The sequence below is a fragment of the Ixodes scapularis genome, unplaced genomic scaffold (assembly GCF_016920785.2).
Source record: "Ixodes scapularis isolate PalLabHiFi unplaced genomic scaffold, ASM1692078v2 PGA_scaffold3__209_contigs__length_174095766, whole genome shotgun sequence".
In the NCBI taxonomy this organism is placed as follows: domain Eukaryota; kingdom Metazoa; phylum Arthropoda; class Arachnida; order Ixodida; family Ixodidae; genus Ixodes; species Ixodes scapularis.
The window spans coordinates 152272617-152339091 of NW_024609868.1; the positions used below are offsets into that span (position 1 = coordinate 152272617).

The window sequence follows — 66475 nt, forward strand, 5'->3', positions numbered from 1 at the left end:
CGGTTTCCGGATTTGAAAATTGGGACTACATTTGCTAATTTCCAGTCGGTCGGCACAGAACCGGTGTCAAGTGACTGCTGGAAAAGGCTGGCAAGCACAACGCCTGACACACTTTTAGTCAGTTTTAGTAGCTTAGAGCATACCCCATAGGCCCTGGGCTTGATTTCGTGGGTAGTCGATCAATAGCACTCATCACACCATCAATGTTTATACTAAAAGCATCCATTTCAAAACTTTATTCTGTGCAGGATAGCTCAGGTGTTTGCATTTATGTTAACGGATATATAATTAGCTTTATGCTATATCAGTGTATCTCCCTGCAATAGCACATGGGCCGACAGTATATAAAAAAAATTGAATTAAACAAATAAACAACAAACGCACGATATGCGTAAAGAGGTCATGAACTTGCGCGCCGTATAGACGTATTTCACAAGGGCGCCGCCATCTTGAATGTCGTAACTTTCGGTATGGGCGAAATAATTCTTTTACCTTTGCCACTCCAATGGAATAGAAATAGGATATAAGCGTAACCGTCATCCGTTCTCGTTTTGCCCCTCCTCTATTTTTTTTTACTACTTGCAGGATGAAATATTTTATTAAACGTTTTATCACTCAAGTCGACTCTATATCCTTGACCGTGTGCAGGGCCGGCCTTTGGGGTGGGCGCCCTGTGCAGCCGCACAGGGCGCCATTTATTGGGGGGCGTCGAAAGGGCCGCCAGGTCATGCAGGACTCATATCTCGAGGGGATACAAAAACAAGAAAGAACAAACGATCGGATCGCTGAGGGCGCCCCCCCCCCCCCCCCCCCCCCCTACATGTAGAAAAAGTTGATGGCGCTCGCCCTTTGGCATTTCGGTCGCAAAACCAGCGACTATACTTTGTTTCACCTTAGCTCCGAGCGTGGCCGATGTTACGAGCCGAAGGGCCAATCTAATGAAAAAAAAGGCACACGGTCATGGCGTGCTCTCCGCAGTTGACAGGACCAGTGGTGTTCGCGGTCTTTCAGATCGTGCTCCTCCGCCGGCTTATCGTATCAGGAGCGGAGAACGCCATGACGTTGCACTTTTTGCGCTTTTTGATTGGACCTTCGGCTCATAACAACGGCCACGCTCGGACCTAAGCTGAAGCTGAAACCAAGTATAGGCTATTGTTATAACCAGCGCCCATCGACTCACAGCCACCTGCGGATGTTTTACTATAGAGAACATGTCCTACGTGAGATTCAAAGCGTAATGGAATGAATCATCAACGGCTAGGCAAGCGATCACATCCGCACAGCTTTTAAATTACGAGCGGAGCAAAACCTGCATGCCGCACCCTTAGCGATACTTACCAAACGGTGGCGCCAAGCTCATCGGCGAGCAAATCAGTGTGTCGGAGCGAGTCGCGTGACGAAATACTCAGTTACTTAATTTATAAGTGAGAGCTAAAAAAAAGGAAATAAACTGCTTCTCTCCACCTGCACCACCTGACGGTATAACAGGTTTAATTCTATATAAAATATAAAAAAATAAGGGCCGTAATTGGCCCTCATTTTTAGGGCCAATTACGTCACGTGTCACGTGACAAAATACTATTGGAACGGATTTTTGCTCTTAGTTATCACGTGCTTCGCTCAGAGGCTCTGATTGGCTCGCAGAATATGTAAGCTTCGCCCCTTTGCCAAGTTATTCTGAGCTGAAGCATGCCTTCGCTCAGGAGGTCTAACCGGGGGTAAATTGAAACCGATTTCTCCCGGCATTCGAGCTGCGCTTTGGGCAACGCTCGCTCTGGAGTCTCCAGAAGTAGGCTAAACGAACCAATGCCTCCTCGGCATCCGGTGAGCCTCTGTGCCCAGAGGCTTCGACCCGACTGAAAATAATGTGTGTAAAGGACTTTGGATCCGCAGCTCTTTCTCTTTTGTGTGTGAGCGACCAGTGACGACTCCGGACTCGCAATACCGATTAGTGTTGCCAACTCAAAATTCAGAAACACGCCGCAAGAATCCCGAAAACCGCTAAAAACCGCTAAATTTATAATGCTGCAAGGAGTGGCCGAATCACCGCAGGCAGACCCTGGCGTCCGACATGAAGATCGAACTTTTGCAGGGCAGCTAAAGGGGTATTTACACGAGGGAGAAATCCCGGGGATTTCTCCCCGGCACGCGCGCATCACGAGACGAAAACGCGAGGCTTTTGCACATCGCAAAGCCTGACTTTTTCGTCGCGGTATGCACGTGCCGTGGAGAAATCCCTGGGATTTCTCCCTCATGTGAATACCCCTTAAAACGCACCTTACGTAACAACCACCCAGCTGCTGAAAGCATGCAGTGATTACATCGACAATTATCGCGAAGTCGGGTACGAAACTGCACTGGCAACTGCGAACGGTCTTGCCGAGAGCATGGGTGTTGACAGAGTGATGAAACCGGCCCCTCGACTGCTGCGCAAAAAGTGCCAATTCAGTTATGAGTGCCGATACGAAGTTGATGATGTCGAGACAAAATTCAAGCGAGAGTTCTTCTACGAGATGATTGGCACCGTAAAGATATTGATTGAAGAACGCTTCACGCAGATGGAGCAACACGTGAGCCTCTGGAGGTCCCTTTATGATCTCACCCGGCTTCCCGACAAAGCAGAACTTCTTAAGCTGTGCCAAGGCCTTGACCATGCACTGAGACGCCTAGAAAGTGCAGACATCGACAGTACAGATCTCTGCGAAGAGCTGATCTACCCATGCAGCCTGTTGCCCACTGGATGCAGTGATCCCCAGAACATCCTCCAGTTCATTCTGCACAAACATCTACATGCCAATTTCCCTTATACGTGGGTGTCATTGAAGATCCTCCTCACTTTGCCAGTGTTAGTGGCCACCTTAATTACAAAAGTGCAGAGCGCTTTTGTAATTAAGATGTGTAACCAACTAGCCCAACAATATTTTTAATTCAGTGACCACCGCTGAGAGGAGTTTCTCAAAATTAAAGCTTCTTAAGACATCCCTAAGATCAACCATCGAAGATGACAGGTTATCGTCACTGGCAATTTTGTCCGTTGAAAACAGGATAGCGTCTAGCCTGGATATGTCGCAAGCCGTAGCCCAATTTGCGATGTTGAAGGCTCGGGAAGTTGCTTTCTAGGGTTTTTGACATGGTTAACTTGTGCTTTTGTTTTCTCATTCTATCAGACGTTAGCTTGCTATGGGAGATCCACGGCTGAAATTTGGTTAATCTGAGAAATAAATGTATTTTGAACCATTCGATCACGGTGCCGACAAAACTCTCAATACTCGCGAACGTCGTTCGTTCTTACGATGTGGTTCTCGACTGACAACGATAAAATCGCGACCATTCGCGCTGGGTCGCTCTAGCATGTTTACTTACAACGTGCTCATGGGCGTAGACTACGGGGGGGGGGGGGGGGGGGGCGGGGCATCGGGACTCGTGCCCCTCCTGGTAAAATCCGGGGGGGGGGGCAGAACCCCCCCCCCCCCCGCCCGGGCCCGGGCCATGACCCTTAACGAGACGCTGTTTACGTGCCATGTAACGAGTTTCTCGTAGTGGCATGTAAACAAAATAATGCCCACGTTGCCTTTATTGACAAAATACATGAGAGATGGAATCCCAGCGAGCTTTGGGGGGGGGGGGGGCCGCCACGGCCGCAGTTTGCCCAGGGCGCTTGCTACTTTAAGGCCGGCCCTGCCGTGGCGAGCCCTACTTTATACTTCTAGCTCTGACGGAAGAATAGTTTTTTCGCAAAAACCGCTGGAGCATTATGTCACAGCGATAAACTATTAATAATAAGTCAACATTAATGAATCGCGCATGCAACGAGTTAGCACACTTGCCGTCGTCATGGGGCATTTGCCCGTGTCGAATTGGACGTTGTGAACTTACGCGAACAAACTGCATACACAGGATCGCTCGGTAGTTTCCGGTCTTGCACGCGTTACTGAAAAGAAAAAGAAAAAGATTACAACTACACTTACTTAATTGAAACATTTAACTGCCCATACAAAAATGTCAGATATGGCCCAGATATATTTTATATATGGCTTATATGATGATATAAGGAGTCACATATGACCATATTCCGCCATATATGGGAGAAAATACGGCCACATATGGCCATATAAGTGGGCAAATACTGCCATATATTGTCACGGGTGGTGACCAATAAACAAGAAATGAACAGGAAGAAATAAACATTTAATGTGGCGAACTTGTGCCAAAATAAAATGGTACAAAAGATAATAACAGAGCGTCGCGGGCGTCGAAGTCGGCGTAGCAGCAGAGTCGAACGCTGGGGCGAAACTGACTCCGGCTTGCCACGCGGAGCCGTTTTTGTACACGCGTTGGCTTCTGGAGCATTCGAGGTAGAAGGTTCGACGCGTAGAACGTTCTAAACTCGAAACAGCTAGAGGGTTCTTGAATTCACCAGAACATCACATTACAGTGTCAACAAAATGCGTAGCCGCGGCCAGGAATCGAACCCTGGCCCTTCGCGTGGGAGGCAAGCGCGATAACCGTTAGGCTTTCTTTTTTTTTTTTTTATTTACATAAAATGGGCACTATGTACATGGTTAAAAACGCATATTGACGTAGGGAGTGCTCAGCGTTCCAGTTTGACAAAACAGCACCCATCACCTCTGGCTTCGAAGTGACCTTGGCGCTTTGAGACGCGCTGCCAAATCAGACCATCCATCTAATTCACAGCTTTTCGCTGCCTCAACGAGGCTGGTCGTAATCATGAAGCTTTCTTCAAAGTGGCGCCACGCCGGCTTGCCTCCTTCAAGAATCAAGAGGTGATCTGTGCGGGATTTCCATATTGCATGCAACCCGAGCAAAGCAAGTACTTCATAACATTTACTGTCGGGGCCAGTGCCGAATTCGAGGTATTTTGCACTGTGCCAGTCCATGTACAAATCAACTTTCAGTTTAGAGCGTAAGTCCGCCCAGAACAGTTCTGCATTTGGGCAAAAGATGAAGACATGCTGCAGAGTCTCTGGCGTTGGACACAGTGCGCAGTTCAAATTCCACGGAACAAAAAATCCTTTTTTCTCCTGCCACGTCTTCACTGGCAGTTCAGTGGCGCGGCGGCATTCTGGCACGTAGCACTGAGAATGATCGGCAAGTCGGGGAACCGGACGAAGTGTTCTTTTTTAGGTGCCCGACGACCTCAGACTTCGAAAAGGAAACTGTCAAACGGTCAACATGTGGGTTTGGGGTCTGTGTACCGCAGTTTCGGTTGTGACGCCGCCGGGGCAGCCTTTCACGTAGAATCCGCGCGACGTGGCCCCTCACGTCACTCAAGATGATATCGCAGCTCTCAAGCCTTATGCAATTCCAATGGCAATTTTTTTATATTTTTTCTCAGCAACCAACGAACGGATTGAATCGGGAATGGTTTCATTAGAAATATAATTAAAAACGCAGTAATATTGTGGTGCAACATTTCCCAATCTAAATGTTGTTGTTTTTTTTGTTGTTTTTTTTTTTTTTACGGGAACTGAAAGTTGCTTGGAAAAGTCCTTTTTTCGTTCCGTTCTTCAGGAACATTTAAAAATAAACCAGAGCCTAAATACAAATTAAGGCGCCACAATGCTGAAGACCAAGACTTTTTGGATATATCTCTTACAACATATTTCTTCCAAAGATTCTCATTGTGATAAAATTTAACTAAGTTTGTGGCCTATCAAATTGTCACAAATCTATCTGTCAGCTGGCGCCATCTATGAGAGTGTCGGTCATACTACCTTTTGAAATTGCGCAATATGTTATTGCGCCCGGACTACTTGCATTTTCAAGTTCGTCGGGTTGACGGTGGGATTTTGAAAAAAATGCCTTTCGAAGCCTTTTTTTTTGGGGGGGGGGGGGAGGGGGGGGGGGGCGCGGGCGAAGATATTTTGTGGTTTATTGCGATAGTGACCTTATTGAGAAAACCAGCAAGGATATCAAGCTGGGCAAGCTGGTTTAGCTGGTTATTAGGCTGCTTCGAGCTGTTTCGAGCTGGTTCGAGCTAGTCTAGGTTATAATCAAGCTGGTTCAAGCGGGTTCATGCTGGTTCAAGCTGGTTCGAGCTGGTACTGAAGCTGGTTCAAGCCAGAGCCTTTTATACTGGGAGAGTTCGGCGGGTGGGAGGGGCTTACGGCCCGCTAGGTCTAGCGGACTCAGCGGGCGCCGCTCCCGCCATGATGTGCCTCCCGGCGAGTGGGTCCCCATTGACATGCGATGTATACGAGTGTAGGTTTTGCCGTTTGCGCTTTTGTTGGCGTAAGGAGAAAGTCGAAAAATCAAGCATTTTGTTACGTTAATCATAGGTTAATCCTAAACTTACCTCGCACAATCGAGAACTCGGCTTCCAGTCAGCCCTTCTTGGTTTCCCAGATCTTGTGCCTTGCGCGGTTTTCTTTTCCTTGCGGGAACCGGTACATCCTGAACCCCTTTTTTGAGCACCCAACGGCACTGCAGCCCCCCATTTCTTTTTCATCTAACGTCTGGCAGAGCGCAGCGCAGAACGATCATTTTCATCGTCGTCTCTCGCTCCATGGACTCTAGCGAGCCGACTGCCGGCTCGAGTCAGTAGGGCAAACGGGTTTTATCAGCCGCCACCAGCCTTACACCAAACAAGGGTGAAGCTTGCAATTTAAGGTTATAATTATAATGCAATTAAATGCAAAGGTGCAATCAAGCTAGACGGCAAGGCACATCATGGCGGATGCGCACAGTTGCCAGACTGTTTGATCAGTGCTGCCAGACTGGCGGCTGGATCAAAGAACCGCCGAACTCTCCCAGTATAAAAGGCTCTGGTTCAAGCTTGGCAAGCTGGTTCAAGCTGGTTCGAGCTGGTTCGAGCTGGCACTGCAGATGGGCAAGCTGGTACTTAAGCTGGTTCAAGCTGGTCATGCCGGTTCAAGCTGGTTCTGAATCTGGCCCAAGCTGGTTCAAGCTGGTCTTGCTGGGAGCGCGCACGCCAAGGTCGGCGAGAGCTTGTCGAACTGGCATTGCCGGGAGCGCGCGCGCCAAGGCCGGCTGAGGTGGGGACGATGCCACGTCCTGTTCTTTGTCCTCTCGTTTTTGATAGACGACCGGGCGCTTCAGGCACGCTGCGAGCTTCCTTTGTGTGCGAGAAAAGAGAGAGAGAGTGAGTGGTTGGAACGGAGAATTTGAGACACGTTCGGCTATCTTGGGCACATTTTCGAAGGGACGGCTATGTGCGCGTTGTTTGGCGACCACTTGAACGGCGGTGCAAGCGAAGCGGGATTTAAGGCTGCGGTCCCACGGCGGTCATGACATATGACGCTTTCCGCACGTTTTCGAAATGCGATTGTGGCGTGTTCAAGCTTTCTAAAATTATGTGTTATATATCATCTTGTCCTGTACAACATTATCGTTCCTCTGATGTAGGATTTGTTTTCCTAGTGCAAAACGCTAATTCAGTGGGCACCCGCGAACATTGGCCTTTTCGGCAAAACATGGTTTCGTAGTACAGTGGTACAGGGTGCACAATTGGACCAATTTATTTCAAATTTTAGAGTGTTATAGAAGAAGAGTGCGTTCATTGTCATTAGAAGCCCTTTTTTTCGTTTTTCATTTTATTTTTACAGATATTTACTTTAAAAAAATGTATCTCGCGGAAGCACATTCAGTCGCGGATTTTTGGCCGCCTACTCGGTCATTTTATTTGAAACTTTTTACATGTGTTTGCAACTATGGTAGAAAGAGCTACGCTAAATTTCATTGTAATATGGCCTAAACTTCTTTCGGAATGCTCACGTGAAAAGTGACAAAAACAGTTTTTTTTTGGCAAACTTCATTTGGTAGTACAGTGGTACAGCGCTTAGGGATTGGCACATTTGAATAAAATTGTAGACCTGCAAAGAAAAACATATTCTGCTTTGTCATTAGAGGCCCTTTTTCTAAATTTCACCTTTGAGTTTCCATAAAAAAAGTTTGAATATAGGCGAAATCACGAATTAGTTGATAGTCAAAACCGAGTATTTTGACCCTTTTTGGCAGACATTTAGGCCGATATTTTTAGTATTAAATGGGGATTACTGTTCCAGGTCCTGATTATTAGCCCACATTCTCACTAATCGAGCCTATTTATTAAAAAAGATCATAAAACATACAGAAAACACAAATTGGATGTCTGGTTGCGCCCTCTATGTGGCGGTGGCTGAAATGTGACTACGCGAGGTTCAGGAAACTGCCGAGGATGGCGCTGATTCCAGCTGTGGTTGCCAGCTTCGGAAACTGGTTGTACACTTGGCTTCTTCCGTTTCTTGCAAAATAACGTGCTGGAAAACTTGGTCGAAACTCGTGAGGTCCTTTATAACACGGTATTTTCTGCTAATATAGCTTTTAGGAAGAATTTCAGTCGCTTTCATATTGTCAAACGATTTTTTTTTTTTTATGCGAGGCTCCACCGGTTCAGTTTGCTGAATAAATTGTTCACGCAATCGATATGAAGTTTCAAATTACCGAAATGCCAAAATCGCCAGTTCCGCGTAGATACGCAGCGTGACGCACGTGCTTCAGGTGCGTGTGCACGTACGTGTTTGCTGCGTGGTTCTTCGGTTGCTGCGAGTTTTCGCGTATTTATTGTGCACTGCTTACCTCCGTCTGCGCACGCCTCTCATCCTTGTAACTACCCCTGCTCTGTTTGCCTAGAGTGAAGTTTGTGTCTGTCTTTTCGTTCGCTGACTAAGCTCGTGTCGGTGTCCTTCCTACTGGCTGCTGTTCGTGTTTGCGTACCGTGTGTGTCGCTTTGATTACTAGGTCCCCTGCTTATGGGGTGGAGCAAGCGGTGGGCGTCGCGCCAGGGGTGGGTCGTGATTGGGGAAACAGCTTAGCAGCCGACGCCGACTTCGGCGCGTTTCTTCTGCGCACGCGCGTACTGTCATTGATATCGCTACTTCGCGCCGTGACGATGCGCTGATCTACAGGCCGGTCGGCGCTCGCGTGATATTGTTGAAAATTCTCGAGCGTGTATTTACGTTTCGAAAGCCATAATAGAATTAAAGTGACTATTTGGCCGGCAGCCGACATACCGTGGCTCTGAAAACAAATTGCTAGGAGTGTCCTCCCATTCGGGTGCGCGCAGTCCGTGCTTCTGGCCGCCCCGGCCGCCCAAATGCGTTTTTCTGATGCTTGTTTTGTTTTCAGTAAACAGACAATAGATTCCTGCTGATATTCTCCTTTATAATCTTCACTCTTGACAACTCTTTAGTGTTGGAAGGAACTCCGTCAAATTTGACGATAATGCATGTGTAAGTACAACTGGAACCTCATGTAGTTGCAAGAATACTTTTCCTGGATTGTCTGCATTAGAGTGCCTCCATGTGCGCTTCGCGCACATGAAGGCTCCCTAGTCTGCACCTTTCTGATAATATGATCGGTCTCCATAAATTGCACTTCCCCGCTTCGGGAGCACGGCCAGCGGTGGTTCTCTGTCGGTCATCGAACCTCACACACGTGAAGCGTTGTCAAAGCTGTGATATACCGGGCGTTTTATTATTATGTTTTGTTTTGTTTTGTTTTTTTTTGCTGAAAGAAATTATACTTTTGGTATTCCCGGGGATAACGTTATCGGCTGCGGCGGACGTATAGGAACGAGCGTAAATTGACAGTTAGTGGCCTAATAAACTAAAATTTGCCATTTGCGAACGCTGGAGAGGGGGCGACCTCCTCTCCCCCGTTCGCTCCGCTGAACTGGAACAGGGTGTGAGGAGCTCCCACTTCGTTCTTGACCTGTCACCGACTACAGTTGCGAATTCCACTTGTCATTTTGGAGCGATGACGAGATAGAGCTGAGTCATGTATTGCGTTCTCTGAGATGAAGAACGCAATGCGCGCGGAGTTGCTCCACGTATGCACCAGTCACCAGTAAAAACGACCTGTCCTCCGAGGAGGTCGAGCGAGACGCCGGCTGACATGGGGGTCGGTCACCTCACCGTCACCACCGTCTACCGTGCCTTCAAAAACACGGGGCGCAATGTGTTTCTGCAGTATAACAAAAAATTGAACAAACAAGGTGCAAACTTTCATTTTTTTCCTAAGTGTGGTTTGCAGGGCTGAACCGAATACAAAAACGATACGCCGTGCTGGGATGGCGTCGACTACAATGGTACACGATCATAACAAGAGCACAAATCCTGCCACATTATTTTGCTACAGTGATAAGAGCATGTATATCTTTGTCCGCGATGCGGCAACAGGGACATTATTTCCAAATTAGAGTTCGAAGTTAGCCTTCGATGCTAGCACTGACCAACTCACTTCACTCACAGGGTGAAAACGTGAAACTTTGTATCATTCGGACAGAGATCGAAAAATAACACGCACCGCCTCAACTTGGACACCCCAAAAATAATTAACTTTAGTGGATCGCACGCAAAAGCTTCGTGTACGCAATAAAATTGCCGGTCAGAAGTACGGTTCCGCAAACAAAATCAACATATGAGTCATCAAATTATGAAGAAAAACCAGGTGTGAGCCTGCCAAAAATATTCGACATTTATTGTTGTCAATATTTGTTTTTCTATCCACGTGCTTATGTCGCAGCGGAAAGCCGTGAAACTCCCTATAAAATTATTTTGGGCAGTGTTTCCGACGGTGCTCGCTCGATCGTAAAATGCCGCTTTGTTGCTACTTTGGCGAATCAAACAAGGAAGCCACATTCACCTACAATGCCCTGTCCACAAGAAGGGAAATCGAAATTTTCGCTTCGTTTTCTTTTTTTTTTAATATTCTTCTCTTCTGCACGATATAGGGTATGAATTATTATCCTTCCCTGTACTCTCGCTGCGACGAACAGTCCGATAAACGAGTCACCCTATGACAAAGATGGGGGTCCCGAAAATCTCCTAAAATCGTGTTTGTTCTCAGAGACACATCCGTGTGTAAGAAAAACCGCGGCCCTCTCCACGAAGTACGGACATATTTGATAAATAGCGTTGACTTGAGGTTGAACTTTTCATTTGCTTTGTAAACACAAGCGTGACGTCACGTGCGCATCCCACGCGACCCGACTGAAGTCTGAACTGGTGTACTATGTGTGGACAATAGGGCAATATTTTGACTTCCCGGCCGCGACGACCTTGGCGAGGGAGGACAGATGGGGGTCCCGAAAACTTCTAGAATCGTGGTTTGTTCGCAGGGACACACACATCCGTGTGTAACAAAAAACGCGGCCCTCTCCACGAAGCTTCCACAGGCATTGTTGTGTAACTACTGAAGATGCCTCCCGCAAGGGAGGCAAAACGTCTAGTAAAATTGTTTTTTTCCTGTTCAGTGAAGTCGGTGCTTTTATTTTAATTATGTTACCAGTCGGCCTGTGTGACCAGTGCTCATTTGAAGAATCGCCTTTGTCTTTCCTGAACCCTAACAAAAACACCCTCATAACATTTTTTTTACTGTTCGGCTACGTTGGCATAGCCTATAATCGACATAATTTTTGTGAAAGCCTACTTTTATTTTATAATTATCTGTAACCATTTCTAATTGAAGAAGTGACAAGTATAATAATTATATTATGATTTCATATCAAAATTCGACGAACCGGGAGATGCGAAATTCGGTGAAACAGCTTTTCAAAAAAATATCCGGTGCCCGAAACTTGCTTATATTAAAATGTCTAACATGTGTATGTGTTCTAATACAGAAGATGAGTGCAATGTGGAAACTGAATGGCCTCACAGACAATTGTCAACGAGTTGGAATTTTTGATGAATTACCCTTTGTCGAGTCATCCTACTACCGATTGGCCTCTTCAATCAATTGCCCGTCGACAAATAGTGTTGTTGGTTTATTTGCCATCTGCTGTAAGGGGAGAGTGTGGGGCTCGTCAAGCCGACATCTGCCAGCATTTTCATCACGCCTCCAGCGCCTGTACCGACTGACGCCGACGAGTTGGCCTAGAAATAAATACCCACGGACTATACTATAGCCGCTAAATATCTCTACGCGAGCATGATTTGTTTTCAAAGGGGCACCCGCCTGTCGGTGCTTCTTTGAATTATACATACGTCACGGTCAAAACGTTCCGCAGCTACCTTTGAAGGCCGACCAACCTATTTTGTCCAATTGTCCGTGTATGGAAGATGAGAATGCCACTGCGTCAAAGACAAGACGTGTGCGAGCGTGGATAAAAATAGAGACCACTATCGATGTTTTAGTATACATGGTTTCATTCTTAGTCAGAGCGCAAACAGAGGTTAGATGTCACGAAAACACATACACAAAGAAAAAAACACTTTATCACGGCGCATTGTATGAGTTGTTATATTAGTGGGTGGAATCACCCAAACAAAGATAGTGAACGCCGTGGCGTTTAGGTGTTGAGCTGTTGGTGATGCTTGATCGGCGCAATGTGTCAGTCGAGCTCCAACTGAGGGTGATATGAGGCGGGGCAGCTCTGTGGTTTTACTTGTTGTTTATTCTGGTGTCTTTCGTTTTTGCGCGAAATATTGTGGATCACAACAGCTAGGCATCTTCGTCCGATGAAGCTCTGTTTTATTGATTGGCGCTTCATCGAATAGTGGACATTTCATCGAACACCGCTTCATTGAACGCCAACTCAAGTAGCTTGATCGAATTATGTTTCTGCTATCAAATTATTGCAGATATAATAACTACGCTCGTCATATTTTGTAAATAACGGTGGCCTTTAGCGAAAATTGTGTTGCATAGTTAGTTTCGGCCGTCAGCAAATAGTGAAAAATATCTATCTACCTATCTCTCTCTCTCTCTCTCCTCTATATATATATATATATATATACAAAGGCAAAAATGCGTACTGTCAGAGTTACTAATTCGAAGTTTACTACGACGTTTCGAGCGGGGACCACTCTTCATCACCTAATGAAGAACGGTCCCCGCTCGAAACGTCGGTATAAACTTCGAATTAATAACTCCGACAGTACGCATTTTTGACTTTTTATATATATATATATATATATATATATATATATATATACATTTTACTAATACAATGTCTGGACATTTACACTTACCAAGTAACCATTTTCAGCTGTGATTTGAGACTCTGCTGCTCTTATCCCGCTCTTATTTATTTATTTTTTGTTTCTCTTGTTTCTGGCCTTTTTAGTATAGGCTTCCACCAGCTCGCTTGCGCGTGAACTCTAATTTCAAGTGAAACAAGTTTGTAAGTTAGGGTGACAGTATATAGGTTTGAAATCCTATACCAATTTTATTGCCATTTGGTGAGCCACGTACGAATTTTGAAATATATATTTTCATCCAAATAATCGATTAGTAAATCGAATAGCGATTCGGACGAATTTACTACGACGGGAAGAACGAATTTGCAAATCTCATGGCAATTAGGAAATTTCAGCCATCCTTGGTTTCCGATTGGTCGCGCTCAGTAGCGGCTCCCTCCGCACAGAGTAGCCTCGAGTCAGAATTCGCGGAGTCTCTACTGACCGGCCAAAAAAGTGCGGCGCTTCAACTGCTCCCGCCCAGACGACTTGATGTATTTGTATACGCCCATGACATCGGCCGCGATCGGCGATTGAGGTTCCGTTAGCCGACGCAAGCGTCAGCGGACGTCTCATATTTCCATACTCTCATTTAACTACAGAAACAAAAACAACAAAAAAATCATCCAGTTCATGTTCACTATGTTCACCACTGACAAGATAGTCGGTAGTCGACGAGTTTCCGTGCAAAGCCGATCAAAACGAGGCACCAGATCAACTTTTACGGCTGCCATCAGGAAAGATCTGGCTTGTCGCGTTCCCTCAACGTCACTCCGAATATTGTTTGTGCCCCGCGCACCATCCTCTTGTAGCAATATTTTTGTTGACCCCATGTGATTTCTTTTTTATGTTCTTACTGGTGTTTCATCATAATTCGGTCATTGAAATAGTTTTTGCTGCCGACCCTACCATTATTTTGACCCTCTGGCAGCAAAGGAATCTTATGCCGGCATTACACACGAAATAAGAATGTAGACACTCCGTCCCATATCTCAAATTACATCACAATGTGTTTACACAACTGTAGTGCAGAGGTACGATGAGCAGGGTCTGAGAAAATATTAGTTTCAGTATTTTCAAAGAGCGACGAAACAAAATAAAGAAAGGACCGCCAATCGGCAGCGCGTGCAAGCATAGGCAGTAGTGACAGGAAGCGCGAGGTGTGTCTTTCGTACGGCCGGCATCAACTCACGCACTGTCCGAAGATGTACTCTGTTTTACTCGTAGGATTGCAACGCTGCGGAATGTAGGCGTGTGATTTCAGAAAGCGCGTCCTACCATTTCTACGCGCGAGTGCTCCTGCAACCCAAGCATTGTATACAGTTACGTCCTCGCGCCCGTGCCTTGGCCAGCCCCGTACACAACTTATGCAGTATCGAAAAGGCATAGTTCAAAATTGACGGTCCCACTTTTCCATACCGCTTCAAAACCCCATCTCGCTCAAATCACTTGGCAGCCGGACAATTTTGGCAGGGGGCCTCAAGTTGGGGATTATCCGGTACATTGTCCTCCCATCAATGAACGTGGGCGCGACGCGCCAGAGGGTGAACACGTGAAAGGAGGGGCGTAAGAGTGGAGAGGGAAACTCAAGGTCGCAAGCGACGGGAAAAAGGGTTACGAAATTGGCGCGCAGGTTTTGCAGCATTTGCTCGTACTAGAGTTCCTGTATATGCTACCTACGGAGCTTATACAGGAACTCTAGCTCGTACGGAGAGCCAACGCCGCCCTGGTGGTTCAACTAATGTTTTGTTCAAGATGGCCGCCGTGGTACCGCATAAGGAGACAGCGAGCGGCAGTCCGCTCAGCGCGCGAAGAAGTCGGATGCCCTGACTGAGGCATCGTTTCGTTTCTTCGAACATCTGTGTGCTCGTGAATGACGGTGGTGCCGAGGATTATCGCCAATTCCATCCAAGCCACACGGATTTCCTCGCCTCTGCCGACTACGCAAGAGGACGCTTCGCCCCCATTACGGGCGGGACCCAGGTTCGCTTCTCTCATCCGTGTAGTATTTATTTATTGCTACTGCTTGTTTTTGGCGTGTGCCTAGTATTTTTCGTGTTGAGAGATAAGCAGTCTAGTTTTCATAGCATTGTTTGTTTTGCACCGAGAACTACTATCTGTGCGCCGGTTAGTAGTACTGTGTCAGCGCAGTGGATGTGTAGCATCTGAGCTCATGTGAGCAGACCGCGAATGCGAAAATAATAAATTAAATGCCGAGCTGGCTTTTCTGAAGCGTTTGGCCTGTTTATCCTGTGTATTCATTTAAACTGGTTAAAATGGTGGGGAAGTACACCAGCCTAACCAGCATGGGCAGTTCACCCAGCATGACCCAGCATTTGCCCAACATTCACCCAGCACGACCCAGCATCCAACCAGCACTGCAAGCTGGGCATGCTGGAGCAATAACCCAGCATGAAGCTGGGATTCTGGGACCAGCATAAAGCTGGGATGCTGGGACCAGCTTGTGCTGGTTTTTTCAATAGGGGAGTAGTAGCTTGGGAGAAGAGCGTGTTGGTTCAAGTCATGGTTGAAGAAAGAGTAAAACAATTAAAACTAGGACAACGCAACCATATATTTCAACTAGAAACAGACGAGTAAAATTTCCACAGCGAGCAGCCGACTATACCCAGGAGGGAAAGGGGGGAAAAGGGGAGATAAAAAACTCGAAGTGCAAGGCAGGGAGGGAGGTTAACCCCTAATTTTAGTAATTCAACCTCAGTTTTGGTCAGCAGGAGAGAAGGGTTTGACACGTTGTTGTTTGCTGTGGTCATACGAATGACTCTATGATCTCCCTGTCGAATTTAAAACTGAAGTTGAATTTCTGAAATCCGAGATAAACCCGCCTCTCTGACTTGCACTTCGCGTTTTTTATCTTCCCTTCTCCCCCCTTTCCCTCCAGGGTATAGTCGACTACTCGCTGTGGAAATTTTACTCGTCTGTTGCTAGTTGAAAGATGTGGTTGTGTTGTCCCAGTTTTAATTGCTTTACTCTTTCTTCATTCGTGAGTAGTAGGTTGTCCATCGTCCGAGCGCGTCCTTGGGCGGATGTTCCGTTCTTTGTTGGTGTTTTGGGTCACGAAAATGGGGGTGAAATATTTCACGCTTCAATCAGTCCTTGCGTGAGGCCTGAAGTCACCAAATGCAAGCAGACAAAAGCTACCGAAGCGTCAAAGGGTCGATACTGTCTTACACTTCGTTATATTCGAGGTAGAAGAAGTGATTTGATCTGGCGATTTCAAATATTCTGCAGAAATGTATTTAAAATGTTTACATATTTTAAATGCGAAAGACATACGGGAGTTCGTCACTTTTGTTTTAATTCCGACATTCGCTTTGCATATCAACTTGTGGAGGCTGATTTCTACCGTAATAAAACAAACATTGCGAAAATTTCTTCGGTGAAGCTAAAAACAGAACAAGCTTTTTGGTAGTAAACGGCACACGTTGCTCTTTGGAAGTTGTGAAAGTCTCGCGCTGAAGATTCTTTGTTTGACCCGAACGATACGCTCTTGATTCAGTATTTTATGAAATAGAGGCGAATGTATTAGACAAGAACCCGTACAGCTTTTACTATGGTGTTCGTCGATTGCACTGCCTTGGCTACGATGAGCCCTTGGTCGGCTGTTCCTGTTGGGCGACGAAGAAAATCTCACCGTTGAAATTCTCAAAGAAATACCGACAAATGCGGAGAAAAGCTCCTTTACGAAATATTTTATTCAACATTTAAAATTTAATATTCTCGGCATTGTTCGCACTGCGGTGTTTATTTTAAAACTCACGTCCGCACTTTGCTCACCGCTCATGCTGCACTTTTTGTGAGTTCGAATATTTCTAAAGCCAAGTGTTCTTGTTCAGTCCCAGAATAGCTTACTTTCAAAGAAAAATGGGGAAGAGGCAGACGAATCCAGTTTTGCAGAATGCAAACAATTAAAAAAAAAAAGTAAGGAACGCTTTTTTTTTCTCTGTTAACTTTTACATGGAGACAGGACATTGCCTTAAAGTTGAGTACTACGAATAGCAACAATGTGACCTCCGCCTCGGCACCCGACGACCCCTGAACAGAGATGGCAAAATTACTTTCAGAAAGTAATTAAATTACCATACTAATTACTTTTTTGAAAACTGCAAAAATGTAATTAAATTACATTACAAATTACCGGAGACTAAATGTAATGACATTTCATTACAATTACTTTCCAAAGGAACCAGATCCGGGACAACCGAGGCTCTGCGCATGCGCAGTGCCATCAACTGCGCCACCGCAGTGATGTCACGTCAAAGAGCTGAGTTGGTGTGTATGTACCAAAACTCAGATCTTCCTGTTTGCACTGCAACAACCTTATGTGCCTCAAAGTAAACCATACTGAACAGCGGTTTTGCTGGTGCACACTACATAAGTGTTAAACATGGTGAATAGCTTCTTTAGATGTGACTCAAAGACAGTCGATTCACCGGTTTCGCTGTTCATTGAACGGAGAAGGTTTTTACTAAAAGGATGATATGTTTCCGTCTTCCTGATTTAGAAGTTGTATTCCGTGCCAGTTTATTAAGTAGGGCCATGGAAGCTCGTTCTTACAAGGGGTCGTCACGTGAATCGTTTCCCTTCCGCCTCGGACGCTATCTATACCTATTCTCCCAAAAGCACTATACTCGGCGATAAATTTTCTTGGCAATGCAGTGGCGAGGAGGAGAGCCTGCGCACAGCTTTATTCAGCGCTCAAAATGGAAGAGGGAACGCGTGCCTGTACCCTCCACTGCATTGCCAAGCCTTTCAGGCAACATTTCATAGGCGCCGCCATCTTGACGTCACTTGACCCTGTCGCCACAGCCGCCCTTCAGTTTCTCGCCGTTCCTCCGCGTTGTGTGCTGCACCGGTCACTACCGGAGAGTTGTTTTCGCGTTCTTTTACGTTCCGCGTTGAAATAGTGTGTTTTCTTTAGGTCTTTTCGATATTTCGGGCTTTCATTTAATCATTCAACATAGCTCTTCTATTATCTTATTTATGAAATGGAATCGGACAGCGAATGGATCGACGATACAGGATTATGGCTTCAGAGACCATGTACGTTCATGCCATTCTAACGTTTTTCTCGCTAATAAAGGGCCGTCAACACCATTGTGACATATGCAAATTTCAACTGACACAGTAGGGCTATCCAGTCGTGCTTCTCGCTGCATGTGCGCGCTCGTTTCCGTAAAGCCGACCCGCATGTAAGCGATATAGCGTGCGACGAGACGAGCGACGGCGGCAACGACGAGAGTCAGCGACGAAGATTTCTCACTGCCGCCTGTTACATCGCTCGGTTTTTTGGATTTCTAGAAAACGTCGCTCACCGTCTTGGTGGCTTGCTCCCATCGCTTCCATGCGGTTCGCCTCGTCGCGCGACTGCCCGAGCGACAGCGAAGCGGGTCACCGTCGCTTGTCTCGTTGCTCGCCGAATCGCTTGCATGCGGTTTATACTTAATATCGAGGCGCTAATGGTTCAATGGTGTGTGCATGGAAATTAATTGAGCATAAACCGCACGTAAGCGATTTTTGGAAAGGTGTATAGTTGATCAATTCTGGGTCGTTCCTTTCAAGGAGCATTTTTCCGAAACACCCAAATAGTCCAAGTTTTTGCGCATTGTCCCACAGAGGAAGCGTCGCCAGTTGAGGAATGGCGTGAGCTTCCTAAATTGTGTACTTTCCCAACAAACGGGGGGCGATATCTGCTTGTAGGCTTCTTTTCGAATAAACTTCCCAAGGGAAGGCAGCGAGGCATACCGCGAGCGGCACCTGCTGTGCTCGAGGACGCACAAAACGTTCTGGGGCTTTGACAAGGCATTTGGAATTAACTATTTATGCCGGTCGTTTGTTGTTCACAATGGTCGAAGCTTGCGGTTTAACCTTGCTTGACGAAAGTACAAGGCTGGGAATCTGTTTGTCTTGTCCTCTCGGGTTTTAAATTATGTTCAACTCACTGGTGATGTGCCCGTCGCCTTGTAGCCTATGAGCCGTTCATCCCTAAGTTGACGCACTGTCAGCTTAGGGGTGAACGGTGGAAGCTACGTGTTTGTAGGAGCAGTCACACGTCTATCGTTCGCCACGTAACCACGCTCTGGTTCATATTCACGCGCAGAAAAAGAGGCAGGACACGTGATTAAAAGAAGGTGTTTGATTGGTTCTGGTTAACCTGCAGCTCCCACAGCACTATCAGCTAAGGGATGAACGAAGCGTAGTATCGTCGTGATGACGCGATGCCGTGAATCTGTCGTGCCTGGGGTTCATAAATTGGTGCCCTCCAGCGATGTCTATACACGCAAGCTTTTCTCCTTCACCCTTCCAGCCCTCCTTTGTGCGTCTGTCCAGCTCCTAGTACAAGGCTCTGCGCTCAGGTGGCCCTCGATTATTTCCTCTGATGCTCTTTCACACCATTTCACCAAACAAAATAATTTTTCTCTTCTCTCTTAAAGCTTGCAAACGAATTTTCTAATTTAGGACAAAAGTAATTTCAAAAGTATTGAGTAATCTCCTCGAAATTACTGCCTGAAAGTAAATAATTACATTACTAAATTCTTAGCCTAAAGAAGTAATTAATTATATTACTCTTTACTCCAAAACGTAATTTAAGTACTGTAATTCCATTACAGTAATGTCATTACTGCCATCTCTGCCCCTGAACACCTAAAAAGTATCAAGTCCGTCTTAGGCCACATCACCGAAAGAGGTTTCCTAGGAAACAAAAGAAAAACGGAACATAATATCGCCGCATGCGCAGCTGGCCAGGTAGGCAGCGCGCCCGTGGCCTAGCGGTTACCGTGCTTGCTTCCACGCAAATAGCCGAGGTTCGATGCCTGGCCACAAATACACATTTTTATTGATGAAAAAACAGTGAGCGCGCAGGCGAGCTGGTGGATGTTGATCATAATGGAGAAAACCCGAGACTATGGTAAAAGCAGGAAAACTTGGTCGAAGAAGAAAGACAGGGGAAACGAACGTCTCAATTGATCATAATGTAGAAAACCCGAGACTATGGTAAAAGCAGGGAAATGTGATCGAAGAAGAAAGACAGGGAAAAAGAACATCTCAAATCATGATGTGGAAAACCCGTGACTGCAGTAAAAGCAGGGAAACTTGGCCGAAGAAGAAATACAGGGCAAAAAAACGACTCAACGTTCTTTCCCCTGTCTTTCTTCTTCGACCAAGTTTCCCTGCTTTTACCACAGTCTTGGGTTTTCTACATCACGATCAACATTTCTATTGTTTCTGTAATCGAGAACCCTGTTGCTTATTCGAGGTTAGAATGTTCTACGCGCCGAAACTATACGCCGATTGTTCCAGAAGCCCACGCGTGTACATGAAGGGCTCCGTGTGGCAAGCTATATTCAGTCTCGATCCTGCTGTTTCGCCGACATCAACGCCTGCGACGCTAACCTTCTATTTTGTTCGCCCGATTAAACGCTTACTGCCTCAGGTTATTTGCCGCCTCATCATTTGTCATTTGTGACAATATCTTTATCTTTTGGATGCAACGAAAAAAACACTATTTACAAAAACGAGAAACGATTAGGCCAGAAACCATTATGTTCAATAAAACGGCGTTCTACGAAACGGAACGGCTTCGATGAATTTGGGTGCTTGATAGAACAGAGTTCGATAAAATATCGAGAGCTGCGAAGACATAATGTTAGATCGGTTTGTAAAGGTGAGCTTTTCTTCGCATCTATCAAGTCTGGTGAGCTCTTCTCCGCATCCGTCGGATTTCTGTGAGCTTTTCTTGGCCGGAGAACAGCACAACACCAAGCAGCTCACGGGAGAAAAATCGCTGCAAAACTGACAGATGCTGAGATAAATCCACACAAGAATTATATGACCAAGTTTTTAAATTTTGTATTTGCGGCTCTACTCTGGGGGCCCCTGCGGGGAACGCAAACGAAGATTTATACAAACTTCGTATATTACAGACACGGATAGGAATGAAGAAGCAGAAAATCACAGTTATGCAGGATCGGAACAATTCACAAAGTCATAGACATGTAGTTTTTCTATGAAACTGTTGCCTCAACGTTGAGTTCTATGAACAGTAACGAAGTGACCTCGTCATTGCACCCGACGACCACAGCTAGAGAGCTCCCGAATTGTGTCAGGGCCTATCAGCACCAGAAATGATAAGTTACTACAAAAAAAAATAAAAAATACGGAGAAGAATGTTTCTATTATACATATACCAAAAAAAATGCCGAAAACAAAAATCGTGAGTTTTCATCGTATTGATCAAGAAGACGGTGAGCTTTTCTCCGCGTCGGTCGGTTTTGCGGTGAGATTTTCTTATATTAGCTTTTTGCGAGATTCGTGACTTTGGCATCGACCTGCATCTTTTTTTATATCGGAACCGCAAAAAGTTCGAACGTGCTTGAAAGACGATGCCGGTTTTCAGTCATCATATTTTCACAAAGCGGGGCATCTAAGGTTCTGTTGCGCACTAGAATGTCAACGGCACCTGGGACTGAAAATTTCACCAAACACCGTTTCATTGAATGCGTCATAAGTTCCTGCCAATAAAATTTGAAAATTTATGCTTTCTTTGAAATTATTGAATCTTGCAAACTGTGAAGTCATTTCTCATTATCCTCTCGTACAACAGACGCTTAGATGCACGACGGAGGACACGCCTGGATGGATTCGGGGTTCCACCACCTTCACCAGCCCCAATTTTTTTTGTGTGTGTGTGTGTGTGTTATTAGGATTTTCGTTTAGAAGTACTGGCCAATTGTTGCAATTGGACGTTTCGAAACGGGACGGCCACTTTTTCGATGAAACGGCGTTCGATGAAATGTCCTCGAACACTACACGTTTCCTGTTTTTTCTTTTTTTTTTTTTTTTTTTTCGGGATTTTTTTTATTATTATTGCTTTGATGGACGACAAATCAGGCGCAGATTTGTAGCCCCCCCCCCCTTTTTTTTTCTCTCCCTAAGGACAAACCGACAAAATACAAAGGTGGTCTAGCCTCCTCAGAATTACTCGGAACGTCATACAACGACGCCTACCCAGCTCACGGTGTAAGAAGACTCTTTAGGTGTAGAGAATCTGCTCTCCGCCGCGAACGGATAATGACACCCCGCGCGCTTCGCTTCACGAAGCCACCCCCAGATGGCGCCGTAAGTTCCAGGCCATTAGGGTGCCTGCATGTCTGTCTGTCTCAGGGTGAAGACATCCATTGTTGCACTGAATGTGCCAGCGCGTGACGCTCTCGCGCACTCGGTGCATGACTTGGGCGGTAAAATGGCGTCTATGCATTAGCCAAAGCTACGCGCTCGAGCTGAGTGACACCGGATTGCGCGCACTTCAAAAGGCATGAAAAGCAATTGAGCGGAAAAATGGCTGAGATGTCACCACTCAAGCAAAGGCGCGCGTGTGTATGAAGGCACTCTACAGGCCATCCGGTAGCGCTCCGGGCGGCCTGTGCAACCTGCCCGCTCGGCGTGCCGCTTACTTTCCGAAGGCTACCTTTTCGCATACGATGCGGTATGTAGGTGGGGCCATTCAACTATCACCTTGTACAGCAAACAGAAGTTTCATAACCCGAACAATGGCAGACGGACAAACAAGGGTAACTCCCCAACACAGACGACGCAGCGGTCTCTAAGTGAAAAAATGAAAGCCGCTTACAACTCCCTGTAACGCCGATTTAGAGCGCAGCTCTTGAGGAGGAGGAGGAAAGGGCACTGTGGGGGGGGTTAAACTAACCAGGGGGGGGGGGTCACGTGACCCCCGATGCCGATGATGTCATCACTGACGTCACTGATGACGTCATCAGTGACGATGACGATGCGGGTACCGATGACGTCATTAGTGACGTCACTGATGACTTCACCAGTGATGATGACGATGACGAAGCGAATGTCGGTGACGTCATCCGTGACGTCGCTGATGACGTCATCAGTGATGATGACGATGCGGATGCCGGTGACGACATCAGTGACGTCACTGATGACGTCATCAGTGATGATGACGATGACGATGCGGATGTCGGTAACGTCATCAGTGACGATGACGATGCGGATGCCGGTGACTTCATCAGTGATGATGACGATGACGATGTGGATGCCGGTGACGTCATCAGTGATGATGACGATGACGATGTGGATGCCGGTGACCTCATCAGTGATGATGACAATGACGATGTGGATGCCGGTGACGTCATCAGTGACGATGACGTCATCGGGGGGTCACGCGACATCGGCGGGGGTCACGTGACCTCGGGGGGTCACGTAACCTCGAGGAGGGGGTCACGTGACCTCAGGGAAGTCACGTGACTTCGGGGGGTCACGTGACCTCGGGGGGTCACGTGACCCCCCCACAAGGTCACGTGACCCCGGTGGGGGGCTCGCGCGGTGCATTATGGGACATCTCCCATGATGCACCGCACGGTTACGCCGGCGGCGACGGCGACGCCGACGCCGCTCAAGCCGGAAACGGGTCCCTAAGAGCTGCGCTCTAAAAAGTGAAAGCCGTTTACAACTCCCTGTAACGCCGAATTGGAGCACACCTCTTGAGGAGGAGGGAAGGGGACTGAGGGGAGGGTAGACCCCTCCTCCTCCTTCTCCTCCTCCATCCCTCATTCTTTAAAGGGGCCATGAAACTAATTTTGGGTTGGGATGAATGATTTTAAATTGGGACTTTACTAATCGCATATCGTTTAGTTGGCCAAAAGAAAGAGGCAACAAAGTCAAAAGCCAGTTTTTCGGTACGAACATTTGAAAATATAGCGGACTATTTTGTACCTTCTTGCCGTCGAAAGCTCTCCGCCTTTTCACTATGATACATCCGCGGTTCCAAAAGCGCGTCACCGGCGCCAAACTGACGTCAGCAGAGCCCAGCTCACGCATTGGACACGCGAACTGCGTCACTCAGACGTATGCGCTCGTCAACAATCAATCCGTCGACGAATATTTGGATTCGCGTTCGTGGCCAATGAGTGCCCTGACGGAACTTATTGTCACTGGGGAATGACAAGTTCTATGGTGTGCATAAAGAGCACGGTGGAAGCTAGGAGTCATCGCACCGGTGCCCAGGATTAAAGCTAAGGAGGAAGAAGTAGGAAAATCGTTTCATGACCCCTTTAATATGCTCCAGGGGGTCACCTGACCTCGGGGGGAGGGGGTCACGTGACCTCGGGGGGGGGGGGGTCACGTGACCTAGGGGAGGGGGCCACATGACCTTGGGGGGTCACATGACCCTGGTGGGTCACGTGACCTTGGGGGTCACGTGGGGGTCACCTTGGGGGTCACGTGACCTTGGAAGGGGCCACGTGACTTCGGGGGTCACGTAACCTTGGGAGGGGTCACGTTACCTTGGGGGGTCACGTGACCTGGGAGTCACGTGACCTTGGGAGGGGTCACGTGACCTCGGGGGTCACGTGACCTTGGGGTGACCTAAGGGTCACGTGGCCTTGGGGTGACGTGACCTTGGGAGGGCAATCATGCAGGGTTCATTGATTTTGCAAACACTTACCAACGTTAGTATTGTGCTACCGAAGAAACTGAAAGGACGGAATGTAAGCTATACTTCGTTCCAGCTTCGGTCCAGACGCAGCCAAAGCTACAAGCGCGAGCTGCGGGCTTTCAGCATCCCTGCCAAGCACGCGCGCTCGTGCAGTGCAAGCGCTGTTCTGGGCCACATGCTCGCGCTTGTAGCATCGGCTGCGTCTGGACCGAAGCTGAAACGAAGTATAGGCTAGAAGTTATCTGCAGGAGCGGGATATTTTTTAGAGCGCAGCTCTTAGGCGCCCGTTTCCGGCTTGAGCGGCGTCGCCGTCGCCGTCGGCGTAACCAAGGTCACCCCAAGGTCACGTGACCCCTCCCAAGGTCACGTGACCTTGGGGTGACCTTGGGGGTCACGTGACCTTGGGGTGACCTTAAGTACGCCGACGGCGACGGCGACGCCACTCAAGCCGGAAACGGGCGCCTAAGAGCTGCGCTCTAAAAAATATCCCGCTCCTGCAGATAACTTATAGCCTAGCTTACATTCCGTCCTTTCAGTTTCTTCGGTAGCACAATACTAACGTCGGTAAGTGTTTGCAAAATCAATGAACCCTGCATGATTGCACCGCAGGCAGATACGTAGCTGGTGGAGGGGGGGGGGGGGGGGGGAAGGTGATGGCCCGGGTCCCCCAAATCTTTCATTTTGCTGGGACCTCCTCTCCCTCCTCCCCCTCATACAGCATTTTATCATGGGCGCCCCTCCCCCGAATCAAAATCCTGGCTACGTGCCTGACCGCAGGTAAACAATACCTTAAAGGGGTACTCCGCCGATTTCTTCATGGTCCCCGATTTGCTTGAAATTTTGCTGAACTCGCCAAACAACATCGCCAAAATAGTATACCAAATATTAGATCAAAATAATTTTTTTTCACTAATTTATTGAATTTACAATTGTGGTCCTCACCGTGTTTTTCAAAGTGAAAGTCTCTACTGGCAACAATGAAAAAGTGACGTCATTGGAAGTGCAGGGGTTCACTCTTTGGACTGTAGAATTTGTTCCCAACTGATTTGAAGCAGTTTTATGGTGTCAAATGAATGCCTTGGAAGCTCGCTCCAGTCCCCGCGCTCCAGCACGGAACAAATAATTGGCATATTCTATTTTTTAGACTGCTCGCCCGACTGACAAGCTGAACTTCCACTGACGTCACGGCCCTGAAAAGGGCGGGTATATTTGAATGTCTGTTTTTGCATCATTTTCATTTGCCGATTTCGCAATAACTATTATGAATTTCACGATATTAAATAGCATTCCAGAAAGGGTAAAGGCCTGGGAGTCAGAAAATATAGTTAGTTGAGGTAGCTCAAAAATCGGCGGAGTACCCCTTTAAGTGCGACCGAAAGAAAAGAAAATCCGCAAAAATAAAGAATGGTCAACACAAACCTTGTTAACTAATGATACGGAACTGAAATGTTTCACCGTTTCCAAAAATATCTTGGGTTCGCAAATTCCCGTTGATTTGGCTCGACTATTACAATTTTTTTTTTGACATGTGGGACAGCTAATGTGGTCATTCTTTTACATTTCATAGCAGCCTTTCAGTCCTGCTAAATTAAACTGCTGACCGAATTGGCACAAGATTACACATTTTGCACGCAGAGGTTAATGAAAGCATCATTCCTTGAAAGGTTCACTTATTAGTATACTTGCATTTGCATGTAGCAGATTGCAGCAAAAGTTTATAGTAACCGCACTCGTCAAAAAAAAAACGGTTTCATTAATGACACTTTTGATATAAGTAATAATAATATGTAGGAATTCGCGTACCGCCGCCGATTCGCCGTTTCCCACGTGGTCCGTCAACAACCCGAGTGCAGCCTGGATCTTTCACGGGAGTGGGATTCCGCTCCCCGTTTATTGGTACAATAAAACACAACGCTACAAAACACTCAATCTAAACTACAAATACACGCGACACTATACACAAATATTTACAAACGCACGTTAAGCCCAAAGCTACACACAAAGAGGGACCCCAGGCCTCGTGTCCCGCGATTACCCTAGATCCGGTCGCCCCACACTTGCCTGGGCTCGGTAGTGTCCGAAGTTCTAAGAGGCTCTTCGCCCCCTGTCTACCGAGTATATCTCGATCGATGGGCGAGGAGCTTTCTCCTCGCCCGCCATGGGTAACGTCCCTGGATATTTTTTCAGTGAACAAACATCGAGGGACTTTAGCCATAGCCATGGGGCGCCTGCAGCGCCTTCCAGTGGCTAGGAGAGAAAGCGGCGCGTCGGGAGCCGAATTCGAGATCCCGATCGACCCCGCGGCGACACGACCAGGTGATCCTGTCTGAGGCGAGGCAACTGCATAGCCGCCTGGCGGCTATGCAGTTGCGCCATAAATGCGCAACTGTGCGGTGCGCCATAAATACGGTGCGCCATAAATATCATCGCAAACTTACTTCAACACAAAATTAAAAAACGCTGTAAAAACATTGTTTAATGTATGACTCACTCTATAGCTGCTTTTGGAGTTCTTTTCCACATTACGAGGTGCACAGTCGAAACTCTTCTTTTCTCGAGACTGCTTCTTTGCATCTCAGATTTTTTTTCCCTTGCTGTACTGTCGCATTCTCATGAGCACGTAGTACTGAAGTATCCTGGCCATGGCGTCAGTCTTGCGCTCGTCGCAGGGAAATGACACCGTGGTTGATCGTGTTCCAAAAAGCATCATGCTCATCGCTGCACCCCCCCCCCCCCCCCCCTCACCCCCCGAGAAGCACCGCTCAGCTACCCTCAATATCTTGAAAAGCTTAGAGTTCGGGTGGATGAGGCCACCTTGTGTCGTTGAGTTGGTCAAAGCCGCCTCAGGTGCCTGATTTCCTCTCACAGATAGGGAGTCCCTGCAGAGAGTGCAACGTAGGGACTCCCTATTCGTGGTCCCCCTCTTTTCCGCTTCCTTTTCCCAAAACCTCTACCCCCTTCCCTCTTCCTTTTCCCAGGCCCCCGTACATTCCAGTCAACGATAAGCTCAGACAGCGCCGAGACAAAGCTGCCGACAGATCCCCTGTCAACACATATACACCGCGACACCCCGAGGTCATCGCGGTTCTCCCAAACCAGTCAGCCGCAAACAGTTTTCGGCCTCCGGACGGGTGACTAATGCATTCGGCAGACGTCTTTACCCTGATCGTCTCTTTCACTAATATTTTCACGTCGTTGTTTTCCCTTTCTAAAATATTTATGTTTCCCCAGGTTGAAGAACAGTCGGCGTATTCATTCAAATGTTTGGCTGTTTCCGAATTCGGATCTTTGTTTTTTACACTTCTTTTATCTATCATTCACCATTGCAAAAAAAAAAAAAAAAAAACAGAGGCGGCGTAGGCAATGGGTGACCCCCCGTTCTGGCGAAGGGCCGGCGGCCGGACGGCCTCAACGTTTTGGCGGGTAGGCAGCAAAAACGGTTCAAATGCGAGGTTTTATAGGTTTCCAGCTGTCTCTTTGCACCCAAAAAAGCGTGCGAAATGGATCCAGGCCTTGCGGAGACAGAATCCGGACGGTACGTCTTGGGAGCCAACCGTGAACTCTCGTGTTTGCAGTGCCCATTTCGTCGGAGGTAAGTGAACGTGCCGAATTCGTAGAAACTAAATGTTACTAAGACGCCGTTTCTTATGTTTTTACTGTGCAGACGAGCCTTCGCGATATCCAGATCACCCAGATTTCGCTCCGTCCGTGTTTGTTTACACGGCACCGGGTACGGCCACAAGTGCGCTCGCACGGTACAACAGGACAACGAAGCGACGGGAGGCAAGACTCTCACTACAGGCGACTCATTATGGTACGTACGTTATCGTTGCGAAGAAACGACGAAGCACACGCGAGCCGTGGAAATAAGCATTGCTTACACGTGCGACCTCGTCCAGAAGCGCGAGCTCAGAGTATCGGTAAATGCTTTCGCTGCACGAGGGTTCGTGCAATGGTCTGGTAATGCTCGCGCTCTAGCCTTTGCTTTAGTAGAGGGGCAAGTTAAAGGCTTTCAGAAAGAACTCCTTTATAGAATCGGCGAATCGGCTCGCGATCTCGACTCTGCGCGTGCCCCTCTGCACGCACAGATTCGTCGATTCTGAAAGTCCTTTCTGAAAGTATTTGCTTGCCCGTCTGACAGAGGTATAAGTTGAGACGGCGAGGGTAGTTTTCGAAAGCAGTTAAGGTGGGCGACTGCTCACGCACACAAGATATTCCGCAGAGCCACCATCACAATCATGCCTGTGCCAAAAGTGAAAACAACCTGCGCGATAGAAACCTTTAAGGGGGGTTTCTTCAGTCTAGCAAGTTTGCTCTGGTCTCAACAGACACGCTTGCATCTGCATTCGTCTCTCTTCACTGATTCTTAATCTATTTTATTTTGTGCTGTATTTCAGGAGCTATTCAAAATGTGCAACGTCAAGCCTCTTCAACAAGCCCGACTGTATCACTAGACAGTCACGGTGCTGGCGTACCCATGAATGAGGACCAGCAACCTCTTGTGACAGACGAGGACCTACTTTCTGCTCCGACAGATGGAATCGACTGTTCTGCAGCTGTTGTCGAAGAAATACCTAGTGATGTACTAGGAGAAGAGACAAGTTCTGAAGTAACGCCAAATCTGCCAAACGAAGAAGTTGCGCTTCTTCATGCCAGGATCAAGGAACTGGAAAGTGATGTAGAAAGGGAGAGACAACGAAATGGGCTCCTGGACCTTGAGTTAAAGAAATCGCAACAGAGTAATGAAAACCTTGCTAAGAAGTGTCTTGAAATGTCCAACCAAACACTAAGTTTAGACAACGTTAGAAAAGGCAAGCACTTCCTGTATTACACAGGCCTAACAAGATACGAAGTGCTGCACAATCTGCATGACCTTGTTGTTGCAAGGTACCCCGAAATTTGCAAGGGGAACTACATGCGTGCCCAAGAAACTGAGGAACAGCTCCTCATGGTTCTTGTGAGGTTGAGGACGAGCATGCCCTGCAAGGAAATTGCTCGTAACTTTGGACTCTCCGAGTCAACTTTAAGCCGCACCTTCTCACGGTGGATTTTTATGTTGAAAGACACACTGAAAAGTATTGCGCGATTCCCGAAACCTCATGAGGTCCAACGCAACATGCCCGCATGTTTTCGAGAATTTCCCGATACGCGCATCGTGCTAGACACAACTGAAGTCAGAATCCAGAAGCCATCCGGTCTGGAAGCACAAAAGAAAACATTCTCTGGCTACAAGCACTCGAACACAATGAAATGTCTAATCGGTATAACACCAGACTGCTACGTTTCATTTGTTTCAAACCTGTACGGCGGAAGCACGAGTGACCGTGCCATCGTTGCAGAGAGTGAGGTACTCGACATGTTGGAGTGCGGCGACGCGGTGATGGTTGACAAGGGGTTTAAAGTGCATGACCTCCTGCCAGCGGGCGTCAAGCTGTACATTCCCCCATTCCGCATTGCTGGGGAAAAACAGATGAGCCGCAGCGACGTTGTCTGTACACGAAAGGTGGCACGGGCAAGGGTGCATGTGGAAAGGGCGATACGGCGCATAAAAGAGTTCCACATCTTTGACTGCCCACTGCCATTAAACATGGCTGACATCGCAGACGAAATATTTACGACATGTGCATTGTTGTCTAACTTCAGGGGTCCTCTGATCCATGGAGCAGAGCAAGCAGGGTAGTTTTGTAACTTCAGCTGACCGTGACTGTATGTAGCGACTGTGACATGTATGCTTCTGTTTAGGACAATAAACAAAAGGAGAGCAGTTTTGTAACTTCAGCTGACCGTGACTGCATGTAGTGGCTGTGAAACGCATGGTTCTGTATAAGTCAGAACAATAAAAAAATGATTTCACCGTCAACCTTGCTCGGACATCATGTATCTTAGACACAGTTCCAAAAGATAAAGCAGGCACTGTTAAGAATGCACAAAGTTTCCTATCTTCACTTCAGTTTCCTGATACACACTTTCAAGGTGTCCAGATCACTGTCACACACATAGAACCCATCCTTGTACTTCAGGTAGGGCACATAGCCTCTTCCAACCGTGTGCAGGAAGTTCAGCCGCTTGATGCGGCGTGTGATCAGCTCGGGCACAAGGGCAAACCGGTAAAAGTACTGCAGGCCAGGTAGAATGTCCTTCTCCCAAAACCCCTTGTCAAAAGGCACACGTTCCACTGAAATGGACTGCCACAAAGGACCATTGTTAGTCCACACAACAAAATCACACCACTGTGCTCCAACTACTGCCATTTGCCCCTGAACTTGGAAGTAGTAGGCGTGCGTCTCCTTCAGTACTACACTCCCATCCACAATGTGGCAGCAGAAGTCATCAGAGTTGCAGGCTTCCGCTGGTGTCATTCCTTTCTTTGAACGGGGACACTTCACCTCAAGGAGGCCCTGGTCACTGCCCTCGAACACAATGCGGTCTGGTGACACTGCAATATACGAATAGTCTTTGTGGACATGAAGGCCCGTCTCCTCAACAGCAATGTTTCTCCCCTGACATGCCATGAAAGTCACATACGCAGAGACAGCAACTGGCTCGTTGTCTATCCCGTACTGTCGCGGATCCCCGGGCTTCAGGCTATGTGCTCGTGGATACAAAATGTCACGCAGAACTCCTTCGGGACAAACACAGTGTACGATGCGCCGAAACATTGATGCCCCAAGGCGGCCTATCTTTTCTCTTCTCCAGGTGGGATTGACTTGCTGACCCACTGTAGACTTGCACACTGTCTGTCTTTCCCCATCACTTGTAGGAGGAACAGACGCCACGTAGGACCTTGCGATATCCATGCACCTTCTCGAAAGCAGGTCTTCAGTGTCCCCTATAAGGCGGGGCTGATTTTGCTGAGGTGCCTCTACTGCGTAACGATTCCACAGCATCGTAGGGTCCGCAGCTCCCAACTTCTTCAGGATCTTGTCAGTGAGGAGCTTTTCCGACACTCCTGAACTTTGTGCAGCAGGGGCTCGGCGCTTGGGTTGCTTTGGCGTTGTCTTGTTAAGAACATGTTTTCGGAAAGTGATGTCATTTAGTGCAGTGGGCTTTTTTTTTTTTTGGCTGGAACAGAAAGAAAGAGCTTAGCATGCTCTTTGCTCACTTTGATCGCATGCAGGTTTCACTTAAAACAGGTGAGTGTCCCTTCACTACATGCCATCTTATTTTACTGGGTTTCCAAAAGATTTCAGAAATATGTCCAGCTTGCCTACTTTGTGTATGGACAGCTTTTACTGTGAATAAAGGTATCCCTAACACTGCTGAACTTGCACAAGCTGTAGTTTCGTCGTCAAAACTTTCTGCTGTTACTAAGCTCGAAAGATTGTCAAGGTCGTGCCTGGGCTCTACATTCAGATATGCAGTACACCTCGAAGCTTGTGCCATGGTGCTTGGCTGCAAAGCCGAAAGATCTTTGTGTGCAAGAACGGGAAAAAAAAATACTATAATGTTTAGCCTCAAAGACAAATGATACTCTATCATAACATGTCATGACAATACCAGCGAGCTGGTACACTCAATCTGGGGCATAATGGTTATTACCCTTTGCTGGTGCAATCCACTGGCACTTGACATCTGTCGTCGAGGGCTGCTGGATGTCAGCAAGGGCAAACATCAGGCCAGCGACATGCTGGCATGTTCCACTCAACCTGCGCAGTTGAAATTTTGAGAGGATTAACGAACAGAACTCACAACAACATTTGAGCTTATTAGCATTATGACCATCAAAATCTAAATGGATTAACATCTTCACAACACGGTAAAAAAACAGTAAGTGAGGAACAAAACATGCTTTACTTGTACTGAAATTTATACCGTTACACTGTCCGTCTCAAGAGGATTGGCGACCACCTTTATTTATTCATAAATGCTGGCATTAGGCACTGACACAGATGTGTGTATTTAAAAAAAAAAAAAAAGAAACATAAAACAAAACGCCAATAACAGCGCGTATACGGCAGAAATGTGGTCTGTGTACGCCGATCACGTCATGTTTTTGGCATGCATATGGCTAAGTTATAAATCAGAGCACTAAGCACGGAAATGGACTCACCCTGCCACACAGTCGCAATAAGCTTGAACAACTTCGGCGTTCGTTGATAGCGAAAGCAGCTGTTTGTAGTGGCCAGGCTTCATGGAAGGCGCGCACAAACTCCGCACAAGAGAGATAGTCGGGTCTGGATCGAAAATGTTCACCATTATCTTCTTCACGTGGCATTCTTCCTTGAAAGCCCAGCCTTTCTTCAGTCGCTTGCACGACTCGACACCGAAGTGACGCTCGACTGACTCCGTGTCGACGGTAGGAACCGATGTGGCATCGGCGGTCCATCCATCCTTGAAGGCGTAGAGGCGAACGAAGTCCTCCGTATCGTAGACGATCGCCTTCGTCAACCCTCCAGGGTCGTCGTCGGCCATTCCGCAGAAGATATTGAGCCGAATCGATGAAAGAAATACACGTGCACAATGACGGAAGGCAGACGAACGCAACCCGAGAACGAAGGTTAACACAGCGAGAACTGAGGCGCGCTCGGACGGCGGAGCCCTCAGAATAGCTTGGAGCGATTCCCGCGAGGGCGCGCCACCATCGTGTCAAAACTCTGAAAAAGGCGAGACTGTCCCTCGCCTGGCCGCTCTGCCTTGCGATCGCATTGCCTTGTCGCCTGCCTCCTCTTAATCTTCTATTTTTCGATTCCATTACTTGTTTTTATCTGTTCCAAGTGTATTTCTTATTGCTTTTAATTGCTTCTATTCTCTTCTGCGCACGATATTTCTTGTATATTTATAGTATTTGTGTCTTTATTTTGCCTTTCTCAACGGGAGTGCCGATGGACAACACGCCGCTTCGCGCGTCGTTTTCCGGGTTAGTACTACCGTTGCTACCAATTCCTATCGCGCTGTTAGCTGTTCATTTTGCTTCACTTTGACCCGCGTGCAGTCAAGAGGAGGCAGCTTATGAACACCCGTGCACATGTCATAGTGGTAGGCAGAGCTCTGAATCAGCAATCGCGACGCGAGAGCCGAGTGCACTGTGATTTGGCCGCCAGCGCTCGCTCCGTTGACTCGCACTGCAGCGCATGCCTTCGAGTGCGAGCTTACTCGACCAAGATACAGCACACCGCTTTGTCGCCGCGAACCATTTGTCCGAATGTTTGCGAAGCTGAGGCATATGCAACGCTGCGGCGCCTGACAACTGCGCGCTGCGGCGCGAGCCCTTCGCAAGCGCCGGTGGCCCAACGTCACGGCTTGTATGCGCTTATGGTATGCCTTCTTAATCTATTTGCTCAGCGGTTGTCAGTTGCAAACACCCTTTTTCAAGTGCTGGCAATTGCGCGCTGCTGCGTGCAGTTGTCAGGCGCCGCAGCGTTGGATATGCCGAACGGTGTTACGGTTTCGCAGGCATTCGGACAAATGATTCGCGACGGCAAAGCGGCGTGCTGTATCTTAGTCAATTGTAAGCGGCACTCGAAGGCATACGCTACAGTGCGAGTCAACGGAGCGAGCGCGGGCGGCCAAATCACAGCGCACTCGGCTGTCGAGTCGCGACTGTTGATTCAGAGCTCTGCCTACCCCTATGACATGTGCGCGGGTGTTCATAAACTTGCGGTTCCTCTCGAGTGCACGCGGGTCAAATTGTAGCAAAATGAACAGCTAACAGCCCGATAGGAATCGGTAGCAACCGTAACCCACCCGGGGAACGACGCGCGAAGCGGCGTGTTGTCCGTCGGCGCTCAAGTCAAAAAAGGCAAAATAAAGACACAAATACTATATATATACAAAAAATATCGCGCGCAGAAGAAAATAGAAGCACTTAGAAGTAATAAAAAATACACCTTAACAGATAAAAATGGGTAATGGAATCAGAAAGCAGAGGATTAAGAGGAGGCAAGTGACCAGGCAATGCGATCTAAAGGCAGAGCGGCCAGTCGAGGGACAGTCTCTCCCACAATTCGTCGCGCGCGGGCCGGGGCGCTTGCGAAAATAGCAAATCGTCTCAGCGCAAAGAGGGAGCCGACCTGAAACAAGCCAGAAACCGAAACTTAGACAATTTTTGCTGAAATTTGGATTATATCTGTCGGTGAATTGATCTCATGTTTTTAAACTGGAATTGGTCATATTATGCGAGAAAAAACACTGCGGAGGTGACCGCGCTACATGGCTTTACTGATACTCAAACATTCCACTTTATCTCAGTTTCGCTTAACATAGAATTCGCTCATTTCGAAAAAAAAAAAGTTCTTTACCTATGATCTCGTAAAAAAAGATAATCACAAGACCCCAACGCCCCTTGACGCTCGTACTTGGTGCCACAGCGTTTACTCATTTGAGTGATTTGCGGAGGCGGTGTCTCGTCCGGGCGAACAAAACAAAACAACAACAAATGTGGCGCACGGTAAAAGATGCTGGGGCCTTAGTGGCAATTCAGTTTTGCGAAGTGATTAATCGGAACACGTAATTAAAAAAAATTATCGCTTGAATCTTTTTTTTTTTTCAGTAGCTTTGCTACAATTGAAGTATGCTTTGATCAGTACGTATATAAGACTCAACACTATCTAAACTTCTGGCAATTCATTTTTTGGCATTTCAGCAGTACAACATATAGTTCTGCTTCCGTGCAATTTAGAACTCGCACACCTATTTAGAAGTCAGGGTGATCGTAGAAAGAAAACGAAATCCGGTTCTCTCGGAAAAAACAAAGCTGGGACTCTAATGGCTGCTGATTGTATCGCGAACTGGTTAATTCCCACCCCTGCCCGTTTCGATCTGGATGAGATGACACAACGCCAAAAAGAAATGTATGGCATACTTTGTTTTTGTAATGCCGATATCAACAATCTACATGCTATTTGGAAATCGTATGGTACGAAAAATCTCAGAACGCGAAATAGCCAAAAACCGAGCGTTTGAGGCGTTTTCTCTTTTCTTCAGACCGTTCTTCTTTTTTTAATCAGGTAAGAATGGGACAAAGGGCCCACTTTGCGATGGCTTTGGAAGCCCACACCCGTCCCCGATATCCTCTTTTTAACTACAGAACAAGAAACAGTTATTCTCGCAACTGGCAGGGTGGGAGGACGGAATGGGTGGGGTGGGGGTTTTTAGGGCCAAGCTGCCCGCTAATAACCGAAACAAAGGACGAGCTTTTTCTTTTTTATTTGGAAGTAGCAGATGGGTGGAAAGGCTTCCTCCCCAGTGCCATCTAGATTCTGGAAAAGTTCTTATCGGAGATGAAATTCTACTGCGATATCCTCCTAAACTCCAAAGTGAAGCCTCGTCTGCTCACCAGTGTTGCGGAATGGGCACCCCCCTTCCATTCCAATCCTATTCCGGGGAATTCGAATTTTCGACAATTCTATTCCTTTCAACTCCTAGGAATGGGGACACTGGGACCATTCCCACTCCTGGAATGGCTGAATCGTTCCATTCCATTCCTCTAATTTTCAAACGTAAAAATTGGCACTTGACAGCTACATTGTATTTCCGGCATAAGCAACATAAAGCTGACATTATCAAATGCAAAGACATTTGCAAAAAAAAACAACTAACTAAATGCTTCAAAAAAGCATTGATTTTACTAAGCAGAGCGCTGGTGGCACAAAGTGTTTATTTACATTGTACTGCAAACATCGAGAAAGCCCCTTGATATGCCGATGCTTGTTTAAGATATCGGTCTCGCGACCACGTGGCTCCCAACAAAGAGCAAAACATAAATACACTCTTTTTTTTTTACTTTTTCGCATTTGACTTTTAGGACATACGCGGCCAGCGTGTTTGTTTCATAAGACCATAAAAAATGTCCAGTTCGTGCGTGGCGCAGAAATAAGATATATACATAACTGTATTTTTCAAATATCTTCACACCAACACGGCTAGTACGCCGCTGGAAGCGACTTCATGCACAGCGGCAAAGACAAAGTGCGACCTCTACGACGAAGCACAAGGGACCGTATAGGGTCAGACCATGTTCCGAACATGTTTTAAAAAGCATAAGTTCACTCTTGCTTTACGAATCCCGATGTTTCATATCATATTCAACTCAATTTTTGGCTGGTTCGCCTGCCCTTTTCCACCCTTCGCGTACTCATTCTCGTGTTTCCTCTTCAGATGGCGAATAAAGTTCGATGATACGCCGACTGCACCGTGTACAGTTTCGTTGCACAACTTTCAGCGTGCACCTTGTTTATTTTCTTCGTGACCAACGACGAAAAATGTCTTCCACGATGCCATGACTCGATCTGTGTTTTTCTCATCGATCGGCGGGTTCAGGCAGCAGATGGTACCAACCGATTTATTCTTCTACCTCGGTGTCGGCTGTTCGCGTTGCACGGTCGCGGTCGCACAGTCAGCGTCGACAAAGCTAGCTTCATACCAAGATACAATTAACGGGGTAATACCGCACCGTTCGAGTTGACATTCCCCGTGTCTCCTCAACACCTCCGTCAAACTGACTTCTCACCGCCTCAAACAAGGTCCAGGACAAGAAGCACGGATGCAGACCGGACAGAAGAGACGCGCGGAAGCCAAAACCTCATTGCATTTAGCACCCAGCTATCCTCAGTCACAGAAACGGTCGCGCCTCGTCTGGCGCGGTACGGCCCTTCTGCAAGTCCGGTCAGTGCGGTCAGGTGACAAGAGCGGTAACGATGGTGTATTTCATCTTACGATGGACCGCAACAGACAGCACGAGAGCCATCGAAACCAATCCAGTGCCTTCTGAATGTCGCGTGAGCCGGCAATGGCCAGGCGGCGCCACGATAGTACTGCATTCAGCGCCACAAGCGGAGGCGCCTCTGTTAAAGGACACATGCAAAGGAAAAAAATTTTTTTTTTAGACAGCTTAGATGGAAAAAGGATGTCATAAAACGATTTTACAACGAAGAAACAAACTTTTTAGAGCTATATTTACGGCGCTATACGAATTTATAGTTGGCGCTCGCGGGAGCCGCCGCTGGTCACGTGGTAGGCCCGCGCGCCGCCGCGCTGCGTCGCCGCCGCACGCTGAGAGTTGTGCGAACGCCGCTTCAACGCGTTTCTCCACGCCGCCGTCGCCGCCGCCGCACAAGTTCGTCTGCTTCGGGGCGCCACCGCCGTCGTCTGACCGGCGCACAGGTCTATCACGTCTGCTTGCGCTTTTTCAGGAGTTTCCTTTGGGCTCTAAAAATTACTTATTCGTCTTGGTTTTTTGTTATACTTCAAACAAAGATTAATAAGTTACTTTTAGAGGCCATAGGAAGCTTCCGAAAGAGCGCAAGCACCACGTGATAAATAAAGACCAGTCACGTGATAAATACAGACCACTTTTCCGCAGTGCCCGCGGGCGCCAACTACAAATTCGTTTTGCGCCGTAAATATAGCTCTAAAAAATTTTTTCTTCGTTTTTTTCCTTTGCATGTGTCTTTTAAAGGACACATGCAAAGGAAAAAAACATTTTTTCCTTTGCATGTGTCCTTCAGACGACGGCGGCGGCGCCCCGAAGCAGACGAACTTGTGCGGCGGCGGCGACGGCGGCGTGGAGAAACGCGTTGAAGCGGCGTTCGCACAACGCTCAGCGTGCGGCGGCGACGCAGCGCGGCGGCGCGCGGGCCTACCACGTGACCAGCGGCGGCTCCCGCGAGCGCCAACTACAAATTCGTATAGCGCCGTAAATATAGCTCTAAAAAAATGTTTTCTTCGTTGTAAAATCGTTTTATGACATCCCTGTTCCATCTAAGCTGTCTAAAAAAAATGTTTTTTTCCTTTGCATGTGTCCTTTAATGGGCGGCCTATCTGCCCGCCGGGCCGTTGCGAGCGGCGGCGACCCCGATTTCAGCAGTCCCCGCTTGCACCTGCGTGCGTCCCTGGTTTTTTCATGCGGTTGCTTAAGACCATCGGGAGCCTTGATAGATCCAAGTGTTTAGAGAATATTCCAGAGTCGTCATCTGGACACCATTTTGAGTTGTCTTCACTACTTGTGGCCGCCCGATCGGTCTGTGCTTCGCTCGTCTCCCAGGAAGTGACACAATACAACGAGAAGGCAGCGAATAGGTTTATTGTACATCCCGGTTGCCCGCCTTTGAGAGCCGGCAGTCCGGACCCGCCGACCTTAGTTGTCGCCCGTCGTTCAGAACTCACAGTCGGAGCCGGTGTCCAGGCCTGCGGATCGTCCTTCCCACGCCAGTGCTGCGTAGGCTAGCTGTTCCGGGCTATCACAGTCAGAGTCTCGCTGTGGAACCACTACGGGATCGCCATAGCCCAGGCCGGTATGGCCAGGGCTCGCCGCTTCCGCCGGTGCTGATCCGAAGTTCGCTGGCGGAATGCTCCAGGGAATCGCCATGGGCCCCAGACCAGCCAGAACGGCTCTGTCGTTCCTGCCCGGTCCCAGCCTTGTGCAGCACGCTCTTCCTCTTTCCTCACCGACTGGCCCCGCTCGCGCCTCGCTCGGCCGTCCTCTCCTCCCGACGGCCACACACACTAGAATAAAATTTGGAACTCAGCATGTTACATAACCGTACGCACATCGCAAAGCCTGGTGTAAAAAGGCGACAGGCAACAAAGTGTACGTGGAAGGATATTTACGCTTCGCACGAGCTTTTTCCAAACAAAAACATTAGCAGCCTGCTTTCTGCACGCCGTAACATTTGTTACTAGACTCAGCATTAAAGTTGGTTGCTGAAACAAACAAAACTTTGTGCTACGAAAATCCACCCTCGCAGGTTTGGAAGGTTTTGGTTGCGACCACGCGTGCCGAACGGCATTAGGGGTACCGGAACGGGCCGACGGGCCTTTCGCTTGAAGACCTGATCGCCCGATTCTCGATGTCACAGCGAAGCAACAATCGGCCCGATTGTTCCTATCATATTTCCCCATGTGGCTGTCAAAGCGACTCGTAATACAACTTGTAATATGTTATTTTGCCGAGTAGTCTGCAAAACGAGTTCGTCCGACCACTTTCCGAGTCTGCACATATATTTTCGTTCACTCCCCCCCCCCCCCCCCCTTCCCCCCCACCCAAGAGTTTCTGTAAAATTCCCTTACTTGATGCGTCGCACTGCAGTAATCCACTTCTGTCGCCGTGTCGCTTCCCAAGATCTCGAAGGGAAGCGGTGAAGTTTGACGCTAGAGTCAGCTTCGCGACTTCGCGACTCTCTCGCAAAAGTAGCAAAGTTTATTTTTTGGGGGAACTCTAAGAGTAGGCGAGATGTTACAGGAACCCGGTGAGGTCGTAGAAACGTGAAGTTGGGACTTACTTTTACGAAAAACGGTTCCAAAAAAAGGCTCACGCCGACCCGGAATGCAACGTTCACACGTGGTTTCTGGATGCGCCCGCCCGCTGCACCCGCGACCCGCGCAGGCCTGGCCTACCCAGTTTCTTTATTTTGCAGCCGCTAGATGGCGCAACGTGTAGCGCCAAACTGCCTGGGGTGACTCGTAGCGTTCGCAGCGGTCCATCGCAAGGTGAAACAAAGCATGCAGAGACTAAAGTCAAAGGAAATGAGCGGGAATCCGCTAGCTTGGTTGTAACCCCAACCCACTTGACTGCAAAACGTCCCGTACGAAAATATCAGATTCAGGCAGGAATGAAAAATGCCGGTTCCGCCTAGACCCAAAATTGCGGCACCAGTTTGTATCCAGCCTGGAACCGCGCATTTCCAGCCCTAATTTTAAACCCAGGCGGTGCACCGCCGGAATTCCCGCTGCGCTTACCACTGGACCCTACAAAAGAATATCGTGTTATGCCCTTAGCCGTTACAACCGAGATCGTCGCGATTTCAGACCCAGGCAGACTGGGTCTGAAATCGCGACGATCTCTCGCTTGCAACAGCTAGGGGCATCGCACGAAAGTCTTCTGTAGAGCCCAGTGGTGAGCGCAGCGGTAATTATGGCGGCGCACACGGTCGTCCAGGCGTCGTCATTAAACAGTGCACGGAACACACACACAGCACGCACAAGCACAGTATCCAGTGTCGGAGTGCATCGGGAAGTTCCGGCGGGCAAGCGGTATCCGAGTTGTCCAAGTATAGTCACCAAGCACACCAGCGTCAAGCGCTTCCAGATGCCGAGCCAAAGTGCAATGGGTCGGCAGCTTCACACTAAATAAAGATTCAAAGCCGAGGTCAGTGGGAATCCATCCAGGGCAACGATGGGCGCGTCAGTATCCGTGCGCCCGCAGCCGGTCGAGCGCCGCCCGACTATTCGACGAACGCGAAGAACAGAACTAAACTGACTCGGACAGCCGGGTGCAGCCGTAGCCACAGTTTATCATATACAGTTTGCCCACTGTAGAATAAGCCTGTGGTAATCGCAAACCACGTGATCGAGGGCCTTGTGTGAATAAAACTACAATGTAGAACTTAACTAATTACATATTATTCACACAATATAAATTATATTGACAACCAATTAATTCAAAAAGGGCGAAAGTTTCTTAAACAATTATTTAAACTCGTAAAAGCGCTCTCTCACCACGGATGGGGTAACTAACCACATTTTATGCTTCGTTTTTATTGTTTTGCTTTTCAAAATGGCGGCCCCCATGGCATTTTGTGTACCCGGTTCTCGCGTCCGCTTGCGTTGCGCTTTCGCTTTATTGTGACGTGCGCCCCACTGGACGACAATCACAGGTAATTTATTCACACAAGAGTTATTTCAAGCAGGCAAATGTTTATTTTCGCTCTAGATAGTACAATTTATAAGAAAATGTTACAAACAGCACATGCAATGATGCGGTTGCTGACGGGTATTATCGAACATACACGGTAGTACAAACAGTTTGAATGTTAGCCTTCGAGCTATGTGCATAAACAATGATAAACTTAAGATCAACAAACAGTCTAAACACGTAGAAGTAAAGTCGCGGTAAAGGTACTCCAAAACAGCTATTCATAAACCATGCAAAAAAAAAAAATGCACAGACGCGACAGTTTTACATAACGAGTACGATTACAAACCAGTTGCTTTAACAGTAACTACAGGCTAATGTGGTAAAGAATAAAGCTGTGCTTGGAGGTGCATTTGACCTGCCTGTCCTTTCCCCCCCAAGATGAATGTTCAACACACCTGGGGGCTATGTTCGACGACAAATGTTTCGTTTCTCCTAAAAAAAACGGAAGTGATGGAAGTGAAGATATTGCGTCTGATTGGTTTGAGGCTCAAACGATGAAAGTTCCCGCTTTCGTCATTTGAGCCTCTAACTAATCAGACGCGATATCGTCACTTCCATCACTTCCTTTTCTTCTTAGGAGAAACAAGACATTTGTCGAACATTGCCCCCCTGGTCAGTTTTCTATGAGATATGTTGGATCTAGCCAGTCAATTTTTTCAGCACAATGTTTAGCTGTTAGGTTCGATGACAGCGCGCCTTTACAACTCTCCGTCTCCTGATCTGCGTAACGGGGCTACTGGCCCTTCGACAAAAATATCACCTATCATCGACAAACCGTAAGCACCTAGAATGCCACTTTCTGACTGCAGCATCACCATTGAACATTGTCGTCCATGGAAGCAACCTCGTGGCTCAGCATTCTTCACTCATCGCCCTCGCCAACCTCAAATAATCTCGTTATTGCTGATCACCGGTGAAGCACACCCGCCGGCAATATGAAAGTGAACACCTTACTTGGATTCTTGCCCGTTTTACGGCTCTCTAAAGCTATATTAACTCTCAACGTCTCAAATGGTACGTGGCTTGGGGTCTAAACATTGCGTTTTAGCCCTCTTCTGGAACAGAGCTTGTTCCAAAACTTGCAGGAGCGTCAAAAACAATAAGAGGGCTGTTCGCCTTCATATCGCTCACGGGTGTATCTTCAAACTTCAGCTCACGTCCCACCTGCCCCTGCTGTTTCCTGTCTGTCGACAATGTCGCCACTCTCTAATGCGACATTTATGATTTGTGGTTCCACCAGAAATGTGAAGATGTATCTCTCGCTTTGTATAGACGCCTATCCTCATTATCAACCGAGTGGCTCTGTGCAGCTTGCCAGCTCCCACCCCTGGCCGATGACCTCTTTGCATCCCCTAAGCAGCACGGAGCCCCTGTGTACACCGCCATCATCGCCAACTCTACCAAGTAGTTCTCCGACCCGCCTCCGGCGAGCGACATCGGAAGCATTCACCGTTCGCATGACAACTCCGTGTTTGGCATACTTGTCGTGTGAAAAGTGCGCGATCGGAGTCTACAGACTCCAATCACGTTTGGTTTTCCAACATTTGCTTCCTAAAAAACAACCTTCCTGACTTTAAAGCGCTGAAGTAATCTTTCCCGAATACAATATTCGCTGTGTGCGAGACATGGCTGGACGCCTGTCTTTGGTGGGCAATTAATGGGGAATTAATCAATCTCGCACAATTCTCTTTATTCTAGCAAAACTGTCCCTCCTTGGGGCGAGGGAGTCCGTCCTCGCCATGCCATAACACCTGCCCTGCCAACGTCTCGACCACCTCACCCCTTCGGGTCTAGAAGCCATCTTGTAGCCATGGAAAGCTTCTTCTGGTGTCTACCTACTGCCCACCCTCCCTCTGTGAACAATCGTACGCCCTCCTCCAAAAGAGCCTACAGCGCGTCGACCCCAGCAAGTTCTCTGCACTGTTCATCTGATCCACTTGATGACATGCTGTAAGACGTATTGGAAACTGCTGGCCTCACCCAACTTCATGACGCCTCATTCTACATTTCTCAAAACAGCAACGCTACATTCCTCGACCTCGTCTGCACCAATAATCCCACCTTATCCTACTGCTGCACAGTGAAATCCAGCCTACCAGGCAGTGATCGCAGTGCTCTCCTCACCAATATCCATTGCCCTAAGCGAGGTCATCAAGCCAAGAAGTTCCAGCAGTTCTAAAAAACCGATTTCCCTCATCTCAATCAACTCATCCACCTCGCTTCCTGGTTCATCGTGTTTGATCACCCATCGGCTGACGACCTCTCACTCAACATATCAGCAATTCAGCACAAATGTGTTCACCCTAAGGATCAACAGGAGGCACGGCAGCCTTCCAGGGATGACAAAGGAGATTGCAGTCTTAATCAGACGTAAACACCGACTATTCAAAAAAGTGCCTCTAAATCCCACTCATCTTAACCAAGCCCACCAGGCACGTACCGAAGTCAAGCATCTCATTCATATCTCCCATAACGGTTACCTACCAACTAAGAGCAAAACCAACCTGCCAGCCCAAACTCTTGGGCATGTTTTCACTATAAAAAAAAATGTTCCACGCGCCGGTCTTCACACATCACGGCAGGCCCTATTCTAATCTTGACGACATAGCAGAGCTCTTCTCTTACCACTTTTCTCAGGCTGCAGCATTACTTGACCCTACCGCACCTAACCTTTGTCCCACCCAACCCACAACTCAGCCATTCAAGGCCACACCAGCAATCACACTCTCTTCCATAGTCATTCTTCAAAGGCTCGCGCTGCAGAACCCAGGGATCCTGGGTTCAAGCCCCACCCCTGCCCGTTTCGATCTGGATGAGCATCGTACCTGCGTACGGTGGTGTATCACTACTGCGTGAGCACGTTAAAGACCCCAGGCTAGCGGTTGTACTGCACTGGCTAAATTGCTCATCTACAGCGTGTGACTCGTCGCAACTTTAAAATGGCTGACCAACTACACGCTGTATAAATATCCCCACAACCCAATTTTTTTTTTTTTTTTCATTCTTCAAAGTGAAACCTACGAAGCCCTCGCCTGTGTCAACTTCTCTCAACGCCCTGGACCAGACAGCCTCCGCCCTGCATTGCTTAAATCCTGTGCTGGCTGTATCTCCCCCGTCCTCACTCGCCTCTTCAACGATTTTCTCTCCCACAGCTCTGTTCCTAAATCCTGGAAAGTTGAGTCAGTAACGCCTCTCAAAAAGGGACACGGTGCCCCCTCAAGTCTAACATCCACTTGTGACGGAGTGTATTACCGACTCATTCGGTGCTGTGCGTGCGGGCATGTGTGTGTGTGTGTGTGTCCCACCGTGGCGTTTGCGCCAGATTAGAAAGAATCTTCGCCTCGCGGCCAGGGGAAGAAAAGAGGACAAAGAAGAGGGACAGCAAAAAAAGGGTGGTTTAGCCATCGCAAGCCTTCGGACGGAGAACGTTGTAGCAGTTGTCTGTGTCGCGAATTCAAGCCGAGTTTAGATAAAGTTATATGTGCCAGAACTAGTGCTGGGTACTGTCTCTCCTCAACGTCGGGGCCCGACGTTGAGGAGACAGTACCCAGGACTAGTTCCGGCACATATAACTTTATCTAAACTCGGCTTGAATTCGCGACACAGACAACTGCTACGACGTTCTCCGTCCGAAGGCTTGCGATGGCTAAACCAAACAATGGAGCCCCCGCCAATATGGTTTCCGCCCGGCAGGAGCTGCGAATCGGCCCTTGCAGCTTTCACTTATGCACTCAGCACCAGCCTCGACAACCGAACTCCGTGCGAGATCGTCCAGTTAGACTTCAGAAAGGCTTTTAACAGCGCAGACCACAGCTTGTTCCTATCCAAACTCCAACAGATGGGAATCTCTGGCATGAGGAATTAAAAATTTACTTTTTCACACTACCTTATTCTTCAAGGGCTCTTTTCGTGATTTAGCACAAACTGGAAACACTACTAACAGGTAGGGTGTCCACTGAGCTAGGTTATGTGTGCCATTGCGTGTCAAAGGGGCTTTGAGAAAACTAATTGAAGAACACTTTGTCCAAGCTCAAGAGAAAAAATCTTGTTCTTGACCACTGGCTAAAACAACATGATGGCAGCAACCGGTTATTGTTTTTTTCTTCCGGTGACTTCAGAACAAGGTCTACTGGCACGACAACCAGCTGTGGTTGTCGTGCTGATCCCTAAGACAGATCGTGATGAGGAAGAGCTAGAGCCCTCCCAGCCACTGTTTTTTCCCAGATATGCAGAACTACCTTTACTGCACTTACCCAACCATTTACGCAGTTTGTCATATGACGAGTTGCAGATTATTGTCAAGTGACCACTTGTGGCCTGCGACATAATTGCATAAGAGATCATAGAATAGATGCCAGAACCCTCATGAGGAATGTTATGCCGCAATGTCAATTTCGGTGGCCCTATTACAGCTATAATCTGTTTCAGCCTAATTTTACAAAGAAAAGCACTGCCGCCCTTTGGAGCTAATCAGAGCAACGAAGCAAGTTTTGTGAGAGCTCTCCGTAGGAGGGGTATACTCCCACAATACGTTGTCCCGTCCCTCAGCCAAATGTTCCGGTTGTCTCGTTGGTGCCGTAGCTTTGGTAATGCCCTGTAAGCTGCAGAAGGATGAGTCAACCTAGTTCTAGTAACAGTTCACCTCACGTACGAATATGACCAGAAAATGCTCATGCCACCCAAGGATGAGGGTCGACAAATTTCCCAGCGTACGGTCTCCGATTTTCTTCTTGAGGCCCAGATGATGAGCTGCCTCTTGAGTTTTCTCACTTCATCCCCCTGGTTACGGATGGTTCTTGTCTCTGGTGTCCGGCCCTTGCAGCTTGCCTCCACACGTTTGTTGCCCTCGTGGTATTCACTGTGATTCTCTGAGGAACCATCGTACTGGAACAAGAAAGTAACAGCATACAGTGAATGGACGAAGTGAGACACACCCTATACTCAGGGGCAGATCCAGAACTCCGTTTGGGGGGGCAGAAAGTTTGTAAGGATGCTATTCTCCCCTTCTTTCATGTGCAACGGGGGGTCCAGCCATGTCAAATTGCCCTACGAGATGGGGGAGGGGGGGTCGACTTTGTTTGGGGGGGGGGGGGGGGGGGGAGGGGGGGCGGCCGCCCCCGTCGCCCCCCCTTGGATCTGTCCCTGCTTATACTTCTAAATTAGATAAGTACTGTGGGTCTTACTGCATGACGTGCCAAGCGGAGATAAATATTATCTGGAGCTTGACGGGAGGAGGAGGGGTCTCGACGCATGCTGGACGACAGGTGCCAGATGCTGCCATACCCACAGGGTATCCTGACGAGAGAAAGAAGACAGGTGTGAGTCCGGGAAACTGGCATGCATGAGCAACACTTTTTTTAGAGGTGCCTTCTGTTAATTCCCTTGAAGGGACATCCATTTGACTATTTAATTCAGAATTATGTTCAATGTGCCCAGTCAACTTGCTTAGCCTGTTTGCAAATATATAACAACTGATAGTCACATTTTATAATGTTGCGGTTTTTTTTGTTTTGTTTTTTTTTATCTTAAGCTATGATGACATCTTCTCTTTTATGATTTTACAGATTAGCAAATCCCAGGTTCGGTCCTGATCCGCGTCATTTGCCACGATATTTATATTTTTCCAGTAAAGTGGTGTGCAAGCTTCGATACGAGGAGGTTGCGCGTGAACAAGCAATTCATTACGCTCGACCGTTTTACAAGTCACGTCCGGCGTACATACGGCTAAGAAATTAACCGAGTCACATGCACTGCGTTGGAGAAAAGACGATCGTGCCATGGCCTGACGCGAAGGACAGCACGAGCACTTTAAAATGTTTGCACTCACCAGCAACGAACTTGAAACGGAATCCCGGAATCTCGAACGGCGAAGTGAGTCCCCGGCTTTTTGGCTTCTTGCCTGAGCAGGCCCATTTAGAACACATTCATAGCGTGATTCGGTAACTCACGTGACATTAAAACGCCAAGCGAGGATCCAACCGAAAGGGAAATGTACTAGGAAAGAGAAATTCGCAGAACAGCAACACCCACAACCCCCACAACGCCGACAACGCGACCGGCGACATGGCTTCGGTTAGGGCAATGAACTTTTTGAAGCTAACGGTAACTGCTCGATTTTTTCTTTCCATGTTGGTTTATCATTATTAACTAGCTTATTATGTTTCCTAAAAATATTAACATTAACGCACTCAATTTAGTCAATTGCGATTCTTTTTTACCCTGTTTTTCTGTTTGTTTTTGTTTTACAACTTCAGTTGTCGCCATCCGGCTTGAGGAGCGCTGTGTATAGGAAGCGAGCATGCCGGCCGTGTCGCGGCGGTCGCCTATTGTTCGCCGCGACCTACCGGTAGCCGCCGCAGGAGCATCGGGGAGCAATGGCGACGAACAGCACGGCAGACAGTGTCCCCGTCGTGATTACGAAGGAATTTAAGGCAGTTACGAATTCGGAAAGTTCCTTCGGTAGCCGGTGCCGTCGGCGCAGAATCATCGGGAAGTAATAGCAACGAACACCACAGAGGACAGAGGGCGATTACGAATCCGGAAAACTTCTTCGGTAGCCGGTGCAGAATCATCGGGGGAAGCAATGGCGATGAGCAGCACAGCGAGCACAGCGGATAGTGTTCCCGGGGTGATTACGACGGGGTTTAAGGCGGTTACGAATCTAGAAAGCTTCTTCCGTGGTACCAATATGAAGAAAGGAAAACTCCTTCGTGAATCTGGCCGCGTGTACGACGTGAAGGAGGTCCGTTTCGACGGACAAGTGGATGTCACGGAGCGCCGTACTCCGCTAACAAAATTAAGCGTGCCCGCAAAAAAATGTAGTTGGCGTTGAGTGGACCGTGGTAATTATGTACGTTTATTTCTGAATCAGCTTGACAATAACTGGGCGATTTTTTTCTCGCCGTTCCGCGATTCCCACTACTATCTTCCTGTAGGCTGATGGAAACATCCAAGTGTAGGCTTAGGGGGGCGACCGCACTCCGCTTCTCGATTCCGGTGAAGTATTTGCCGCATACTTTAGAGTTTGCCGTCGGTGTCGATGCTGTTCCATCGTCGCTAGAATAGAAAAAAGTTAATTGTATTATTCGTCAGCAGCTGAAACAAAGCGCGAACAGAAAGGTAAGAAACGCCACTAACCTGTATGGACGCGCAAGTCGCACCAGCAGGTCGCGCAGTACTCCGCCTCGTACGGCCGTACGGCTTCGAAGGGACGATGTAGTACTTCGTGCCGTGTGCGATCTTCGACGTACTGTTGCAGCCGACCGCGCAGCAATAGGTGAGCGGCGTTTGGCAACTTCCGGTTCCATAAGGAATTTCGTTTCACTGTTGACAAACGACGCCAATGAGCTGCGAGCCTGTGCAAGCAAAATACTAAAACCTCCAGACTGTAGTTTTCAGAACCATGCTTAGACAGGCTTGCAGATCATCATCGTCATTTGTCAGCAGCTAAGTAAAATTTCCTAAGGAACCGGAAGTTGCCAAACGCCGCTCACCTATTGTTGCGGCTTTCTTGGTGCGGAATAGCCATCTCAGAAATTACAACGCTAACCCACTACAACGCACAACCAACGCAGCGACTGGCAGAAGCTCCCCGATGCGATGGACCCGTTTGCCGCTAGGGGCGCCCTGGTCGGGTCTTGAATTAGATGCGCACGGTTCCTATGCGCGATTACCGGAAGTGGCCTTGAGTGGGACCACTGGTTATGATTCCACTGTGGCCGTAGCTTCCACCATGGTGCGGCGAAACTAGCGCCGCTAGGCGCTGCGGCAGTCTCGCGAACTAGGTCTGGGTTGTAAACTACTTGCAGATGGCGCCACGGCGCCACTAAAGCGAACAGCTATCATCATCATCAACGTGCTCACCCCTTTTCCTTATCCTCTCCCCTTCCCTCCTGTCTTTTTTTTTCTCTTTTTTCGACCGTTCTTTTTTTTTTATGTATGCGTGTGTTTCACCGTAGGAAACAGCGCGAAAATCAGACGAGGACGAAGAAGAAACACACGGGACGAGCGCTCGTCCCGTGTGTTTTTTCTTCGTCCTCGTTTGTTTTTCGCGCTGTTTCCTACGATGAATTTCCACCAACTCGCCCAACTATCCATTCTTCGGCTTGTGTTTATCGCGCGTGCGTGTACGATGATGGGTGGTGATGCGTGTTGAGATTTGGCGTGCGGCGCGCGCTCATGCGTCTGTGTTAAAGCATCGCTTTTTCACACTGTAAACACGGACGTCGCTTGATTCGGACATCTGTGTTTGCTGTTTTTTTATCGATGCCTAACAACAAGCACGCGTACACTGCACACAACCTCGCCAAGGAAACGTCATAAAACCGGAAGATTGAATAAGACGCATTTTATTTGAAGTCATTTCACGTTCTAACAAGTATTTACAGAATTGAGAGAAAGTTTGCAGGAATACACAAACAATGATTAAGTCAGCTTTATGGCGAGATCAAGAGCATAGATATACAAACATGTAACATGTGACATCATATAGAAATAATTGCGTTCACTGGCATCTCGCCATCTTTCAATTAGCATTTACATATTTTACATATTTACTTTATTACTACATACGTCTTAAATAAGCAGTTTTCACAAATAGCACATCTCATTTATTTAAGATCTTACCCATGACATTCAATAAAACGTTTACAAGAAATTACAAATTACTTTTATACCCCATAATGCCGTCCTAGTCATCACACGAAAAAGCATACTAAAACTCCAGTGCACAGCATTCGAATTCTTTTTTATACAATGTATGAGCAACCTTAAAAGTACAATATACAATATGCAGGGAAGTATTGACAGGATTTTAAGTAACGAATATATGCACCAAGTTGCCACACAGCCAATAAAAGAAACTCACACCTCGAGCAAGAAGCAAACAAGCCGTTCGCCGCAGAGACGACGTTCGCGGAGTTTGCTCAACGGCAGCAACTTGAACTCTGGGCAATTTGCATAGCAGATCCATTCACTGGCTCTATTTGAAAAAGTAAGCGGAAAAGAAGAAAAATAGCGCGCATAACATAACGCGTTCACTTCTTTCAGTATCGCGCGTACGAAGTTTGTAGTCTCACCTGTCGTCCGTCGCAAAACGAAAAAAAAACTGCAGTCAGCGGATTTTTTCGTATGCTGGCACCACTTTGCTGCACAGTAATATCGATAGACAGCAGCAATCCCGCCGAACTGAAAGCTGAAAGAACCATCTAACGCGCAGACCCCAACCGCCGAAGGTTTCGGTTGCGCTCGAGCGTTTCGCGCACGCCGCACGCCACTCGTCCGACTCGCCCGCACGCGCTTCGAAAGATCAAACAAAAATAACGGTCGATAACGGATCTCTCCCTGAACGCCCATGATTGGCTGAAAGCGCGCAGACTGATATTATGGTGGCGAAGATAACCTATGCGACACGACGCTCAAAACTGCTGCGGTAAGACTGAGAACCACGTCTGGGTTGGAACGAATGAATGGACGTACGAAGACTTATAGATAGACGTACGGAAGCTTCATGTGGCGCCACACTTTGGCCACCCGTGGAACCTCAGAGCTGCATACGGCTGACTCGGAGACAAAGCCAGGCTGGCCAGGCCAGTGTTGCCAGATGGAGAAAAAAAAAGTCAGCAGATTGATCCCCAAAAAGTCAGTAGATTTGCACGAAAATCAGTAGATTCCACGAAATGTGTGTTTTGCCATGTTTTGCTATCTCCATTAAGACACACTTCGAAGAAATAGTATAGAGTAACAAATCACATGGTAATAAGCACAAATAAAAATGAAAGAAAAAAACAAGACCAGTTATCGAGTAACTTTATATGAAGGACAAATTAAAATGGCACCATAAATGTTTTTGTTTAGTCATTATTGACTGTTTCGAGGATTATTCTTTGAAATCAAGACTGAGGGCACTTTTGGGATCACAAGGCGACAGTGCGACGTTCACCTGACGTTATTATTGAAACGAAACCGAAACAAGACGCTCCGGCAAGTGCGCGCGAACATGTCCAATGGAAGTCCTCTGCATGCTGCCATCTTTCCTTACTGGGCTGTGGAAGGTTTTTGAAGCAACGCTGTTGGTCCGGAGCACTGTTGAGGCTACGCGTCGTCTGCTGCGGGCTTATTTCTTTTTCGCCTGACCCAAAGTTTGCGTTCAAACGCGGAGAAACTTCATTCGTTAGCTTTTTAAGCCACCGAGGAATAGGATTATATCATTTTCTTGCCACAGTCTGCCAAATAAAAGAAAATAACTGAAATTTGGATGTCGATCCCATGCATTCCGCCGAACGAATGAATGAAAATTGCGGCTCTCTCCGCTCAACTCGAAGCTATTCTAGTAGATTGTAAAGGAGCAGCCGAGAGTTCAGGCGCATGCACAAACACCTCTCGCTCTGCGCCGCGGGCTGATTGGCTCACGCGGGAGAGGGACGTTACGGCGAGATCATAGACTAGCCAAACTCTCTCCATATATGGCTCTGGCCCGGATGTCACCGTCGAACCTGCCCAACCTGCCGAACCTGCTCTGGGTGAATAGATAGATGAATATACGGCTACGTCACTCGAATAGGACGGCCTTCTGGACCATCTAGACAGTGCTTCGTTTTTAATTCTGGGACATTATGAGTTTCCTTTGATGGGCGACACTGGGAACTGAAGGGGCCATATAATAAATTTTTAATATGTTTACTAAAAAAAAGTCAGTAGATTTTCTTGTTTTTCAGTGAATCAGTAGACCCGGAACAAAATCAGTAGATCAACTGATAAATCAGTAGACCTGGCAACACTGGGCCAGGCGCGCGCGCGGATAACGCCCGCTCGCAGCGCCCGCGTAGCCTCGTAGCGGATGCGCCTGTCCCTAACACGTGACATGCGAGAGACCGCGAAAGTTCTCCGCCATCCCCCCCCTCCCCCCCCCCCCCCCCCCTCCCGGCCACCCACCCCTCCCTCCCCTCCTCCAGCCACGCATATGCGCGCCCACAGTTTGCGCGCCCGCTGGCTGGGATCAGACCCTACTGGAACAAGGGGAGCGGATCGATTCACCGATCACCGTGCGATTCCAGTGCGTTGCGTCTCACTGGATTCGACTGGTTACACCCAGAATCGCGCTGATCGGAACTGTCCAGAAGTTTAGAACCCCGCGGACCCGAACTGGGACCGCTCCGATCTGACATTTTCGTACGGGGTATCACACAGAAAACAAGGATCGGAACAAAGACCAAGTAAAAGGCGGACTTATGCTACAAATCCAGTTTAAAAAAAAAAAAAAAAAAAACAAGCTTCGGAGCAAAGCGCAAGAGGAGAAGAGAGAAGTGAATCTCGCTTTGTTTTAATGCCGAAGCAAATGTTGTATTTACATTTTTCGCAGTTTCTATATACACTACCTAGGTAGCGCCACTGTCCACCATTGCGCCCGTGTTTTCAGGGTCGCGTCCCCGTGGCGTTTGAACCCCATGTTGTTTACCGATGAATAAACGGAGTACGCTACGAGCCACCAACCGTGTCGGTGTCGGACGCCTCTTTCCTTCCGGGGCTCCCGCGCCCCCGGGGCCCGGCCCCGCCGGTCACCACCTCGTCATGTAAGACCCCCGTCTATCCCGCAGGCCCGCGTGGGCTTTGCTCTTCGTTATTTACTCGGGTGACCGCCTTTTCTTTATTTACATTTTTGGCGACGAGCAATTACCACATTTTGGCGACGAGGACGGGATAAATTTTTTTCCGCATTTCGCACCTTCGCGCCCGCGAGGCTTTATTTCGCCGCGGCTCTGCTTTTGAGCATTGTTTCGAGAGGGTCCGAGCGGTTGGTCATACTCCCCGTCCGACGGACCGGACGTGTATTTCTTTTCTCCTTCGCGTCATCCTTGACGTTCCAGAATGGCAGCTGCGCAGAGTCGAGTTCCCGCAAATTTTCTCAGCACGCCCGGCAAACCGATACCTCACCTACCTCGAGGCGATCGACGCCGAGAATTTTCCGCCGAAACGGAAGAGGGCGATTTTGTTATCCTTAGGAGAGGAAGGAAATCACGTCGTTGACGCTTTCGACTTGGCGGGTCCAGCCATTAACGCGGCGGAAGATGAGTTTCAGGTGTTGTTGTCCGCTCCGGACACCCACTTCGCTTCCACTCAAAACGTCATAGTCGAGCGTAGAAAGTTCGTCACGAGGGTACAAGGTCCAGGCGAGACCGTCCTCGAATATCTTGGGGCGCTGAGACGCCTAGCTTCGTTCTGCGATTTCGGCAAGGCTTTGGAAAGCCGCGTCGCAGAAATGTTTATTTCGGGGATCCCTAGCATGAAGTGCAGGAACGTTTAATCCGAGAGTCCAGTGGAGCTAACGCACCTAAACTCGATCGTGCTGTCCAACTAGCGCAGCAGTTCGAGCGGACATGTCGAGATTTCGATTTTTTTCGGCGTTTGTCAGACAAAGATCCAAACGCGTCACACGTGGTACAGCGTGTTCAAGATGACCGCGATCTTCAACCGTTGAGCGACCAGCATGTCCAAAACGGCGAGGCACCTTCCCGGAGGCGTGTACCATAATCCTCCTCCCCCGTCTCCCCCGAGCGTCCTTCTACCCCTCCTTCTCCGTAGGGACGCGAGTTGAGACCTCCTCCCCATTCCATCCGCCGCCGTTCGCGCCGTTCATTTTACCCTCACCGAGGAGCTCATCGTGCGATTTTTGTTTCTTTTGTGGCCGCAACGGTCAAGCGCGGCAAGATTGTCCGGCATCCGGAGCTACGTGCTTCCCGTGTGGGACACTTCGCCAACGTATGCCGAAGTCGTCCGAGGGGCGACCAGGATCAATGTCAGCTGCCCCTTCCTGCTGGGCGGCGGGCCTCTGCCCGCGGCTACTGCCAGCATCGTCAACTTCAAGCAGAGCCTGGTCCGACAAGGACGTTCAAGGCTTCACGTTCCCAGACGACTACAGCGACATCCCAGCTACCACTACACCAGTGGTCTCAAACTCATTTGAGTGTAGGGCCAGATAGTCCTGTTAAGAATGGAACCTTCGGCGACCTTCTTCCGAGTTTCAACGCTGCGGAAACGAGTCAAGACGAGTCCGGGACCGTCGCCCGCTTGTCGGGGCCTGCGCGAAACGAGTCCCGACGAGTCCGGGACCGTCGCCTGCGTGACGGGGCCTGCGGCAACAAGTCTCAACGCGCCCGTGACGTTGGCGGGACGTGTGTGTGTGTGCGTGGTGGTTGGTGCGCTCGGAAAAGGGAGAGAGGCATGGCCTAACTGCGGAGAACTTTGGCTACGTCGCACTGGACGGCGGACTTTTCTGCGTCGCACTTGACGGCGGGTGCCTGCATCGCACTGGCTGCCCTGGCGGAGAGTGAGGGAGAAACGGACCCTATATAAGGCGGAGCGCGAGGCTGCTCCGTTGTTCTCTCTCGGATTTGACGACTGTATCGCTACCATGTAATTAAACCGTTCGTTACGTTACCAAGTCTCCCACCTCCACTGAACCCCTGGGTTCTTCACTTCGGGGAATGGACGTCGTCTCGAGCCAGGAAGCCTCCGGACGTGCGGCCTAAACCCCGCCTCGAACAACTGGTTGGCAGCAGTTGGGATCAGACCATGCGACATCGTGCTACATCTGTGGGTGAGCGTTTGGACTTTGCTTTGAGATTCGCCAGGCTTCAGATTATGGGTAATTAATTTTGAACTGCTGGGAATCCTTAGTGTTTGACTCGTGCGCTAGGTTTTTGTACAACCTCGCGACAAGTTTTATAGCAAAGCCAAAGCTAAAGAGCAGCGATCATGGATCTAATGAGGTTACTGAGAACAGATTTACTCTGTTTATGTGAAGAATTTGGTGTGGAGGTGGAGCAAAAGATGAAGAAATCTGAGATCAGTAAAGCAATTTCAGAGAGCGCGGAAGCAGAGGATATTAAAATTGCGTGGGAATTACTTCAGAACGCTAAAAGTGAGGCTGCAGCAAAAGAGGAACGAGAACAGGCTGCAGCAAGAGAGGAACGAGCGCAGGCTGCAGCGAAAGAGGAACGAGAACAGGCTGCAGCGAGAGAGGAACGAGCGCAGGCTGCAGCGAAAGAGGAACGAGAACAGGAGCAGGCTGCAGCAAGAGAGGAACGAGCGCAGGCTGCAGCGAGAGAGGAACGAGCGCAGGCTGCAGCGGCAGAGGAACGAGCGCTAAAAAGGCTAGAGCTCGAAATTGAACAACAGCGATTAAACTCGCAGAACAGTAGAGTTGGGGCTCCGGTACGAGCAAGTGAGGCCGAGTCGTATCAAATAAAGAAGCTCCTGCAGCCGTTTAAAGTTGGGGAAGACGTGGGCCTATTCTTAGTTAACTTTGAGAGGACATGTGAGAAGTTGAGCTTCGCCCCAGAAACGTGGCCGCAACGGCTTTTGACTTTGTTGCCCTGTGAGGCTGCAGAGGTTGTCGCGCGCCTTAGTACTATAGACGCGGACGACTACGACAAGGTGAAGTCGAGCCTTTTGAAGCGGTATCGCCTTTCTGCCGAGGCGTTCCGTCTAAGGTTTAGAAACGCATCCAAAAAGAGCAGCGAGGGCTACTCGGAATTCGCGTACGGGCTTAAAACCAACTTGATAGAATGGTTGAAGAGCGAGAAAGTGTACGAAAGCCGAGACAAGGTAGTCGAGTGTGTGTGCCTCGAACAGTTCTTTCGTAGCATTCCGCAGTCAGTCAAGCTCTGGGTGCAGGATAGGGTAGGAGTCGACTCTGTCGAAAGGGCCGCTGAGCTAGCCGAAGAGTACGCAACGCGTAGAAAGCTGAGCGGAGAGGACAGCGAACCCGGCCGGAGCGATCAGCGCAAGCCCTTCCAACAGGGAAACGGCTCGCGAGAAAAAAGGCCCGAGAAGCCAGAAACAGGACAAAAGGTCCCAGAAAAGAGCGGAGATCCCTCGAACGGAGATCCCTCGAACGGAGAGGAAGCACGGAAAAGCCAAAAAGGGCAGTTCGAGGCAAGGAAGCCGTTCCTGTGCTACAACTGTCAGGAGCCGGGACACACAGCGGCCAGGTGTAACAAACCGCGGGTTGTGTTCTCGTACGTGAGCGGTAGTGACAGGGACCTGGAGCTTCTTCGTCCCTATCTTCACGAGCTCCAGGTAAACGGAAAGCCGTGCAGGGTGCTTCGTGACAGTGCAGCGACGATGGACGTTGTTCATCCGTCTTATGTGACGACATCCGACTTTACTGGAAAGGTAGTTTGGATCAAGCAGCTGCTCGAGAAGCACAGTGTCTGTCTGCCTATGGCGAGAGTAAGGATAACTGGCCCGTTCGGAGAGCTAGTGACAGAGGCGGCTGTCTCGCAAACAGTTCCGTTGGAGTATCCCTATTTGTTTTCTAACCGGTCAGATTTCCTGCTGCGCGAAAGGGGTCAACAACTGGGAGGAGGACTAGTTCAGTCGTGTACGAGGTCCAAATCGCGTCAGCTCGCCCCTTTGTTGACCAGTAAGCCAGAGCCAGAAGCAGCTAACGGGGAGCAAGCACTCCCAGAGTTGGAGGCAGAGAAACGGGATGAGGGGGTCCGGGTTGTAGAACAGCCCGACCTCGTAGCACTAGAAAGCTTACGCCGTCCCAACGCGCCGGCGAAAAAGGCGGAGGAAGACGGGATCATTAAAGGATCTCTCGTAGCTCCGGCGTCACGTAACTTTGGTCCTCTGTTACGAGTAGACAGAGCGTCTTTGACAGTCGAGCAGAAGAGCGACCCTAGTGTGTCAGGGTTTCGCGGTACAGCTCAGGAGATTGCTAGGACCAATGTGACGGGGCATGAAAAAGGCGGATTGTTTTATCGGCGCTATAAGGACCGCATTTTCACGTCTAGAAATCACGTGAAAATCGATCACTATGACTTCAGCGTAAGAAAGAGGAAAGGCAAATTTAACAGCAATGCCGATGGGTTGAGCAGATTTTTCTGATATCACCAAAAAGAGTAGGGATGATCTCAGAGGTTTTCGTCATCCACGGGAATGAGGATCGAAGTAGGGGGCACTTCGTTAAAACCCCAAAATGACCTCACAAATTGCGAAGAGTTTTTGTCTTTTTGTATTTTGTTCATAGTGACCTCTTTGGAAAAATGAGTTTTGCTTTGGCGACAGCGGGTCTCGATACCCGAAATGGTCCTAAGGTTTTAAATTGCATTGTTTTGGCAAATTTTGGTAATCCGTAATCCAGTCTGGCGGGTCTCTGGCGGATTCCGAGCGTTTGACTGCGGTGTGGCGTGGTGTTGTGGGGGACGTTTCCGCTGATGCCTCCGTTGTGAGAGGTTTGGGAGTTTGCTTAGTGCTTGCAGCATCTTCTCAAGGCCTACTCCAAGCCCACCTCTTCAGGCCAGCGATAGTATCACCGGCCATTCGAGGTTTCCCTGGCCCCGGAGGGGCTGTTAAGAATGGAACCTTCGGCGACCTTCTTCCGAGTTTCAACGCTGCGGAAACGAGTCAAGACGAGTCCGGGACCGTCGCCCGCTTGTCGGGGCCTGCGCGAAACGAGTCCCGACGAGTCCGGGACCGTCGCCTGCGTGACGGGGCCTGCGGCAACAAGTCTCAACGCGCCCGTGACGTTGGCGGGACGTGTGTGTGTGTGCGTGGTGGTTGGTGCGCTCGGAAAAGGGAGAGAGGCATGGCCTAACTGCGGAGAACTTTGGCTACGTCGCACTGGACGGCGGACTTTTCTGCGTCGCACTTGACGGCGGGTGCCTGCATCGCACTGGCTGCCCTGGCGGAGAGTGAGGGAGAAACGGACCCTATATAAGGCGGAGCGCGAGGCTGCTCCGTTGTTCTCTCTCGGATTTGACGACTGTATCGCTACCATGTAATTAAACCGTTCGTTACGTTACCAAGTCTCCCACCTCCACTGAACCCCTGGGTTCTTCACTTCGGGGAATGGACGTCGTCTCGAGCCAGGAAGCCTCCGGACGTGCGGCCTAAACCCCGCCTCGAACAGTCCACACTGGAAAGGCCGAGGGCCAACGTTAAACGGGAGAGGGGAAGGAAGGGAAGGGTTTAAAAGAGAAAAGATCTCGTGCTCTATGATGTCTATAAACTCAGTTCTGTCAGTGACATGTCTAGATTTCATTTGTTTACACGACTACTTTCTGTCCCTACTTGATGTGGTAACAATAATCGATATGACACCACCCCGCCAACATGCTGGCATTTTAATAGAACAAGAGTGCAAGTACACGGTCGTTCCCTTTGCTCAATTTACCAAGGAATTTACCAAGCTCAAAATGTATATAGAAAAGCAATCAGTTAACATTGACAGCTAGTACTTGGTTTCCTGACGATTTTTATTGCCAATACTCTGAAAAGATACTTGTCTTTTAATGGTGACATTTTTTCTAGGTGAGATTCCCGAGTTCGAAGCTTTATCTTTGGCAGTTGCTCCTGCTGAACCAGAGTTTGCGCGGACGAGATGCATCCTTTAACAAAGTGTTCACGCTTGCAGCCTAGTAGTGGTATTGTTGTACATTACAAAAATGCTGGGAAGCAAAAAATGAAGCGAAACAAAGGAAAAATGAACACAGGTAAGTATAAACTATTTGAATAAGAGAAAAGACCGGAGCTACTTTTCAAGCGAAACTGAATCGACGAGATGAGATCACTATGGCGCATGACATTTCTAGCGCTCGAGACATGGAAACCGGGACTCGTAGCCTGATGTTTGCGGGCTGCGTGTCTGAGACCCCTGGTCTACACCGTGGCGACGCCTGACGATCTTCCGGGAGGAAGTTCTGTCCGGCGGCGCACCGTCGCTGCTTTTCCTGCAAGAAGCCAGGACACCTAGACCGAGTCTGCGAGACTCGACCCCGGTGGCTACAACTCGACCGTGGGGGGCATAGCAACCCTCCCACCGTGTTCGAGCCCAGCCACCGGAGGCGTCGAACGATGCGTCACCCTTCGGCGCCATGGTCCCGGGCCCCCAGCCCCGGGGAGGTACCTGGACCCTGGAGCCCACAGCGTCCGCTGCAGCTCTGCCTGCAGCCCTGCCTGCAGCCCTGCCTGCAGCCCCTTCTGCTGCAACTCTGTCTGCAGTTCCTGTTGCTGCCCCGTCAGCCGCACCCCCTTCTGCTGCAGCCCCGCCTGCAGTTCGGCCGGCTCTTTCGAAGCCGCCCCTTTCTGGTCAACCCAGCCCGGAGTCACCAGAGCCCCTGGGTCCAGAACCGTCCATTCCCCGGCAAGATTCGCCCGCGTCCAAGCCGCTGGCTGCCGGAGTACTTTGGAGACTTTTTCAGACATTTTCATGGCAACAGTGAATTTGGACAGATACAAGACATATGATGAGTGTGAACCAGTAAACTAATTTTTTTTATATACAGTATACTGCCTCAGCGCAGCCTTTTTTCCAGTGTGTTTTCCACAAATGTCATTGCGACATGTTTTCCTTTTCATTCATTTTGTATTCTCCAGTGTCTTGACAGAGCTGTCAGACGTAATCGCATCCAGTATGACACAGCATTTTCCTTTCCATGAATTTCCTATCCAACTGCCCTGCAGTTCGGCGTCAGTTTTACTGTTCATTCCCTCATTCTTGTCGGGAAGAGTTTATTCATTTTTTCTAAAAGAATCATATGAGAATATATATATATATTTTTTTAAGAAAATATGTATTTAAATTTTTTTGCAGTTTCTATATACACTACGTAGGTGGCGCCACTGTCCACCATTGCGCCTGTGTTTTCAGGGTCTCGTGCCCGTGCAAGGAGGTTAGAAGTACTAGGAGGGGGCACGTTGCAATATCGGTGAAGCCTAGTCATAAAAAGTTTAAACGATTTTGTGCCCAGCGTGACCGCGGATCTCTCTGGTGATTGGTGCGCGTGACATGTCACATGTGAGATGGATGGTTGATTGTAGAAGGGCTCCTTCCAGGCTTGCGCGCGCTCCGTCCGGTAGGTTTTATCAGATCGAAGGCTACACTGTGGTGTATTCTAGTACACCATAGCAAGACGAAGGCTAGCTAAGGTCACGTGATGTGGTCACGTTGGCATGGTAAGTGAGGAGAGTAAGGAGGAAAATGAGAAAGAGGCGAGGCGTCAAGGGAGCATGGCTTGTGGAGGCTACGCGGCCGACGTCATGCCCTCTCCTACCCTTCTATTCTCCATGTTCCCGTGGCGCTTGGCCCCCATGTTGTTTACCGTTGAATAAACGGAGCACACTATCAGCCACCAACCGTGTCGGACGCCTCTTTCCTTCCGGGGCTCCCGCACCCCCGGTCACCACGCCTTTCTTTTATTTACTACATTTTTGGCGACGAGCAATTACTACAGCAAACACGCATTTTGCACTTCAAAGAAGTGCGCACGAATGAACGTGGAAGGCAGCAGGGCCGGCAGGGTTGGTTGCCTGCTAAACAACGCTTCTCGAACTATGAGGAAACAATAAAGGCCCGTTCACACTCTTGCGACCGACTTCGACCGAGAGAGACCAGACCGGTTTTTAAGCCTTTTGCGACTTCTTAGGACCGGATGCGATGCAGCGGAGCTGGCAGGGGGGGGAAGATGCCGCCGCTTCCAATGCACCCTCCTCAGAATTTACGGCGCTCCGTGGGGGCCGCCATGTTAAAACTTGATACCAGTGTTGCTGCATCTGTAGGTCATCTTTAAGTTAGAGCTGACGGAGAAAATCTGGCCACGGCGCAACGCCGATGTACGCTGGAAGCTAGAGCCGGTTTGCTTTCGTTGTTTTTGTTTGGTCGGAGAAAATCTAGCAACAACGCACGTTCAACATGGCGCCGGTATTGCTTCGGCAGCTTCGGTTTGACCACGTTTGACGCGGTTTTCGAGCACATGTAGCGAAGACGTGACCGGATAAGTGCCCCTTGATGGTCCCGCAAGACGGAAAGTATCATTCGTAATCCTCGTGTGTGCTTTGAAAGCGAAGGGAGTCACAGGGTCCACGAGTGCGCAACCACAAGCCAAGGTTCACGACAGCGCTCCGTTGACTTCGGCGATCTCGTTCTGTTTGGTGCATAGAGATAGGTTTGGTGCAACACGGCGATGGCGGCAAAGAGTTGAAACGTTCGTGGTGTGTGGTGCGGTGCTTGGAGGTAGAAGCCCATACTAACTCGAAGCGCAAATTGGTTATTGTGGGGTTGAAATTCAGCGGTTTCAGTCCCGTCGTCGTCAGCTGATCCGGTCCAGCTGGTCCGGGAGGACGCAGTGAGCGCTTTTAAAAGTACATCTTCCTTCGTTCCGTTTCAAAATGTGGAAGATTCTCGACGCATACCGTGAGTAAAAAGCTGCGGGCGTTTTCAACAAAATTACGTCGTTTTAATTGAACAATGGACTCCGGATTGTTGTCCTAGACCTGCCGTTTTTATGCTTCGTGTTGTTGGCGTTTGCACAGCGACGCACACCGCCCGAGTAAACGATTCCGTCCTGCAAACGATCGGTCATACAGCATTTCAGGGAAACTTAAGTCAACACCGATATTTTCTTGTAAATCTCGTGTGAGTTTGTTGCGCTCGTCATGTGGTGTGAATAAATGAGGGCAACGTTCCCTACCTGCCTGCGGATGCATGAACTGAGACCATTTTTGACGTAGTGAACATAGCGTTTTTTCTTTATTTTGGAAAGAGGTGTTGGGGAATTTATTATTGTACAATCACTTGAGAGTTCAGAAATTGGAGAGAGCGAGCATGCTTTCCCAACTTTGTCTCTTTTCTCTCTGGCATTGCCCCTAGTTTCAAGCTGCAGTTTCAGTAGACATGCCTACTAGCAGGTACAAACTGCTCTAAAGCAGGTAAAAGACTGCTAAGTCGGGGCGGTGCGGACTCCGTGTTTCGCGCTTTTCGCAAGGTGACTGGGTAAGTACTTTTGCGAGGTATGCGGAATACACAAACGATTTTGTTACGCCCGTCGGTTGCGTCTCTCCAGCAAAACGAATAAGATGATCTACAAAGGCGCAATCACAAGCCAATATTTACGATAACAGTGCATTTGATTCGGTGGTCCGTGTAGTTGTATTTTACCCTGCTTTCTGCAACACCGTGTCATGGCGAAGAGCTGGAACGTTCACGGATTGTGCTGAGCTACCGGTTGACCCAAAGGCGGATCCAGAACTCCGTTTCTTTTTTTTTTCTTTGGGGGGGGGGGGGGGGGAGTTAAATTCTAAAGCAAGATAGACAGGACTCGGGTTGCGCCTTTTGTTTTAACCGCCGCAGAACCACAGTGCACCGACGGCCCCTAGATGTGCGCCGCTGCGCGGATTTTTGGTTCTAAGCCGTGCTTTGAAACCGCCGCCGCGGACTTCAGTCTCGGTTGAAGCGACGGAGTGGTTTTCCAAGTTCAGAGTACAAGTGTGCCTGCTAGGGTGCGGCCTACCCTATTTCGAACCCTCGTCCTTGAGTATTAAGCCACCTACCACCTGGCAGGCCGATAGCTGGTGTTATTTCGGGGGATCCACCCATGTCAAATCGTCCTCCGAGAAGGGGGCAGGGGGGGGGGCGGGCGGCCGTCCCCGTCTCCCTTCTCTTGGGTCTGCCGCTGGGCTGACAGAAGCCCGCGTCGCCCGCATCAGCACTGAGTGCACTTGGGCTGTTGTAGTGGCTCTAGGCTGTTGATGCTCAAGCCTTTCTTCCGCGGCTTGCCGCCAGCTGATCCGGCTGCTCGACGGTGAGGGAGCGGCGAAAGTTACCCCTGAAGTAAATGCAAATCCTTGTTCATACAGTTATCCGGTGTCAAAGTGTGGAATGTGTCCAACGTGTATTGAGGGCGGGAACTACGAGCGTTTTGCCTTGCTTTCGTAACCGAAACCAGAACAGCGAGATAACTGCCTTGCGTACTCCAAAATGATGAAAGCAATAAGTCGTCAAAAACCCGTTTCTAGGGTTCCAAACCAAGTAAACAAGACAAATATAATTCAACTTCGTTGTCTGTATGCGGGAGGACTTATGTAACACAACAATACATTCTCGTTCCAAAACGAAAAAGAAAGTAAAGCTCAGTCCGCCGTATGTGGCAGCAACTTCCCCGCTGCAAAACCTATGCTGGCAACGTAAGCGGTTTTAATATGGCAGCCTCCGCTTTGCGCCGCGTTCCCTTTCCCTCCTTCCCCCCCCCCCCCCCCCTGGGAGCTGGTCCTAACTCGGTCGCACGCGCGAGTCAACGAGTTATCAGAGCTCTGCGAGTCATGAGTCGCTTCCGCTCCCAGATCTGACGGTGCGCGCGTGCATTCCCCATGCCGTCGACACAGCGCCACACCAGGCTGTGTTCCAAAATTTACTCGATCCGACTCCGGAGTAAAGTTTTCGTACCGTGGCGTTCCAAAACTTACTCGAGCTTACTCGATGACATCAGAACTCGCGTTCCAGAAGCGGGTTGTTTACTCCGGAGTAATTACTCACGCTACCCTCCTCGATCGGGGGGTAACGTCGGATCAAATCGAGTAAATACGTCACGTGATCTGCTCGTCGTCTGCTTTCTGCGCCGACAGCCGTCAAAGCTCGCTTGCTCCGTTGGTTTTGGTGCCGGACCTTCGAAATGACAATGAATGGGTGCAGCATGTGTGGTTATTGCGATTTGCTGTTTTCAACGCACGAATTCACTGCATTACATCCAGACCGTGCACCTTCCCCGGGAAGTTATACTTGTTATTATCAGAGTGCGAGCGTACACAGGAGCTTCTCCGCATTCTGGTCCTGGGCGTTGGAGGGAATGCCGTATTCTCACGTCCAAGGCTGAAAATGTTTGAACGCAGTAAATGATAAGGTAGTATTTTTGTTTCCTCCAGAGTGTGTGTAATGAGAGGATAACGCTTGTAAAGCTGTGAAGACTTCGGTGATTTTATTGTAATCATATTCGCGTCAAAGCGAACGTCAGTTTCATGTCATTTTTGAGAAAGCACCCTCGTGCTGTACCACTACACCGTGCGAAATCAATTTCTGCGAAACATAATCGGTGCAAATTACAGTTCGTGGAATATATGCATTTAAGGAGATCGCGCTGATTAATAAAAACACATCTTTTGATATATCTAACTGTAAGGAGTAATTTTTATCTCAATATACAGCTCAAAAGGAAGGTGAGTAAAAAAAGCCAATGGATCAACCGAAAAAAAAAAAAAAAAAAACGCGTCGTCATTAATATTATTGTCTCTTCGAGTGCTTTCTTTAATTATGATCAAAAGGATCGTCTGCTATTTTCTGTCACCGCTGCTGTGTTTTCTTTTTGCCCTAGCTCAAGACGAAGCCAATCCGCGTAGTATCCAGGTTATTATCCCGGCCGTTCCAAAATCGAGTCGCGGATCATTTACTCGCGATGTCACGTGGTATTACCCTCTGATGTAGGAGGCAGGTTACTCGGGTAAAATTTGGAGCATAGCCACACACACACACACACACACACACAAAAAAAATCAAGACAACAAGGACGACGAGGAGCCGTGCATGGTGGCTTCTTTGCCGCTCCCTTCGTTTCTTTTGCTTGGTTTCTTGTTTCGCCCTCAGGCTACGCCAGTGAAGCCCGTCACCTGCGTGTCCGTGAACAACGCCACCCTCTCCTTCTCCCAATGCTCTTTAACGCTTATGTTTTGTATTGCTTTTTTTTTTTTCATGTACAAGTTTGTTGGAACTTTGCGCGGGCTAGCAGTTTCCTGCTCCTTTTATTTCTGAGCAACTGACTCGCGCAATTTAATAACCCCCCCCCCCCCCCCAAAAAAAAAAAAAAAAAAAAAAAAAAAAAAAAAACTGGTTTATTACATTTTCATTTTATTCCCGGGCAAAAGGCAGCTAATTCTATTCCCCCAGTGTTGCCGCCATTCTATTCCCATTCCATTCCGGGGTCGCGAAAATGCGAAATGATTCTGGAATTATTCCAACTCCGCAACACTCCTGCCTGCTCCTGCTCACAGGAACCGTGCGGATCTAATTCAAGCCCCGACCAGGGCGCCCCTAGCAGCAAACGGGTCCGTTGCATCGGGCATCTTCTGCCAGTCGCTGCGTTGGTTGTGCGTTGTAGTGGATTAGCGCTGTAATTTCTGAGATGGCTATTCCGCACCAAGAAAGCCGCAACAATTGCTGCGTGGTCGGCAAGATCGCGCACGGGACGAAGTACTACATCGTCCCTTCGAAGCCGTACGAGGCGGAGTACTGCGCGACCAGGGTACGACTTGTGCGTCCATACAGGTTAGTGGTGTTTCTTACCTTCCAGTTCGCGCTTTGTTTAAGCTGCTGACGAATAATACAGTTAACTTCTTTTTCTCTTCTAGCGACGATGAAACAGCATCGACACCGACGGCAAACTCTAAAGTATGCAGCAAATACTTCACCGGAATCGAGAAGCGGAATGCGGTCGCCCTCCTAAGCCTACCGTTGGATGTTTCCATCAGCCTACAGGAAGATAGTAAAGAGAATCGCGGAACGGCGCGAAAAAAAATCGCCCAGTTATTGTCAAGCTGATTCAGAAATAAACGTACATAATTACCGCAGTCCACTCAACGCCAACAAAAAATTTTTGCGGGCGCGCTTTTAATTTTGTTTGCAGAGTACGGCGCTCCGTGACATCCACTTGTCCGTCGAAACGGACCTCCTTCACGCCGCACATGCGGCCAGATTCATGAAACAGTTTTCTCTTCGTCATATTGGCACCACGGAAGAAGCTTTCTGGATTCGTAACCGCCTTAAACCCCGTCGTAATCACCCCGGGAACACTGTCCGCTGTGCTGCTAATCGCCACTGCTTCCCCCCGATGATTTTGTACCGGCTACCGAAGAAGCTTTCCAGATTCTTAGTCGCCCACTGTCCTCTGTGCTGTTCGTTGCTATTACTTCGCGATGATTCTGAGCCGGTGGCACCGGCTTCCGAAGGAACTTTCCGAACTCGTAACTGCCTTAAAATTCGTCGTAATCACGACGGGGACACTGTCCGCCGTGCTGTTCGTCGCCATTGCTGCCCGATGCTTCTGCGGCGGCTACCGCCAGGTCGCGGCGAACAATAGGCGACCGCCGCGACACGGCCGGTTTGCTCGGCACGCAAGAGCTATCAATCGGAGGATGCGGGCGGCACACTTCGGAGGTGCCAGAAAACCCGAGTTGCAAGACGGCGCAATCTGACGTCGGTGGACTGGTGCGGATCGCGCGGGAACTTCAAATTCGTTTTTTGAAAATCGTTTTTTTTTTTTTTTTTTTTTTTTACTTCACAAATACCGAGTTCTCAAGTAATGTCCAGGCATAGTTTCAATGCTTTCATATATTTTTAAGCCTTTCTAGACGGCTTATGACTAGCTCCACATCCGGTCTTGTTTCACTCAGTCGCAACCATGTGTGTCCGTCCCTTTTTGTCCCCTAGCTCCAGGGTTATAGGGCCTTTAAAGCTTTTTTTATAAAATGGTAACTTCATATTCGGGTGTCTTTTGTCAACAGCCACGGGGCGACATCATAGCTACTACATTAGGAACTTACCGTAGA

The 66475-nt window shown here is 48.6% G+C and overlaps 2 protein-coding genes and 1 non-coding gene across 3 annotated transcripts; 2 read left to right on the plus strand and 1 right to left on the minus strand.

The window, feature by feature from the left end:
• Positions 1-28945: 28945 nt before the first annotated feature.
• Positions 28946-30148, plus strand: LOC120847643. The gene has a single exon (XM_040219505.1). It carries the CDS (start codon positions 28946-28948, stop codon positions 30146-30148), a length of 1203 nt encoding a protein of 400 aa, XP_040075439.1.
• A 262-nt stretch (positions 30149-30410) lies between these two features.
• On the minus strand, positions 30411-45427 carry LOC115311791. The gene is made up of 4 exons (XR_005798847.2): positions 45412-45427; positions 32519-32870; positions 32008-32114; positions 30411-31549 (listed from the first exon to the last, which is right to left on the minus strand). It is a non-coding gene; the product is annotated as an uncharacterized LOC115311791 (transcript).
• A 9600-nt stretch (positions 45428-55027) lies between these two features.
• On the plus strand, positions 55028-57214 carry LOC120847644 (the record flags this gene model as incomplete). Its single annotated transcript, XM_042292647.1, has 2 exons — positions 55028-55072; positions 55208-57214. Coding segments are annotated over 2 exons (1830 nt in total), but the record flags the coding sequence as incomplete, so codon positions are not given.
• Between the last annotated feature and the right edge of the window lie 9261 nt (positions 57215-66475).

Excerpts from the sequence above, each read along its gene's own strand:
- LOC120847643 (XM_040219505.1), top strand. The coding sequence starts at position 28,946 with ATGAATGAGGACCAGCAACCTCTTGTGACAGACGAGGACCTACTTTCT.